Source organism: Amblyomma maculatum, chromosome 11 (genome assembly GCF_055883805.1).
Source record: "Amblyomma maculatum isolate TAMU_Amacu chromosome 11, ASM5588380v1, whole genome shotgun sequence".
Taxonomy (NCBI): domain Eukaryota; kingdom Metazoa; phylum Arthropoda; class Arachnida; order Ixodida; family Ixodidae; genus Amblyomma; species Amblyomma maculatum.
In genome coordinates, this window is record NC_139354.1 from 86,152,594 (window position 1) to 86,224,682 (window position 72,089).

Here is a 72,089-nt window from a genome sequence, read left to right on the forward strand (position 1 = left end):
TGACGGTGTGCACTGAAGTTCACCTACATACCAGAATAGCGAGCACTAATACACTCATATAGTTTTTGCACAAAAAATTCTATTTCATGTTTTCCCCTGATGCTAAGCGCATGTTCTTGATTTTGATGAAATACGGTGGGTATGACGCCCTTGACTAGGTGAGACCCGTGTTTCTTCATCAAGTAATGCATTTTCTTCATAGCTGCTGTAGTATTTTAGGGAAAGAATTTCATCCTTGAAATGGCGCGCACTACCTGTGCTTGTCAATTTTTTCGTCCCATCTCGGGAATATTCCGCTTCCACAGCTCGAAAAGCTAGAAATCAGATGGGAGCCGAAATAAGGGACTTCTTCGTTTCCTTCGGCATACCCTGAATTACAGCCAACGACAAAACACTTAATCGCCTGCCCTACTACCCGCATATAAAACAAATTCAGTACACCATGCGCACCTCCCACGTCTGCCATGATATGTGCCGTACCATCCGCGTACTGGTTATCTGACTGCGTGGTTTGTAATCTGCATGCCCCTGTCGACTCATTCTCAAGCAAATATGCAGTCGATACGGAACCGCTCCCTGCCTATAATGGGCAGCCAAATTAGTAACTAGATGTGGAATAGACCGTCAAATAAATACAGGTCGCCATCCTAGCCACGCGCAGAGGCGCAGCTCCTGGGAAAGACAAGATCACGGTGGGACTCCTCGCTAATTTTGACGACGCAGCCCTCACGCAGCTCGCGAAATTACATTGAAATGTGGATTTAATGGTTGGTTGGAACGTCTAGCGCTGGCAGTACTTTGGGCAAAGCATGATCGAATTACCAGCCGCAGGGCACAGCTTCAGCGCGAGAGAGATGGGCGCCGGAGACAAGCGATGGTGATGGTGATGCCGCAGCGTTTTCTGTTCTTTGTCTTCTTTACACATTAACAACTGGGAGCACAGGCCGTCTACCAGACGAGTGGTAGACTGCGGAGGTGCACTTCATCCCCTAACCTGCCAAACCCATAAATATTAATAATAATCTGCGACCCATCTCTCTCACCTCCTGCGTAGGGAAAGTCATGGAGAAGTCGGTGCACATCAGGATCACCCGATATCTTGAAGAAAATGATTTGTACCCACACACCATGTTCAGATTTCGGCCTGACCTATCCACCCAAGATATACTCCTCCAGCTTAAGGAAGAAGCCATAACCCCCCCTAACCAGCTTTTCTTCAGGACAATTCTCGCTCTCAACCTCAAGAGGGCGTTTGATAACGTAAAGCAGCACTCTATTTTGGAAAATACGAGCCACATCAATTGTGATGCAAGAATTATTGTATATGTAAAAGAGCTCCTTGACGGCCGTACCATCTACCAGGACAGCAGCTTGAGCATGTTGGTTATTCATTCTTGATGGAACAGCGCAAAACATCGGGACAAGAGACAAGCGCTGTCTCTGAATTAGCAGCGCTTTTCTCTTGTCCCGATGTTTTGCGCTGTTCCATCAAGAAGTACCATCTACGCCAACCTCGGTCTGGCACAACTCAGCCAAATACAACTAGGCACAGGCGGCACGCCACAGGTTGCGGCTCTACCACCCTACTTTTCAATGATGCTTTAATCAAACTTCCAGCCCTTCTCAATCAAGTCTCGCATCTGCGGTACGCCTTCTATGCGGATGACAGACTATTTGAACCACGGCCTATTCACCGCGGAAATCAAAGGCCGCCTTCAAGAGGCCGTAAAAATTGTGCAAGCCTACGCCACTAACTGCGGCCTTACTTGCCCCCCGAAAAGTCGGAGTTGCTGGTAGTACACAGCTCCCGCCAACGCAGACTCACTGTTGAAGTCAACCTCAATGGAGATCCAATACCACCGAAGGACATCATCAGGGTTCTAGGGATTTACATCGCCGACAAGGGCAGAATGTGTATGTCCTCACTCGGCTCAAAAACACCAGTCTGCAGGCTGCGCGTATCACAGCCAGAGTCACTCCCAACGACAGGGGTATGCTCGAACATGACACCCTGCGCCTGGTTCAAGCATTCATCATTAATACAATTGTGTATTCGACACCGTATTTGCACCTCAAAACGGGAGACTATCAGAAAATTGATGCCATTATACGAAACGCAGTCAAAAAGGCGCTGGGCCTGCTACAAAGCACTTCCACAGAACGACTTTTGCAACAAGGGGCACAATACAGCCGAGGAACTCCTTGCCGCCCAACGCGCCACCCCGATTAATCGACTAGCAGCATGCCGCACGGGCCAGGCTGTTCTTATGGATCTTAACTTGACTAGCCCCAGAAGGTCTCGTACAAACACAGGCTATACCACGCGGGTAGTCAGACTCATTCATAGCCAACCCCTACTCCGCAATATGCATCCTCTGTTCCACCTAAGACGCTGGAAGGCACGGGCCAAATACATCCAGGAAAAGTACGGGACGGACACTGAATTTTAAAACGTATACGCACCGAAATCAGAAGAGAGGTACACGGTAGCTGCTGTGATTCACCAACAACTGGTTGATGCCCTCACTGTCTGCGATGACAATATAGAAATGGCGGGAGAAGTGGCCACTGGTTTAGCCGCCACGCATACCAACTGCGCCTATATAATAACAGACTCTATGGCAACTACATCAAAGGACGAATATGTCCCCAGGCTGCCAGAATATTGAACACTTATGGACACCCCGAATAAGACAAATGCCTCGTCTGGACACCAGGACATCAAGGCATGGAAGGGAACGAGTGGGCCCATGCCGCTGCCCTAGCTCTCCTCCCCCAGTACTCGACCCCTGCATCCTCCACACTCCCCTATCCCGGTCCTCTGGCGATGTATGCCGATAGGTTACAGCACTGCAAACACTCTCGCTGAAGATATCCACCCCCAGCCAAGGGGCTCTCCAAAGCGGAGGAAGTTAGATGGCGATGCCTACAGACAGATACATATAACACACCAGCCCATTTAAACACAATACACACCGAGTTCTGCGACCCCAAATGCAAATATTACGGGGAGAAGGCAGGCCTGCACCACATGGTGTGGACCTGCCCACACAATCCTCCAGATGACCCGAATGCAGTGCCAACAATTGAGGGGTGGGAGGCTGCCCTATCCAGCTCGGGACTAGAGGCCCAACGGGCCCTCGATCGTGGCACGCGCGCTGATAGTAGCGACAGCCGCTGGAGTCCCGGACTAGGATGTGTGGGTGGGGTCCACCTATACATCCCCCTCCCTTAAATCTGCTTAATAAAGTTTTCACACATACACAGACAAAATAAAAACAACACTGGTGGACCTTTATCGTAAAGTTTTATCTAAGGAAAAGATACAGGTTGACGTACGCGCAATGATGACAACGATTCCACTTGTGCGTTATCCGGCTAGCAGATGATCGACGTGCAAAGCTGCCACTCCGTCTGCCACTCCGATGTGTGCGGCGCTCGCGCAGTCCCTGGATCAAACACGGTGGGATCGAGCTCGAGGGCGTTTTGTTCCGCTTACTGTTGAGAGGCGGCGCCAATAAGTCTCTTCCAAAGAGGATATACAGGAATATTTGAGGCCCTGGTTTTAAAACATCCCAGGAAGCTAATGAGTTCTCTCACATACATGGGCTCTTTTACGCCGCTGACAGCTTCAATCTTCTATGGGTCAGGCCTAACACCATCTTTGTCAACCAAATGCTCAAGCACCACGATCTGGTGTTCCCCGAAGTGGCACTTCTCAGAGTTCAGCACGAGACCCGCTTTCTCCATGCGATTAAGGACAACAGCTAAACGGCTGTTATACTCGGCGAAGGTACTCCCGAAAATCACTACGTCATCTAGGTAACACATGCAAATTTGCCACTTCAGCCCATGCAAATGAGTATCCATAAATCTTTCAAAGGTAGCCGGAGCGTTTCACAGACCGAAAGGCATCACGTTAAATTCATATAACCCATCGGGAGTCACGAATGCCGTCTTCTCTTTGTCCTTAGGATGCATCGGTATCTGCCAGTATCCGGATGGTAAATCAACAGATAAAAAGTAGGAAGCTGAATGGAGGCAGTCAATGGCATCATGAACACGCGGGAGCGGGTAAACATCCTTCTTTGTGACAGTATAGAGGTGGCGATAGGCGACACAAAATCGCCAGGTGCTATCTTTCTTTTTCAAGAGAATGACAGGGGCGGCCCATGGGCTAGATGATTCCTGAATTCCTCTTTGCATCATATCACGAACCTGTTCGTCAATTATCTTACGTTCTGAAGGTGAAACATGGTATGGCGTCTATCTAATCGGGTGTGCAGATCCAGCGTCGGTCATGTGATGGGTGCGGGAAGTCGGAATCGGTGGTGGCTGATCTCGAGCAAAGTCAAACACGTCCGCATGTTTCGTTGTTGGATAGCGATCCGTTTATCATGGACTAAAACTGGGAATCGGCATGATCGGGACGTCTAATTGAACGAGCAACGCCGTCACTGCACTCGACGATGTGCATAGAAAGGCGTTCTTCAAATTCTGCGAGTTTCAAACCACGCGGCAATACGGCAATATGGCAGGTTCATTGGAATGGTTGACAGTCCAAAGCATGGCACGGCTCTCGTTCACTCGAACAACCCTGCGGGGCATCAACACACTCTTTTTGGAACCGGAAAGGGAAAGGGATTCCACCACAGCGTCGAAGGCATTGGGAACCGCGCCCGTAAACACAACTGGGACGAAGATGGTGGACATCGCCAGAACGACGGTGTCTTCGAAGACAGAAAACACTTGGACAGCCCGCAACGTTTCTTCTATGAGGGCCGATCGAAGGCTGGGGCTCATTGATATCTCGCCACTGTTGAAGTCTAGAGTCGCGCCGCACTGCTGTAAAAAGTCAACTCCTAGAATAACGTCGTGCGTAGAGCGAGGGAGCACTGTAAATTCAGTTCTAAACCCGTGTCCAGCGATCGCCACATTTACATAACAAATACCAAGCGGATCCCACGATTCTCCCCCTACAGCTCGAAATATGACAGTTTTATTCCAACCAAACATAATTTTGAACTTTTCCGTAAGGCCTGAGCGCAGCGGCGAAGACGTCGTCACCTACGCATGGGGGCACCCGGAAAATGGTCACAAAAACCACTGGTGCAGCCATTTGCACCAACGGTACTTCCTTTCATGCGACGAGCAGACTGCCGCCGCAACCACCTTTGTGGCTTGAGCCATAGAAAACCATTGCCTCGATGGGGGAGGCCCGTAAACCTGGGCTGGAGGCTCTGCCTCGCCCCGAGACTCCCGAAATGTGAAGCCTGCAGGTTTCCCGGACGCGGCTGTCACGGCAATATATGACCTGGGCAACACGCAGTCAGACGTCGCTGCTGGGCTCCGCAATGTTTGCGCGCCACTGTGCAAGCGTCGGTGTCGTGGCCGAAGGGGGAGCAGCGTCCGCACTTGACCGCCCTACACTCAGCACCGACGTGGCCCCCTCTCCACACCTGGAGCAGACCCGCTTCATGCCCCGGTACTCGAGCATTACGCGGTGGCCCTCGACGGAGAGAACGTTGGGCGGCGCACGCAGCATGTCCAACTTCACCAGCCGGCATCCGTTCTGGACGTGGCTCTTTCCTTTAAACGCCGGCTCTGTGACCGCTTGAACTCTTCCGTAAGGACTGAGCGCAGCGGCGAGGACGTCGTCACCAGTGGTCGTCACCTACGCACGGGGACAACCGGAAGACGGTCACAAAAATCACTGGTGCAGCCACTTGCACCAACGGTACTTCCTTCCCTGCGACGAGCAGACTGCCAGCCGCAACCATCTTCGTGGCTTGAGTCATAGAACTGACTGCTGCAAGGAACTTGGACCCGCCGAGGTGCTGCAAATATTGCAGCTACCCAACACCGACGACTCTCTCAATGGCGTCGATAAGGTCGTCTGCCGGAGCAGGCTCCGGCACTGCGAATTAGAAGCACTGGGCTTTCGAAGGCCTAGTGAATAGTAATAAAAGAGAAGTGTGCAAACTGCACAAGACTGCGATGCTCATTCGACGTGTATCACAATGATATGTTCAAAAACACAAGTAATTTTCACAATTAAGTGTTAGCCTACTAGAAGCGGGAGAAAAGTTCTTTAGACAAAGCAGCCAAACAGATGACAATCAAACTGCAATTCTAGCATTGTTTAGAAGTGTTATTCGGGAATGCGCATTTGGGACAGGCAGCCAGGAACTTAAAGCTGAACGCTAGAGAAGTTCCGAGCTACCGAAGCGAATGTCGTGCGATCTCTCTTTTGATATTCGACAAAATACTGGCTTCTGTGTTTATTGTTATCATTTCTTTCGTGCTGCACAATTTACGAACACATACCTGTGTATGAAACTGACGCGGTTTCTACGCTTATTGATAAAATTTTTAATTGATACCGAGGAAAAAAGGCGCAGTGTCTATCATGCTTCTGGCTGTGCACCTGACTACGGCATAAAGAAAGAGAGGAGGAAGGCAGTGAAAGCTAGAGAGAAAGAGTCAGATACTAGCAGAAGGCTCCAGAATAATTTCCGTCACTTCAGGATCGTTAACCTCCACTGACATCAAATTATGAGAACTTATGTTTGGCTTCGTTTGCGGGGTTTGTTTGCTAAGGCTCCAGAATAATTTCCGTCACTTCAGGATCGTTAACCTCCACTGACATCAAATTATGAGAACTTATGTTTGGCTTCGTTTGCGGGGTTTGTTTGCTGTTGTTGCGACTGTCGGAAGAAGGAAAAGAAATTGCACCGGCCTGCTACTGGCTCTGTAGCTGAGCCACCTCCGCTGCCTCGTGCGGATAGAAAAAAAAACTAAAAAGAAGAGAGAGATAGAGAGAGAGAGAGAGAGAGAGAGGGGGAGAGAGAAAGACGCACGGGCAAAACGCGCGCGCTCACTACGCACATGAATATAGTGCATCCAGAAATTTCGTAGATGATTGTCTGGAATTTATATTATTACACAACTATTCACCTTATTGTTGAATCACGCTTATATATACTACAGTACTAGTCAGTATAGCGGAAGATTAATACACCCCGCCGGGGTGGCGCAGTGGTTACGGCGCTAGACTAATTTTCCCTATGACGCGAGATCGAATCCCCGCCTGGGCGGCCGCTTTTCGCTGGAGGCGAAACGCAAAGCGCCCGTGTGCTGCGCGATGTCAGTGCACATTAAAGAACCCCAAGTGGTCAAAATTTCCGGAGTCCTCCACTACGGCGTCTCTCAATAGCCTGAGTTGCTTAGGGACGTTAAACCCCACGAACCGAACCCACCAGATTAATACGCAGCGTTGATGTCAATGGCTGCGTGACCTGTAGATAATCTCGCAAAGCGCAAGCAGTCTAGGCGAGGCAAGATGGGGTGCGTCTGTCGCTTTTTTTTTTTCGCCCATTTCCGCGCGCGTCTGTAACGTGTTCGTAACTAGTGTCTGTTTTTGACAGCGTACATCGTGCGCGATGTTTAGTCCTGACTTTATCTGCATAAGTCATCAGCGACGTAAAGGAACATGTGGGAGCCAAGGAAACTGTTAAAGCTGTACAAGCATTGGCTCCAGATACTCGGAACTACACGGCGTAGTAAAGTAAGCCCCGCCCCCGTAGCTTTGGCTCCATTGCCAGAGAAAGTTGTCCCCGAGTACAGAGTACCCAAGCCGTAATTCCATGCAAACTAAATTGCGATGAGACTAAACCGCTATTGCGTGGTGGTCCAAAGCCCACGGAGACTACGGCACTTGTTGTTGTTGTTGTTGTTCTCCTCTAATGTGATGGCACATACCCACACAGGGGGATCAGCCAAGAATTGGGTTGCAGAGATATTGGATTTTGAGATGTATAACTACATCGGAAAAAAAATAATAATAAATTCTAAGGAATTGAAAAGGAAATGTAAATATGATAAACCAAAATATATAAGAGTAAATACTAACGCACGCAGTAGGAGAATAGTAAGATTTATATGTACAGATTAAAACTTCAAAGCATATTAGCCAGGTAGACGTTGTGTTTCTATTAATAAGTTTTGAATGGCGTTGAAAACATACCTGTGGCTGTACCCAAGCATGGTGGCACCGAACGAAAATAAAATTTGGCTGCTCAAATTAAGACCCAGCTGTTGTAACGGCTTCTCTAAGTACCGCTTTCTCATCATGGTAAAACGGCGGCAAAATATCAAGAAATGGTCTATTGTTTCCGGTTACCCGTTGTTACCCGGAGCTAACAACGAATAATTTATGTACACATATGGACGGGACGAGAGTAGGTCAAGCAAGTGGGACGATGACAAAACACAAATTGTCAAAAAGTCACCAAGTTGTTGGATGGAGAAGCCGGTGCAGACGCTCCGGGTGGTCAGAGTTTTGAAGGGTCGGTGCAGTAGAGCCTCAGTAAGCCCAGCGGAAGGCTAGGCCACCGGACGGGGCCCCGTAGAGGCAAGAGGCCTCGAGTTGCCTTTCCACGGCCGATGAGTCAGGCCTCCCCGACGTGCCTGGGCTCAGCGCGGCGCCGAACGCTCGTGCCAGTGAAGAGCTGGCGCTGTGGCACTCCCGGGCCCGACCACCGTTCCGAGTTTCGTGGACGACAGGAGAACAGGGCAGGATACGGCCGGCAGGCCCCAGGTCTGGATCCCCGGGTCAGGCCTGGCAGAAGACGCACCGCTCCGAGCTCCTTGGGCAGCCGATCGGCTCCGCTGCTCGCCTGTTGTTGTTGTTGTTCTCCTCTAATGTGATGGCACATACCCACATAGGGGGATCGGCCAAGAATTGGGGTGCAGAGATATTAGATTTTGAGATGTATAACTACATCGAAAAAAAAAATAATAATAATAAATGCTAGGGAATAGAAAAGGAAATGTAGATATGATAAACCAAAATATATAATAGTAAATACTAACGCACGCAGTAAGAGAATAGTAAGATTTATATGTACAGAATAAAACTTCAAAGCATATTAGTCAGGTAGACGTTTTGTTTCTATTAAGAAGTTTTGAATGGCGTTGAAAACATACCTGTGGCTGTACCCAAGCATGGTGGCACCGAACGAAAATAAAATTTGGCTGCTCAAATTAAGACCCAGCTGTTGTAACGGCTTCTCTAAGTACCGCTTTCTCATCATGGTAAAACGGCGGCAAAATATCAAGAAATGGTCTATTGTTTCCGGTTACCCGGAGAATGCACAGACAGGAGAAAGCGCCAAACCAGACCTGTGCATATAGAAATTTAGGGGCGGAATACGACAGCGTAGCCTGGTTAGAGAGACCTCAGTCTGCCTTGATTGACATGATTTCCTATTCCAGGAATACTTGAGGTGCAGGTAGTCATCCGAGGATAAAATAGATCCAGACTGCGTGCTTAATAAGGCACGCCGCCGAAATCGTGCTGCTGTTATGTACGCTGTTGCCGGGAGGATGGGCAATACAGGGCCGTTCAGAGAATCTTTGGCTAGTCTGTCTGCAACCTCATTGGCTGTCACATTGCTGTGTCCTGGTACCCACACTATATGTATGAGGCTTAAATGTGAGGGGAGCAATTAAAGAAAGGTGTTTAAAATTGGCGAGTCCATATTCGAAGAAAGCGACAAGCACAAAGAATAAGAGTCTGTAATTACAGCCACTGTTGAGTATGTCGGGTCTAGTTTGCGCAGAGCAAGCACCACCGCCAGCAACTCCGCCTGGAAAATTGGAGTAAAATCCGGAAGACGGACTGAAAAAGCCCAGTCTAAAAGCGGACAGTATATTCCAACGCCGGCTTTTTCAATAAATTAAGAAGCATCCGTTGCTATCGTTATGCTAACGGCAAGACTTTGTAAATCATCTTCTAATAATCCATTTAAAATGTGAGGTGCTAAGTGTTTTGCATTATTTGGGAAAATGTCATCATAGACAATTTGAACCGAAGATGCACTTACTTTTGTTGGAAGGATGTTAGAAAGGACTACGTGCAAAGGTTGTAACAGATTTTGCACTAGAATTACCTGCGGGGTATGAAACCGAGGCCATCCGACTCCAAAAAAGGAGTCTGGCTGGCAACAAAAAATTGATATGGAGCGGTGGAATTGTGATTCATATATTTTCAGATACGTCTGGACAGTAAAGAGTTGCAATCTAGTTAACAACGAAGGTATTCGGGCTTCAAGGTATAATACATTATTAGCCACGAATTTGGGGAGCCCAAGGCATAATCTAAGCGCTTCCCGCTCTAAAAGAACAAGCGGACAAATTTTGTAAGCAGGTGAACCAGAAAATAACACAGATCCAAATTCTATAATTGGGCGGACATACATAACATAAATCATTAAAAGTGCGTCTCGCCGCATCCCAGACCTTGGATTGCTTAACCTGCGCAACATACCCACAGCACGTGCCCTCTTCGCTGCAACATGTTCAATGTGATCCCTCCATGCCAGATGGTCATCGTAAACCACCCCTAGATATTTCAAAGACTTAACTTGAGGAATCATTTCCTGCTTAAATGTTAGAGCAAGAGTTACCGGATCCTGAATTTAGAAAACAAGGAATGCGCACTTTTTATCATTTAATTTAAATCTTAAGTCACCTAACCAATTTTGAAGGGAGCTTAGGTACGATTGCAGGCGCCTGTTGAGGGATTGAATGTCAGGTGCAGCCGTAAAGAATGCGATGTCTTCCGCATAGACATACGTGCGAACTTCCTGATGAGTGGGAATTGAACTCATTAAAATGTTAAAGAGCGCGGGCGAGAGAACTGCCCCTTGAGGGACACCTCTGGTTTGTTCATATTTGCCAGAATGCACTCTATTCAATGAACAGTAAAATTGTCTGTTTTGTAGGAATGTAGATATCCAATCAATTAAGTATTGTGGAAAACGTAGAGATTATAATCTGTGTAATAAAATTCGGGGCTCTACACTATCATAAGCCTTCTCTATATCGAGAGTCACCAATGCAGCATGCATTTTTTGCGCCGCGCAAGAAGAATTCGACTCTCAAGGTCGGTATGTGCATTCCATATTAACAATTTTGCTCGGAATCCGATTTGACAGGGACTAAGAATATGTTTTTGTTCGACAAACTCGGTAACCCGTTTGAGTACAACCCTTTCTATTAATTTTACCAAGTTTGATGTTAAAGATATTGGTCTGATATTTTCCAAAGTATAGCCACCACCGTTATGTTTCCGTAAAGGAATCACTTTGGCTAGTTTCCAGTCACCAGGTATCCAAGAATGAATAATTGAGTAATTTACCAATTCTAACAAGGAATTTGGAGACACCTCAACGAGGATCTTTAACATTTTTGACGTTACTCCATCAGGGCCAGGCGCAGCAGTTGGCAACGTAATTACAATCGAAGAAAGCTGAGAAAATGTAATTTTAGGGACATCCTTAACCGTATATACTGGGCCTACAAACTTAGGGGATTTGGGAAGTGTTGACAAAAAACGCTTTTCTAAACCTTTAGCGATGTTTTCTACTGTTCTAAGAGCTTCTTTAGGAGTCGAAACACATGAGGGTAAATTTTCTGAGACAGCAATCTTTTTCCGCGATTTCAAAAACCTGAAAAGTGCACGTCAGTTATTAGATTGTGAAAGGTAATTGAAATACTCATTTCGCTTGTGCGACTGTGCGTTTAAATGCAGCTGCCAAAAATTTATAATCATGCCAATTTTTGGGGCACTGGTTGTGAAGGAGCTTCTTCCATGCAGCCTTTCTTCTTCTATAATCGCGCGAACAATCTGCATTCCACCATTTTGTTGAAACATTGCCTTTAGATGCACGTACTAAGAATTCACACTTCTTACGACAGGATGCAATAGCCTGGCATAATGTTTGCGATTTTTACTCTTCTGTAGACACAACCACTCACTCAAGAGACGAAATCAAAAATGAGTGAAACTGGTTATAATTTACGTATGATCTCAACTGAGATGTCGGCAGAGTTAAGTGGCAGTTAACCTCAAAAACAATAGGTATATGGTCGCTAGAGGTGCCACCATCAATTGTCGACCAATTTAGTATAGAAACACTAGTGCTTGAAAAAGTTAAATCTATCACAGATTTACTGTGAGCAAGTACAAAAGTTGGTAAGCCAGAATTCATGCAGTGAAGGTTATTGTCTGAAAGCCAATCCCACAGACGCTTGCCGCAGGGATCCGTCTTGTAACCGCACGATACATGGTGCGAATTAAAATCTCCAGCCAAAATAACCGAATTTTGACAATTAACTAGTAGGTGGTCTAGAGATCTGGTGTCCTGAACACTATGAGGGAAATAAACATTCGCTAATGTAAACGGACTGAACCCTGGAATTTCAAAATCTAGAGCCAATAATTCTGAATCTAAACTAGAATATTGAAAAGAAATCTTAGCCCTATGACAAAATTTTGAAGAAACTAGAATTAGTAACCCACCACCTCTTGACTGGCGATCTTGTCGGAATGATCGATAATTTTGTAAGTGAAAATGTTTTTCAGTTGTAAGCTAAGTTCCTTGTAAAACGATTATAACTGGATCATGTTTTAAAGAAAGATAAACTAAATCTGTAGTAGCTGAAAGAAGAGATCTACAGTTCCACTGAAGAACTTTTACCTTGCTATGGTTATGTAATCCGGGCAGCAGCAACAGCCTGCCCCAAAATGTTTTCCTTTGGTTTAGAGCCTAGCTGCTGCTTTTTTTATTTTACTTGTGGGCGAGGTGATGACGGGTTTGACAACGGGGATCCACTGCGTTTTAGAATTCGCGTATCTGTCTCTTCCATATCTGCATCCTGAGCCTCGTCTGACTTTTTGGAATTTTGCATAGGTGATGCGGAAAGAGACTCATTTTGCGAACAAGACATTGCAGCTAATGAGTGCTGCACTGATAGTGAATGTCCAGGTGCCGTAGGAGAAACCATAGCAGTTTGCACAGTCTGAGAATTTTGAGCTGCTAGAACATTGGATATGCATTCTGTGACTATTGTCACAATCCTATCCACCATTTTGGTCATGGTTGCTTCTATAGCAGTTATTATGATTTTAGACATCGTGGAATCTAATGGTGCTCCTGAACGGGCCGACACACCTGCATACCCATGAGCTCTGTCTTTAATTTCCTGAATTGCCTCACCCCTCGAGCAACATTTGCGGTCAATTTTCTCCAGAATTTTCATTTCATGCGCTCTAGAGGGACATTCCAAAGAATTTACTGAGTGAAGTCTGCCGCAAAGACAACATTTGACAATTTGATCAGAGCATAAGTGTGTCTTTTGTGCTTCACGGCATTTGCAACACCGCAAAGTGGATTTCAACCACCTGCAGTATGGCCATAACGCCAACAGTTGTTGCACTGCAGAGGCTTTGAACGTAGGTGATGTACTCTGAATATTAAAGGCCACGCTTTAATCTCCGATGGACAGACTGTGCCTGCAAATGTAGCAACAACCGATTCTGTCGGCACACGAACATTATTTACCTCCCGGCTACAGCGATAGACCGCAACAACGCCTGCAGCGGAAAGAAGGTCAAGGGTTTCTTGTGGACTTAATGAGGAATCTACACCTCGGACTAGACCTCTTGTACAAGCCAGGTGTGAAGGGATAAAACTGCTTACCTGATGAGAGGCGAAAGTGGAGCATTTTAGCAGGTCCTGTATGCATGATAGTTCTGGCGAACGGCAAAGAATCTCGCCGCGACCAAATTGGCGCACCTCGGCTATTCCTTCGTAGAAGAAAGTGAATTCCTGAAGGGCAGCTCGAACAGCTCCTGGGTTGTTCATTTTAATGGTGCCCCCATCCTTAGGTACGAGTGCCACAGGGATGTTGCGGACACCGGAGCTCTGAAAAGCTTCCAAGGGCAGATCATCGGTCTGGAGGGAAGCCGACCAAGGGGAGCGCCCTTGGCCGGGGGACTGCGTCTACATTACCTTAAATTGACAATGTCACCGCGTGCGTTAGTCAACAGAGAACAAAAGAAGCACAGGGGAAGACAAAACCGGGACCAGCAACCCAACACTTAGCCGATCGTCAAGGAGCAGAGCAACAGTTAACAGCAGTTAACTTCTTTCGTTTTTAATTTGCACCTTCCTCCTTTTCCTCGCAGCTCAATTAATGTGCCTCTTCTTTCTTGCAAAGCAATTTGAAACGCCGCTGATGCATGCCGTATTGCTTCTGCTTCTATATGCTGTGTGGTGCGACCACGGAGTAAGATAGACAGGAGCGGTAGGTGATTGGTTCACAGGAAGGTAAAGGCGCAGTATCTGTCACACTTGTGTCTGTGGACACCTGAACAGCGCCGCCAGCGAAGGGAGCGCCGACTCCGCTTTTCGGAAGGGCGAAATTTCGATACATCGGAGAAAGGTTGGTGGAAGATCCGATAGATAACGCTAGGATTTATCACCGACGCTGTTAAAGCCTGCCGACGTACCACCGCTCCGGCGGTTCTGTGCTACCGCTGCGTCTGTCGTCTGCTTCCTGTCGCTGCACTTGCGTATCGCCTGCATCGCCGCAGCAATATACTCCTTGAAATCGCGTTGTCTACATCTTAAAGCTGCACTGAGGTGTCGTCTGTAGCCTGCTTCATCGCTGGCGCCCCGCCGGGGTGGTGCAGTGGTAAGACGCCCGACTACTGTGCCGGAGTACCCGGGTTCGAAACCGACCTCGGCGGCTGCGTTTCGATGGAGGCAAAACGAAGAGGCGTCCGTGTGCTGTGCGATGTCGGCGCACGTTAGCGCATCGAAACGCAGCCGCCGAGGTCGGGTTCGAACCAAGGGTGCTCCGGCACAGTAGTCTGGCATCTTACCACTGCACCACCCCGGCGGGGCGACACCTCAACCCTGATTTATTTATTATTGATTTATTTTATAGGGAGGGAAAGGAGCGGTAACTGTCTCACTTGTTTTCTGTGGACACCGCAACCGCGCCGTAGGGGAAGGGAGGAAGGTGGGAGTGAAAGTAGAAAGAGAGAAAGAGGAGCCGTAGTGGAGGGCTGCGGAATAATTTCGACCACCTGGGGATCTTTTACGTGCGCTGACATCGCACAGCACACGGACGCCTCTTAGTTTCGCCTCCATCGAAACGCAGCCGCCGAGGTCGGGTTCGAACCCGGGTACTCCGGCACAGTAGTCGGGCGTCTTACCACTGCACCACCCCGGCGGGGCGACACCTCAACCCTTATGCGTGCAGAAGAGAAAATAAAGAAAGTAGAAGAAGAGAAAGAGAAAGACGCGCACCGCAACAACAGCCATCATCCACCACTGAAGCAGTGGCGGGTGCAATGACGGCCTACAACAGATAAAATTCGGTGTCTGGCTAGCCCCGCAGCAGCCGGCGTTGACCTACCGTCCCGTCCCCGTAGGGCCAGGAACTACCATCCTGAAAATATTGAGCGAAAGCATTAGGTCCGGGTGACCGAGCGTTCTTCTTCTTCTCTTTTCCTTGTGCCTCAGGCTCATATAATGTCCCGCTTTAACCAACCCATATGAACGTCCCTTAGTGGCCTATTGGGGTAGCGTGAATGTCAGGGTCCTAGCAGGCTGATTCTGACATAACCGTCCCATGTGAAACGAGAGACCCAAGTTGGCAGCTCCTGCCAGCCTGTGTGTCACGTGGAGTGTGACATCACAGCGTCACGTGGGTAAGACGTAACTGCGGCCGGGTCACGCGAAGGCTTCAAAGTGCGAGTAGTATTTCGCAATGAAACATGCGTCATTTTCTCGGGAGCACCGCAGTTGGCACCCTGCTCGTTGGGCACGATACCCCATCTGGCAAGGCGCTGTCTCGTAGGGAGCATGCCCCAGCGCCTAAGCCTGTCATAATCTTGCACTTCATTTGGCAGCCGACAAGCTGCCGATGCTCGGCAATTAAGGGCAGCGGTCTCGCGTTTATCATCAGCTGAAAACCTGCGAACGGCTAGTTCGTTGATGCGTATGGCTGCTAGGTCGCCTACAATGACATCTGACAGGTCCGCATCGAGAGACGACTTTGTCTCACCACCTCGCGGCAAAAAGCGACAGGTCTGTCCGCCTCTGGACCGAGGTGATGTCCGGGTGTAAGCACAGGACGCACAGGCCTCTACAGTACAGGGAGCGAGCGACCAGGGTATGACTCGTCAGCTAATAGCCTCTCCGCCAGCCTTAACGCAAATGCTCGAGCCACTGTCGCGATGCAGGGTAGGCCACGGCCTCCCCTACTCGTCGGAAGGTGTAGGATGCGGCGGGCGACAAGCGCTGTCCTGCCATCCCAAACAAAAGTCCCTATAAGGGACGCGAGTCTGTTCACCACCCGGCGCGGGATTGTCGCGATACGCACCCCATAAAGGGTGAAAGCGCACACTCGTGTCTCGACGACACTGACTAACATTGAGCGTGAGGTTGAAAAGCGCTGCGTAAAAAAGGCGCTGTCTCGTGGGGAGGACGCCCCAGCGCCGAAGCCAGTCAAATTCTCGCACATCATTTGGCAGACGACAAGCTGCACACGCTCGCCATTTGGGTACAGCTGTCTCTCGTTGCTCATCAGCTGAAAGCCTGCGAACAGCTACTAGTTCGCTGGTGCGTATGGCTGGTAGGTCGCCTACATTAACATCTGACAGGTCTGCATCGACAGTCACCCGACGCGCCGTGCTCATCCAGTACAGGATGAGCGAGCGACCAGTGTAAGACTCGTCAACTAATAGCCTCTCTACCAGCCTTAACGCGAGTACTCGAGCCACTGTCGGGATGCACGGAAGACCAAGGCCTCCCCTGCTTCTAGGAAGGTGTAGGAAGTGACGGGCGACTAACGCTGTCCTGCCATCCCAAACAAAAATGTGCGGGTTGATGAGGAGCTCAACACCGGAAATACCCTCGGAAGCGACCTATATCCTCGCGACCAACCTTAGCACGTCTCAGTACTGTCGAAAAGGGCGCCCGACCCTCGTCACGGATTGGAGAGTTTCGTGCGCTACGTTCTCAGAACGCCCCTACCCGGATTGATGACTTGGACGAATGGTTGTCCACCCTTCAGGCAGACGTCTGTGCTGCTGCTACGGAATCTCCTACCGCAGCTGTACAACCTAATATAGACCGCCGTCTGCTTCATCAATGACAGGCTTGTGGAAGTATGTAAAACTATTGGAAGGCCCAGCGCCACATTAGAATGCTTCGGCGACGAACAGCTCATATAGATAAGCAAATCAAACCTCACACTCTTGCCTTGGCTACCCAACAATGGGGCGAAGTTTGCGACAACATACGCGGCCAGCGCAAGGCTCACCTGCACCTGGCAACTTCTGGCAGCAGCATTTCCAACAAAACTCTACGTAATTTACCATACATGGAGGTCCTCACCCCCTTTATGAATGATTGCTGGGACACAGGGTGAAATACCTGCTGCATGGAAACGCGCACGGTTGACTTTCATACAAAGCCCGGCAAACGACTAACTATCGAACATCGTCGCCCCATCTCTCTCACTTCCTGTACTGGAGAACTGATGGAACACGCCATCCTCAACCGGCTTAACCATTATGTTGAAGATAAGCGCTTCGTACCTCCTACTATGATTGGCTTCCGCCCAAATCTCTCAACTAAGGACGTTATGATGCAACAGTCGAATGAGATATTATGCCGCTCTAAACGAGCGGGCACATGTGGTATCCTCCGCTTGACGTAACCAAAGCATTCGGCAATGTCTCCCACACAGCTATTTTCACTAACCACTCCCTACTAAATTCCCGCTACTGTAACTACGAGTATATAGGCATGTGTCTCTCCAGCCGTGCAGCTGAAATAAGCTTTGGCTCTACTCTCAGGCCCTACTGACCTCGGTGGCAACGGAACGCCCCAAGAATCATTACTGTCCCCTTTCCTATTTCATCTCGCCGTGCTCTCCCTTCTTAAATTAGATTCTACCCCCCGGCTATACCATACCTTATACGCGGTCTATACCATCCAATGAGCTTCAGCAGGCAACGATGCCGGTTTACTGAGTATTTTGCTGTGTACCATAAACAGAAAGCGTTGTGCTGCCGAACAAGCAAAAGAGAGCGAAAGAAGACTTTACACAAACATATAAGCGATCAGGCGTACCATATATTCATGGTTGACCCATAATTTGATGAAGGTGCTACACAGACACGGCCTTCTTATTGTTCCTACCGCACCAAACAGATCAAAATGCACTTGTGCGCGGTGAATAAACTGGTAATAATGGGAACACAAGACGAAAACGCATTTAAAAATATCTAAGAGAATGATAGCATCAGCCGGTGAGCGCGATACGACGAAATCCCGTGCAAAACAGCAGCAATTGCAAATATTTAGTTTCACATCTTCTTTTATTTATTCCTGCATCATTGCTCGATTCTAGTCTGTTTTCTCCCAAATTGCAGGTGTTACGTTCTCTTAGAAAGTTCCATAAAGAAATGGGAGCGAACCGGCGCCGCGTATAGTTGAGCGAGCCCAGTCTACTGCCAGTGAAAACTAGCAGAGGGATGACGGGACCCATCTCGGGGCAAGAATTATGTCGCATGAACGTACCGTATACAGTGATCAAGATTGGCATGCATGCTTTCTATCTGGCATACAACGCTTCACATGTAAGCACTACCGAGGGATTTCAGAATCCGTCACGTGAAGAATCCAAGTTTCCTGCTTATAAAGAGAATTTGTTGGGTACATACACACATACAAAAACGCACATTACTCACAGACCAAAGCACTATACAAAACAATATAGGGTACACATATACATAATGAACTCAAAACCATGATTCCCCAGAGAGGGGAGAAACAATAGAAGGGGGGAGGGGGTTCTAATAAAGAACGACAGGCATCTCAAGTCTGCTCCCCCGTGCAACTTAGAAGCGCGTGTGCCAGCGCAGCAGAAACCGCGTCTCGCCGTTCGTTTCTGTCTAGACAGATACTTCCAGATGACGAGGCGCAGCCTCTGCTAGACTGGGTACATTGCGCGGGCGGGAGTGCGACGCCACAACACAAACAGAAGCAGAGTGTACACAAGGTGTTCAAATAGGTTGCGTCAGTTGTGTAAGTTGTGTCAGTCTGCCAACCAAGATCCGTATAACTCGTGCTATGGTCTTTCCAGTTGTGATGTATGGATGCGAGAGTTGGACTGGGAAAAAGGCTGACCGCCGAAGAATTGACGCGTTTGAATTGTGGTGCTGGCGAAGACTCTTGAGAGCTCCTTGGACTGCCAGAAGATCAAATCAGTCGATATTGTCGACCATAAACCCTGACTGCTCATTGGAGGGTCAAATTCTAAACTTAAAGCTCAGCTACTTTGGTCATCTGATGAGAAGAGAGGAGTCGCTGGAGAAAGATTTGATGTTGGGAAAGGTTGAGGGTCGCCGGAGAAGGGGTAGGCAGCGAACACGATGGATAGATGGCATCCTCGAGCCACTGCAGATGAAGTTATGTGATGTTATGAAGATAGTGATAGACTGGAAAGCGTGGCGTGACATGGTCCATAGGGTCACGAAGAGTAGGACACGACTGAACGACTGAACTGAACTGAACAGTTGTGTAAAGAGAATTTATTCACACACACACACACACACACACACACACACACACACACACACACACACACACACACACACACACACACACACACACACACACACACACACACACACACACACACACACACACACACACACACACACACACACACACACACACACACACACACACACACACACACACACACACACACACACACACACACACACACACACACACACACACACACACACACACACACACACACACATGCATACAAAAACGCACATTACTTACAGACCAAATCACTATATACAAAACACTCTATAGTACATTAGTGAAAAACATGATTTGCGGGGAAAAGGATAGAAGTATGTGCAATCTAAATCGTCTGAACGCCGATAGATTTAACTGTTCTTCAGTGTAGCATATTGCCATGCAACAGAAACCGGCAAAGCCAGATAAACACTTTCAAGTCTTTTATGCCGCCGATATAACTAGAAGTAAAGAAAATTTCTTCATCAATCAACTGCTACAAAGCTCTCTTTTGAATAGATAAGACTGTTATCGCGTAGTATGGCCTTTACAATAGTTAGCGGGGATTAATCGCGTTTACTTCTAGAAAATATGTGTGTAGGCGTCGGTGTTTGGCATGGATTGCGTTAGCTCTTATGTTTGCATCACTCAAAGTCGCGTTGTTCTGACACAACAGCGGCACTCGAGTGCCAAGAGGCTGCTCCTGCAGCTCTTCAGAAAACAAGTGAGATAGTTACCGCGCCTTTCCCTTCCTATAAATCAATCACCAACACGAAAGCTGTGCCCGGCATTACTTCACATTTTCACTTCCCATTCAATGGCTAAAGCCAGTACTGTGGAGAGGTGGCTGACATCTACCACATGGTATGGGCCTGCCAACGAAACCCATCCCTTTCCCCCCATCCTTAACCCTTCCCGGGAGGATTGGGAGGCGACCCTGCTCGACTGCTGCGACCCACAGGCCCAAGGGGCCTAAACGCGGCGTGCGCGGGCGGCGGCAACAGCCAATGGGCACCCTGACTAGGGACTCTACCCAGTATTGCAAGGACGAGGCCCTTAAGACTTCTCGCCAAACAAACCTTCAAAATACGGAGGACGCTTAAGCTTCGCCTTCAAGAGTGGAACGCGATAGCATTATTGCACCTCGTCGAGAAAATTATTAAACGCAAGGGTATTGGGGCATCCTCACACCGGTACCCGCGCGGCCCGAAGGGGAGAAGCGGGTGAGCGAAGATAGTGATTTTAAAGAAAGGAAAGACGCTTGATTCAACAACCCGTGAGGGTGCACGGCGAAACGTCAGGGGCGAGTGGCGCGCCACGTGTCGGGGCAGCGCCGCACACTGCGAGGAGGGGTTCTTCTGTGTTTGCCGCAAGATGGCTCTGCATGTGTGCAGAGCGCAGAAAAAATGTAGCGGAAACGTACTTCGCTACTCGTGTAACTGCGACTTCTGTAAATAACATGCTCATAATTACCAATATACACCGCAGTATAACGTTCTACGGCACGTTTCTAAGGCAACACCACATTCACTAGAAGCGCTTTTGTACCGCTTTCAAGCATCGAACTCGCGGCTGAGTGGCAGCGTCTTCGTCTCACACTCCGGAGACCCTGGTTCGATTCCCACCCAGCCCATCTTGGAAGTTGCTTTTTATTTATGAAGTGCATGCCGGGATTTATCGCTCACGGCCAACGCCGCCGACGCCGACGACACCGGCTTTTCTGCGACACGAGCTCCTTAACGCTACCGCGTTAAAAGTCCCTAAAAGGGACGAAAGTCTGCTCACCACCCAGCACGGGATTGTCGCGATACGTGCCACATAAAACGTGAAAGCGCACGCTCGTGTCTTGATGGTTGAAACGCGCTGCATCAAAAAAGGCGTGCGTGGCTTGCGAGCCAACTACGTCCCATGTCCGGGGGGCGACACGCTTGGATCAAACAGCACGCCAAGTACACGCACTGCGTCCACAAACGGTACGACGGCGGCTAAAGAGCCCCTGAACTGACCGAAGCGGAGAGCGTTACCTTTCTTCGGGTTGAGCTGCGCTCCTGATGTAGCTGCGTATTCTGAAAACATGTTCAAAAAAACAATGAAGCTGTCATTGTCGCGCATGAAGAGTGAAATGTCGTCCGCGCACGCAGATACAACGACAGTCTCCTGTCCTACTGATGGAAAACCTTGAATACGCCTGTCCGCGGCTACCCTCCGCAGCAGCGGGTCGAGGAAAGTATGAAGAGTACCGGCGAGAGCGGGCCCCCCTGACGTACTCCCCGCGTAATCGGAAAGCTGCCGGCAATTTAGCCATTCAGTACTAGTTCACTGCTAAGATTTGTATAAAGGCCGCCTAGAAGCTTGCTACCGTGCGAGGAATCCCTTGTCCTTAAGCACTGGCCAATCGATGAGCACCAATGGGCATTTTTTCACACAGCATTATGGAGAACCGCCTTCCAAATTCCTTCACGTAGGCCACGGTACGTCGACGAATACGTCACCAGCTTCCCACGGGTAGCTTGGTTGTTGACGCTGCGAAGCGAAGATATCATATTGTCAGAGCGTCTGCTCTCTCAGGCATGCTCTTGGTAACGGTAAACCGACCACAATGCGGGGCCGGCGCTGCATGCCTCTTTCTTCCACCGCTGCCTTTGGGAATAGCGCAATTTCAAGGGCAGACTCCCGGAGCGTTCGCCGCACCTGGGTATCCGATGCCACGCGATCTTCTTGCTTCGCGCAGGGCCTTGACCGTCGTCATCTAGGCAGGCCTGTTGCTATGTCCAGGTTGATATCCGCTTCCTCAAGTGCCCCTGGCAATGAAGACACGCTGGCGCTTTCGCAGTCGTGACCGCACAGACATCACACCATGTTCTACGCAGTCGAAGGCCTTCGCCTGGTCCAAGGAAACAAAAGCTCCAGTGATCCGTTTGGCACAGGCGTATTCGAAGAAGTCTCTCGTCAGTGTCAGCGAAGTGAACACCGATTGTCCAGGCACCGAACAGGACTGGTATGGGCTAACCAAGTCCTGAAGGTAGATTCGCACACTACGGACCCGCAGTGTGGCTACGAGTTTATATGCCCTCCTTCGGTATTACAATGCTAAGACCGACACTGAACGAGAGTGGCTTAGTGCCGCTCTCGAGGAAACAATTTACGAGCTTAAGTAAAAAAGAGCCACATAAAGAGAATTTATTGTGTACGTACATACCTACAAAAACACACATTACTCACAAAACAAAGCACTATACAAAACACTATAGGTTACATATGCACAATAAACTAAATATAACTTGATTTTCTGAGAGGGGAAAACAGTATGAACGAGGAGGGTTCTAATAAAAGACGAGAGGCATCTCAAGTCTGCTGCCTCTTACAAATAGAAGCGCGTGTGCCAGCGCCGCAGAAACCGCGTTTCGCCGTCAGTTTCTAACTGTCCAGACAGATACTTCCATACTACGAGGCGCAGCCTCTGCAAGGCTGGGTACATTGCTCGGGCGGGAGTTCGGCGCGCCTCAGCGGGGCAGCTGCGACGTTACAACACAAACAGAACCACACTGAACACAAGGTCTTCGAAAGGGTTGCGCCGGCGCCTGACGCCGGGTTTCATGCGGACGTTAAACATCCTATAGGCGAGCCGCCACAGTGTTCTCGCAACTACACATTCGAAAAAAACATGCGCGAGGCGCTCGGGAGCACCACAGTTGGCACACTCCCATCTGGCAAGGTGCTGTCTCAAGCCAATCAAAATCTCGCACTTCATTTGGCAGCCGACAAGCTGGCCACGCTTGCCATTTCCGTACATCGGTCTGCCGCTTAAAGCGAAGTACTTAAACTACACAAGACAACAGTGCTACTTCTGCATTTATCACAATGACATGTTCAAAAACACATGTAATTTTCACAATGAAGTCTTAGCCAAGCAGAAGCGCGAGAAACGTTCTTCGGTCGACGCATCCGACCAGACGGCCACCACACTGCAATTCTAACATTGTCTAGATGTGTTATTCGGAAATGCTCATTTGGGACAGGCAACCAGGAATTCAAACAAGCTGTACGCTAGAGAAATTCCGAGCTACCGAAGCGAATGCCCAGTGATATCTTTTTTGATATCCGACAAAATACTGGTTTCTGTGTTTTGTGTAATGATGTCTTTCATTACGAACACAAACTTGTGTATGAAACTGCCGCGGTTTCTGCGCTTATTGATAAAATTTTAAATTGATACCGAGGAAAGAAAAGGCGCAGTGTCTATCATGCCTTTGGATGTACAAAAAAAAATTAAAAAATCACCTGACCGCGGCATAATAAAAGAGAGGAAGGAGGAAGGCAGTGAGAGTACAAAGAGGTGCTAGCAGAAGGCTCCGGAATACCTTCCGTCACCTGAGGATCGTTAACTTCCACTGACGTCACATTATCAGCACTTTGCTTCGTTTCCGGGGTTTGCTGTCGTTGTTGTGGCTGCTGTCGGAAGAAGGAAAATACATTGCACGGGCCTGCTTCTGGCTCTGTATCTGAGTCACCTCCGCTACCTCGTAGCAGAGGCCGAGAAAGTAGCCGTTGCTCTAGTGGCTATAGAACTGGGCGGTCGCTAACGATACTCACGGACTCTCAAACAGCCTGCCGAAATTTCATGAATGGTAGGATTGGTCATCACCCGCTCCGTATACTCCTCGAAGCGAGCGACAGAAATAAAAACCACGAAGAAAACAAGACCAGACACAAATTTATGTGGGTACCGGGGCACATGGGGGTGGCAGGGAGCCAAGAGGCTGACAGGATAGCTCGAGCATAAACTACTTTCCGAGCATCCGACGAGTCCGCGGACCTTTTGCCAGCACCCAAGGTATACTCCGCCATACTAGAAAACTATAGAGGAAGAAGAATGCGATATCCCCACCGCACAGTTCTCTCACCAGAGAGGAAGCTGTCATATGGAGACAATTACAGACGGGTTCATACCAAAATCGACACATACTAAACAAAATGCATCCTACCATATACGCGGACAGATCTCCATGGTGCGATGAAACACCAACACCATATCACATCACATGGGCCTGTCAAAACATAGATGTGGTCCCCAAAATTCGAAACCCGAGTGCAGAGCAATGAGAGACTCTGCTGTTCAGCGACCGCTACGAAGACCAGCAAGGTCTGATACAGCGAGCCCAACGGGCGGTAGTAGCCAGCGGAACCCTGGATTGAGGGCAACCGACCATTGTGAAGAAGTGGACGAGGTCGACGGTGAAGACCCTTGTGGATTCAACAAGCAGGCATCTCTGAAGACGTCCCAAAAACCGTCAAGTAATATAGGGCTAAATAAAGTTTTTCCTCCTCCTCCGCTACCTCGTGCGGATAGGAGAAAATAAAAAAGAAAGAAAAGAGAGAGAGAGATAAAGACGCACATGAACAACGCGCCAGCTCGCTACGTACATGAATATAGTGCATCCAGAAATTTCGTAGATGATTCTCTAGAATGTATATTAACGCGGTACAGTTAAGAGCACCGTGTCGCAGAAAAGTCGGTGGCGTCGTTGGCGGCCGTCGTCCCGTGTCGTCCGGCGTTGGCCGTGAGCGAAAGATCCCAGAAGCATTATAAATAAAAATGAGTAGGAAAAATTGCCAGCCTGAAGAATTTAACATCGGCCTCCGGGGCGCCAGACGAACACGCTAACCATTCGGCTACGCTAGCTTTTTTTTTTTCTTTATTACCAATTTTTTTAAGCACGCAGCATACACTCTGAATACACAACAACAAAGCAAAACAAAAGGAATGCTAAAAGCACTAGGCACGTTCTGCTTAAAACACTAGATTTAAAAGAGCTTTACTGAAGCCAGCTAGTCCAGTACAGGTAGCCACTCAGGAGAATTATCTTGTGCACGCAGAATTTCTCTCAGGTATACCGCGCTCTCGATGAACTAGTGTCGAGCGGGGTGTACAACGGTTCGCTCATGCCTGACATCCATACGCGTTTTTCATACGCTATGCATACATAATAGCATCAGCATGTCATTCGGCACTCATTCAGGGTCGGCTACGCTAGCTAGATGGTTTGAAATGGACAAAGGCGCGTCTATTGATTACAGTGTTGTATCCGAAATGTCCCTTAGAGAAGTGTATTGTGGCGTATGATAATAGTTATGAGCATGTAAATTATAGAAATACAGAACACGCAATTAAGCGAGTGGCAAATTACTTTTCCGCTGTACTTCCTCTTCACTTGGCGCGCACCTAGCGCCATCATGCGTGTGGCGCACGGAATAAGATAGACAGGGCATGGCCTCCAAGATCTTCATCGCGCCGGCTCGGATCGGCAACGATGCTGGCGACGAACTACGACTGCAACTTGAGGCCCGCGCGTTACGGCAAGATGGCTGGCAGCGCTTCTACGTCCCAGAATCACGTTTCAGAACAAGTATTCGACAAACAGTCATCCTATGAACAAGTTAACGAGTGTTGTATCATGTGAACTACGTCTTTGTGTCACTCAAAAGCGCGACAAGCAAATGAGTAGACGGTGCGAACGGGGCGCGATAACGCTATCACGTTCCATTCTTAAAGGCGAAGCTTAAGCATCTTCCAAATATTTATTACACAACTATTCACCTTATTATTGAATCAGGCTTATATTTACTACAGTACTAGTCAGTAGAGCGGAAGATAATTGCACCCGCCGGGGTGGCGCAGTGGTTACGGCGCTCGACTACTATCCCTAAGGATGCGGGATCGAACCCCGGCCTCGGTGGCCGCTTTTCTATGGAGGTGAAAATCAAGGCGCCCGAGTACTGTGCGATGTCAGTGCACGTTAAACAACCCTAGGTGGTTGAAATTTTCCGATTCCTCCACTACGGCGTCTCTCATACCCTCAGTCGCTTTGAGACGTAAAACCCCACAAACCAAACCAACCAGATTAATACGCAGCGTTCCTGTCAATGGCTGCGCGACCTGTCGACAATCTCGCAAAGCGCAAGCAGCCTACGCGAGGCCAGATGGGATGCGTCTGCCGCTTTTTTCCGCCCATTTCCGCGCTCGTCCGTAACGCCTTCGTAACTAGTGTCTGTTTTTGACATTGTACGTCGCGTGCGATGTTTAACTGTTTAGTCCCGACTTTGCATAAGCCATCAGCGAAGTAAAGGAACATGTGGGAGCCAAGGAAACTGTTAAAGCTGTACAAGCATTGGCTCCAGATACTTGGAACTACACGGCGCAGTAAAGGATAGCCACGGCCGTAGTTTTGGCTTCATTGCCACAGAAAGTTGTCCCCGAGTACAGAGTGTCTATATGCGCGCTCACGCGCGCGCATTGAGGCACCCAAGCCGTAATCCCGTGCAAACCAAATCGTGATGAGAAGATATTGCGTGGCGATCCAAAGCCCACGGAGACAACGGCCCTTCTTTCTATTTCAACTTCCACCTTCCTCCTTTTCCTCGCCACTCTGTTAATATGACTTTACTTTCTTGTAAAGCAACTTGAAACGCCGCTGATGCATGCCGTACTGCTTCTGCTTCTATGTGCTGTGTGGTGCGACCACGGAGTAAGATAGGAGCGCCGACTCCGCTTTTCGGAAGGGCGAAATTTCGATACATCGGAGAAAGGGTGGTGGAAGATCCGATAGATAACGCTAGGATTTGTCACCGACGCTGTTAAAGCGTGCCGCCGCCGAACCACCGTTCCGGCCATGGTGTTAGAAGTACTTCTAACACCGTGGTTCCGGCGGTTCTGTGCTGCCGCTGCGTCTGTCGTCTGCTTCCTGTCGCTGCAGTTGCGTATCGCCTGCATCGCCACGGGAATATATCCCTTGAAATCGCGTTGTCTACATCTTAAAGGTGCACTGAGCTGTCGTCTGTAGCCTGCTTCATCGCTGGCATATATCTCTTTCAGTCGCGTTACGCTCGCCTGCTTCATACAGTTCAGATGCCACGTTCCGCTGACTCCTTCCTAAACGCGAATATTCTCCTTTCTTTTGTACATGAATAAAAATAATCACTACCAATGCAGACAGCGCGTTTCAAGTCTCTGTGTTTGCTCTGGCATTCTGTGGATGGAAGCGTTGTTCCGTTCAGTTCAGTTCAGTCGAATCCGACTCTTCGTGACCCTATGGACCATGTCACGCCACGCTTTCCGGTCTCTCACTATCTTCCTAACATCACATAACTTCATCTGCAGTGCCTCGAGGATGCCATCTATCCATCGTGTTCGCTGCCTACCCCTTCTCCGGCGACCCTCAACCTTTCCCAACATCAAATCTTTCTCCAGCGACTCCTCTCTTCTCATCAGATGACCAAAGTAGCTGAGCTTTAAGTTAGAATTTGACCCTCCAATGAGCAGTCAGGGTTTATGGTCGACAATATCGACTGATTTGATCTTCTGGCAGTCCAAGGAAGCGTTTCACTACGATATAAAAAACGGTACGCGATGTAAAGTTCATATATTTCAGAAAGTGAGTTTAAATAGGCAAACAGTGGACGAAGTGGATCATTCTGGATCATTTTCGGCCACCTAGGGTTCTTGAATTGCGCTGACATTCCACAGCGAGCGCATAATCTGCGTGTTTATTACATATCCGCACCTCAACGTTGTAGATGCACCATCGGTGGCAGAAGAATAGTGCACCGCGGAGCGAACAACTTGGTATGGCTATAAATGACTGAAGGTAAGTCTTGCAAAACCAGAGTGAGTAGTTTTTAGACCATGCAGCCAAGGCCATGTAAACGCACACCGGGGCAAAAGTACATTAATGCAGATCTGTCTCTGAAAACTACTGCGAATATTGTAAGGTTACGAGAAGGCCGGGCTTGGCGGGTCAGGTTTTATTGGAGACCTGAAGCCCTGGCCGCACACTGTAGCGAACCACACCAACCACACTCCGCGATGACGATGGGTATCTACAAAAGGAAGCACGATGAAGATGAAGCGGCACGTTCAGACATGTGAAAGATGAAGCGCCACGCAGTGCTCACACTATTTCGCCAGCGCAATTGAAGCGACCAGCCTGGCCGCAATTAGTCCGCAGGACTGCGCCGAATAAAAGGCTTCATGCGTGAAACGTGCACAACACCAGTGCCACAGTAACGACTGTCCGGAGTAGGGTAAACAGGGCAGACGCGATAGTTGACCGGGGAGGGTTTTGCAAGGACTGAGTAAGGACCAATGTAACGACGCTGTAACTTGTCACAAAGGCCAGGAGTTCGTAATGGTGTCCAAAGTAACACCTCGTCGCCGGGACGGAACAAAACTTGGCAGTGGGTTGCATATTAGCGTTGCTGTCTTCCTGGCTAGCTTCAGTGTTGATGCGAGCAAGCCGGCGAGATCTGGCCACTCGGGAAATTAACTGGTCAGGAAGACAGCATGAGGCACTGGCTTGTGTAGAAAATAAAGAGGCATCAAGAATGGTAGCGGGAGAACGGCCGTAAACAAGGAGAAACGGGGCGTAACCTGTGGTCAGCTGTACAACCGTATTGTAGGCGAACGTAACAAAAAGGAAGTATTACGTCCCAGTTTCGGTGGTCCTGGTCGACGCACATGGACAACATGTCAGAAAGCGTGCGGTGGAAGCACTCAGTCAACCCATTGGTCTGCGGGTGATAGCTGGAGGTCAATTTTTGATATGTGGTTGAGGCCTCCAGAACTTCAGCTACAATCGTCGACAGAAATTTCCGACCACGGTTACTGAGAGGGACTTGAGGGGCTCCATGGCGCAGTACGAGGGTTTCCAAAAAGAAGGTCGCGATCTCAGGCGCTGAGCCATTAGGCAGGGCAGCGGTCTCAGCGTAGCATGTTGATGGTTGACGGCGGTGACTATCCAGCGATCACCTCGTGCGGACAATGAAAGTGACTAGTATAAGTCTATGCCACCGACGGCGAAAGGAGTAGCAGGGCAAGGTAGCGGCTGTAGTAGGCCAGCAGGAGGAGAAGTCGGCCGTTTGCGGCGCTGGCATGGCAGACAAGAGGCGACGTATTTTGCCACGCTTGAGGCGAGGCCTCGCCAGAAGAAACGGGTTTTCACACGGGGGTAAGTTTTGTGAGAGCCTAAGTGACCGGCTGTAGCATCATCCTGGAGAGCCTCCAGGAAAGGGGTGCGGTGCGCTCTCGCGTTAACGGGGACCAAATGGCTGCCTTCAGACCAATAAATAGAACGGGAGAGCACGCTGTTGTCAAGTTTGAACTTTTGGCGTTGCCTGCGCTGCCTAGCGGTAGGAGGGTGAGAAGCACCGCTAAGAAGGTCGGTTAGGGAACGGCAGTAGGGATCTGCTCGCTGGCATGAAATAAGGGCGTAGCGATCTGGACCAGTGGCAGGAGGAGCACTGGTGATGTTTGGAGCTATGGACGACTTTGGGGCGTCGAGGCTGCAAGCAGGAACGCGCGAAGAAGCACTAGGTAGTGATTCTGGTAGCGGGTAACGGGAAAGATCATCGGCATCTCGATATTTGCAACCCGATTTGTATGTGACATTGAAGGTGTATTTCTGCAAACGCAGAATCCAATGGCCCAGGTGTCCAGTCAAATTTTTGAGGGTTGATAACCAACACAGGGCGTGGTGATCGGTAACGATCGCGAAATGGCGGCCGTAGAGGTAGGGGCGGAATCTGAACTGCCCAAGCGACGGCGAGGCACTCGTGCTTAGTGATGGTGTATTTGCGTTCCACTGGTGTTAGAGTTCGACTGGCAATGACTTTTTTTCCGAGAAGTATCACGTTGCAGAAATACGGCACCGATACCGAGGCTGCTGGAATCAGTGTGGAGAATGGAGGCAGCAGTGTTGTCGAAGTAAGCGAGAACAGAGTCTGATGTGAGGGCAGTCATCAGGTTTGAAAAGCTTTTTCGCATTCTTCGGACCAATTGAAAGTAGTACGGTCGGTATAGCAGGTGGTGTAGTGGTGCAGCAATGGTAACAAAATTGCGAATGAAACGGCGAAAGTATGAAGATAGGCCAAGGAAACTGTGTAGATCCTTAGTCCGCTCTGGGCGTGCAAAGTTCAAAACTGCAGCAAGCTTGTCAGGGTCGGGTCGAATGCCATCGCGGCTGACGAGGTGGCCCAGGATATTAATTTCTTTCTTGGCGAACTTACACTTTTTTGTGTTCAGCTGGAGACCGTCGGATGCCAGGCACGTTAATACCTGATCAAGGCGACATAAATTATCAGAAAAAACCGCAAAGAAGATAACTACGTCGTCCAGGAAGCACAAGCATGTTTTCCACATAGCTCTTCTAAGAACAGTGTCAATCACGCGCTCAAACATATCCGGGGCATTACAAAGTCCAAAAGGCATCACATTGAATTCGTAAAGCCCATCGGGAGTAGCGAATGCTGTTTTTTTCTTTGTCGCTCACAATTAGTGCTCACAATATTGTAAAAGTTTATTCCGAAAAAGAAACCGGCCACTGCAGTGTGCACTGACGGTGTGCACTGACGTTAACCTACATACCAGAATTGCGAGCACTAATAGACTCATATTGTGAAGATGTCGCACTTTACATTTATGATAAGGTCCGCCTTCTTCGGGCCTGCAACATCGAGTGGCCCGCATCTGCAGCCAAACAGTACATTGTCGACGAGCTTCACGATGCCACCTACGCATCGATTATGTCCACACTGGACACTGAGAGCCTCTCAATCTTTGTCTACCGAGCGGCCTCCTTGCAAGACACCTCCAGTCGTCGCGGGATCCTTGCTGCCGCCGGGACATCGACGGCAACGCCGCGGTTGCTTTTCGTGCGGACAACAGGGCCACATGTACAAGGATTGTCCTCATGCTGCCCGCCCACGCATACAATTCCAGAACCACCCTCTTCCCTTCCTGCCGGTTCATGTTGACGGCATCGGCGAGTTGACCGCACTGGTGGACACCGGCGCTCAGCGAACGGCATGGCTTCAACGTCATGCACCGGGCCCGATGAGTGAATGGACCTCGTCTCCTCTGCAAGGCTTGAGGGAAAGCGCTGTTGCCGTCGATGCAGTCGATATCTGCATCCGGACTAAGGCTGGCAGCAAGGTCATGGTGGGCGTCCCGGTGTTTGCGGACTTGCCTGCTGACCTCATCTTGAGCGCAGACTACCTCATGTCCGGGGACGTGGCTCTGTCAATCGAAAACGGTAATGTGCAGCTCCCCTCGTGCCGTAGCCCGTCCGTTGACGAGCATCCTGAAAGTGAGGTAAACCGCATTCAACACCAACAAGAAGTGTTGCAGCACCCAAAGAAAGCCTCTGTTTCCCGAGAGCAGATGAGTGGAACTGTGAAATGGTTTAACGTGGTAGGCGGCTACGGCTTCATCAACCGAACTGACACTGGCGAGGACATTTTTGTCCACCGCACCGCGTTACAACACTTCCGTAAACTTCGCCGCATCCGCAAAGGGCAGGAAGTTGAATGTGAAGTAATTCCAGGAGAAAAAGGCCTCACTGCGGCCAATGTCAGTGTGATAGATGGCAAGTCCGCGCAAAAACGTCGCAGGTTCGTCGGGAAGGTGGGAGCCCACACCTACCGGCGTACTCGAGGAAGCTGTGCACGGCTCGGTGCTTCCGGTGGAAACGATGGCAGTAGCAAGAAGTATTGCGGTGAAGCTTCTTCAATGTTTGTCACCACTGCGGATGCCTCACGACGACAGTTCCAGATCAGGGAAAAGCATCGAATACCGTGCAAGTCAACAGCAAATAACTGGCATTGGAGAAACGTTCAGGACTAACATGAAGGCCTCGGCAGGTGCGAATATCATCATGGCTACGCAGGGGGACAGCCCCCCCTCTCCAAAAAAAAACGTCATCTGCAGCAGATGCGATGCGTGCGATAAGGTCGTGCGCATTTAAGGTCCAGAGAGCGCCGCTACACCGAAACAAAGTGTTGCAGCACGAGACACCACACTCCGGCACCCAAGCTCTACACCGAACTGCCCGCCCCTACTGCCGACGCCCATGGGGAAGGACGACACGTCGCCGGCTGCCACGCCGAAAACCCCGCGACCACGGATGGCTCCAATGTCGGCACCAATGGAGCCGGCACTTGGATCCCAGCAAGCATCAGTCACCATGCAGTGCTTCGGGGATGAAGCCACCACGCCAAAACAAAGGTATGACCTCAGACGACGCTGTGGCTCAGCCCAACGGCTGAAGCAATACTGACAGGCCGACCAGGCTCACGCGCCCACCAATTCTCCTTCTGGCGATGACATACACTCTCGAAATTTTTTAAAGTTAAGAAAAATAATAGACAAAAGATTCAGGCACGAGCTCCACGTAAAATCCCTTCGAATATATCTGAAATCGGAAATTGTACCGAGAGGACTTACTCTATCTCTAACCCCATCGATGAATAACCTTTCGGAATCCCATCGACTAGCATGGACCAAAGAACTACTCGGGGCATCTTTTAAACTTTTGAAATTAACAATTGAGCACTTCGAACAAACGTTGGCATCATTAAACTTCGAGGAGAGGCGGGCGCGTCACAACATGTTGCTTTCAACATCACAGGCAACCGAGCTTGAGGTCTTCCAGTCTTGCAAAATTGAGCAAATTTGGACAAAGAAACTTAAAAAGTTCTCCCGGGATAACATAATTGTTGATGCAAACATAGACCCTACAAAAGAAATACAACCAGGGAGCCACATACACCCATCCAACGAGAACCTCAAAACCGTAACCGAACACCTAACCACATTAGACAAAACACCCGAGGAACCACACCTTCCAGAAATTATGATTAACCTCTCAAACTCTCAACTCACCTCCGATGAAAAGTCCCTTTTGTCACGCGGCCTAAAATTCTGTCCAAGTAATAGAAAGTATAATGAATTTCAATTATTCAAAGATCTGGATAACTTTTCTCGAAATCTTAGACTACGTGAATACTTTTTCGATAAACCAAACTCTAGTAATCCGCACTTCCCCCGACCTCAGGAACCGTGGACGCCCAAACCTGGTAGGAAAAATATCTTGACATGTATATAAAAGCAGTACAAGGGGATATTCTTCAGGCCTTTGGGACACGCAGATCTGGCCCACCTAACCTCACAAGGAAAGAACGTAATGCATTAGGCTCACTCGGCAAACGAACTGACATTGTTATTAAACCCGCCGACAAAGGTGGAGGTATAGTCATTTTAGACAAAGACGATTACATTCAGGAGGGCAACCGTCAACTCAATAACCCAAAATTCTATAAGAAACTCTCATCGAACCCCACCGCTGAACACCGGAGCATCATAGGAAAAACTCTGACTAAACTAACCGATGAAGGTGAATTACCCCTACGTGTAAGTAAGGCACTGACGCCAAAAAATGCCTCAGCGGGGCGCTTCTATATGCTCCCGAAAATACACAAAGAGAATTATCCAGGGCGACCTATTGTTTCCGGTATCGGCACACTCACAGAGCCAATTTCAGATTATATCGATTCCCTAATCAAACACATACCTCCGAAACATCCATCTTACATACGCGACACCAATCATTTCCTGAGAGAATTATCCAATATTACCTTCCCTCATGGCGCTTTTCTAGTCACCCTTGACGTGGTGTCACTTTACACTAACATCCCACATGACGACGGAATCCAGGCCATGATCGGAGCATACGAGAAATATAAAATTTTAGACTCTCCTAGTCCAAGTACCATCGAGACACTAGCCAATCTGGTCCTTAAACTTAACACCTTTGAATTCAACAACTCATACTATCTTCAAACTAGTGGTACAGCTATGGGCACCAAAATGGCTCCAAATTACGCAAACATATTTATGAGCAAAATTGAGTCCGACTTTCTGTCCTCATGTGCAATCAAACCAATTTTTTACAAACGCTTTCTGGATGACATATTCATGATTTGGACCGAAACAGAGGACGAACTCGTAAAGTTTATCGCCTCATTCAACAACATACACCCTAGCATCTCCTTCACACACACCTACTCAACTAGTAAAATCAACTTCTTAGATGTTCTGGTTCGAGTTGAAGGGGGCGCATTAATCACTAGCGTTTACAAAAAACCCACAGACAGACAACAATACCTTCACTTCAAAAGCTGCCATCCACGCCACTGCAAGACTTCAATCCCATACTCGCAAACTATCAGATTCAAACGTATTTGCTCAAAATCCATAGATTTTCAAGAAAATGCTAATCGCATGCGAGTAACACTAGAGAAACAACACTACCCGCCTTCTATCATCGAAGATGCCATAAAAAAGGCTGAAATAAGTAATCGTCATCACACCCTTGCGGAATCACAGCCAACACCACCACAACACTGTAATCTCATTCTAACCTTCGCAGACAATATCCCAAATATTAACAAAATCCTTAAAAAACATTTCAATATCATAGAACAAAGTCAACGACTTTCCAAAATATTCTCGACTGCTCCTCAGGTAACATACAGAAGACCAAAGAATTTACAAAACCACGTTGTCCACTCAACTGTCAATAAACCGAGACCTTTGGGTTGCACGTCATGCGGAAAAAGCCGATGTCAAATCTGTAAACACATGCAATCCACAGCACTAGCTAAAAGCACCCACTCAAATTTCAAACATTTTATACGAGAAGATTTAAATTGCGATTCTAGCAATGTTGTTTACATGCTCGAGTGTGGTGACTGTGGTATGCAGTACATTGGCCAAACAGATAATTCCTTCCGATTGAGATTTAATAACCACCGCTCGCACGCTCAAACCCTTCCCAACCTCTCCCTTTCGAAGCACCTTCGCAAGGAGGGACATGAGTTCGATAATCTTAAAGTCACAATATTACAGAGTGGCTTCAAAAACACTCGTGAGCGCGAACAACGAGAATCATATTTCATTTTTAAATTTAATACTCTACAACAGGGCTTAAACGAAAACCACGGGGTCCTGTCCTCTCTTCCGATGTCACGAACACAGGAAATGTGCACACCTGGCCAAGTCGTCTGAGGTCATCACCTTTTTTGAATACCAAAGTGTTGGTGTGTTCTGGTCTTGTCAGAGCCACTTACCTCCTACCGCCCTTCCCCCTTTTCTTTGGCTTGCTTCCGACACCTTTTTTTTTTTTTTCTAAGCTAGCACCTTTCCTTATCCACCTCCATCCCCCCCCCTTTTTTCTTTTTTTCTTTCTTTTTATTATTTATTCTTTTTTTTTCCTACTCCCACTCTTCGGCCGTCGTGTCCAGGAAGAGTGAAAATAGCCCGCATTCTTTCGCAGCAGAGACTATGCATCCAAGCACCTGTGTTAGCGCAGTTCGACAGGCCTGTCCAGCACCTGCGATGCACCTGCGATGGCACACCTGGACATCATCCTTCCCTACTGTATCTGTCTCTTTCCTCTGTCTCCCACGTTTTGTTTTCCTACCCAGGTGTGGTCTATGTCCAAATGCTTAAAAAGCCGCAAAACTATCCAAGAAGATTCACTCTTGAGAAAGATCGGTCTCCGATCGAAACGTCGAGTCTAATAAAATGTTTCTTTAAATGAAGCGTACCCTTCGCTCTATTATTTTTTAAGCGGCCAAGTACGTTAAATGTTCTCGCATCCTATATATATATATATATATATATATATATATATATATATATATATATATATATATATATATATATATATATATATATATATATATATATATATATATATATATATATACCTTATATTATATTATATTTTCGGTGGAAGGCTAGCCCCCGCCGCAAGCGGCGGTGACCTACCTGTCCCGGCCCCACCAGGGGAGTCACCAAATATGAGGCAGGATTCGCATTCTGTTGTAGGCCGTCATTGAACCCACCACCGCTTCGGTGCAGGATGACGGCTGCTGCGACGCGCGTCTTTCTCTCCGTCTACTCTTTCTGTCCGCACGAGGCAACGGAGTTGGCTGAGCTGCAGAGCCAGTAGCAGGTCCGTCTATTTTCTTATCCTTCTTCCTACAGTCGCCACAACAACTGGCATCGCACTGCACGTAGACACATCTCCGTTTCGCCGACGGAGAGCCACTTAGAGCCCTACGGCGGTCGGGCTCTGCAGAAAACAATATTGCAAGCGCATGCAGCCCCGCCGGGGTGGCGCAGTGGTAAGACGCCCGACTACTGTGCCGGAGTTCCCGGGTTCAAACCCGACCTCGGCGGCTGCGTTTCGATGGAGGCGAAACGAAGAGGCGTCCGTGTGCTGTGCGATGTCAGCGCACGTTAAAGATCCCCAGGTGGTCGAAATTACTCCGTAGCCCTCCACTACGGCTCCCCTTTCTCTCTTTCCACTTTCACTCCCACCTTCCTCCCTTTCCTTACGGCGCGGTTCAGGTGTCCACAGAGCAAGTGTGACAGATACTGCGCCTTTCCCTTCCTGTGAACCAACCAACCAACCAAGCGCATGCAGAGTACCCTGTTATGCAGGCATGCACGAAAACGAGCGATAACTGGATGCGCGCGCGCGTTTGCCTATAGTCTCAAAGAAGAAAAAATGACGCGATGCCACTGCTATGACAAATATTGACCGTTAGCTCACAGAGAACTATCCGCCTTGGTATTCACGCCTGCTTATCACGATATCATGACCTTGCCACTGTGGCTCGGTGCTGAAGACGTCCGGCTACTCAATCAGAGTACCTGGCCTCAAAGACGACTGCCAGCGGCTGTGGTTCGATGGAACCGATAGAGAGTACAGATAGGCGTCAATGTGCTGGGCGATGTAAGAGCACCTTTGAGATCCCGGTGGTCGAAATTACTCCGAGCCCTCCACTACGACACCACTTTCTCTCTTTCCGCTTTCACTCCCGCCTTCTATTCTTCTCTTAGGGCGCGGTTCAAGTGTCTACATACGAAGAGGCTGGTTGGTTGGTTGGTTTGTGGGGTTTAACGTCCCAAAGCAACTCAGGCTATGAGAGACGCCGTAGTGGAGGACTCCGGAAATTTCGACCACCTGGGGTTCTTTAACGTGCACTGACATCGCACAGCACGTCCGTGTGCTGCGCGATGTCAGCGCACGTTAAAGATCCCCAGGTGGTCGAAATTACTCCGTAGCCCTCCACTACGGCTCCTCTTTCTCTCTTTACACTTTCACTCCCACCTTCCTCCCTTCCCTTACGGCGCGGTTGCGGTGTCCACAGAAAACAAGTGAGACAGTTACCTTGCCTTTCCTTTAATATAAATAAATCAGGTGTCTACATTCCAACCCGACCTCGGCGGCTGCGTTTCGATGGAGGCGAAACGAAGAGGCATCCGTGTGCTGTGCGATGTCGGCGCACGTTAAAGATCCCCAGGTGGTCGAAATTATGCCGTAGTCCTTCACTACGGCTCCTATTTCTCTCTTTCCACTTTCACTCCCACATTCCTCCCTTCCCTTAAGGCGTGGTTGAGGTGTCCACATCAAACAAGTGAGACAGTTGCCGCGCCTTTCCCTTCCTATAAATCAATCAGGTGTCTACAGCCCCGCCGGGGTGGTGCAGTGGTAAGACGCCCGACTACTGCGCCGGAGTACCCGGGTTCGAACACGACCTCGGCGGCTGCGTTTCGATGGAGGCGAAACGAAGAGGCGTCCGTGTGCTGTGCGATGTCAGCGCACGTTAAAGATCCCCAGGTGGTCGAAATTACTCCGTAGCCCTCCACTACGGCTCCTCTTTCATTCTCTTTCCACTTTCACTCCCATCTTCCTCCCTTCCCTTACGGCGCGGTTGCGGTGTCCTCAGAAAACAAGTGAGACAGTTACCGCGCCTTTTTCTTCGTATAAATAAATCAGTTTTTTTTAATAAATCAGGTGTCTACAGCCCCGCCGGGATGGCACAGTGGTAAGACACCCGACTACTGTGCCGGAGAACCCGGGCTCGAACACGATCTCGGCGGCTGCGTTTCGATGGAGGCGAAACGAAGAGGCGTCCGTGTGCTGTGTGATGTCAGCGCACGTTAAAGATCCCCAGGTGGTCGAAAATAGTCCGTAGCCCTCCACTATGGCTCCTCTTTCTCTCTTTCCAGTTTCACTCCCACCTTTCCTCCCTTCCCTTAAGGCGCGGTTGCGGTGTCCACAGAAAACGAGTGACACAGTTACCGCGCCTTTCCCTTCCTATAAATCAATCAGGTGTCTACAGAACAAGTGTGACAGATACAGCGCCTTTCCTTTCCGGTGAAAAAGTTAATATTATTTGAATAGTAAATCGGTTTACAGGAAGGCAAAGGCGCAGCCTATCACATTATCTGTGGACACTTGGATCGCGCCTAGAGAGATAAGTCTGGTAGGAGTGAAAGTCAAGAAGCAGGAGCCGTAGTTGAGGGCTTATGACCTTTATTGCGATAGCAAATACTGCGCCAGGTTCAAATAAACCACAACTAATTTTTTGACCCTTTTAGGATATTTAATGTCCACTCGCGCAGTACACGGAATGCTTCTTCGCATTGCCTCAATCGAAACGCAGCTTCCATCGGTCGGGATCAAACCCGGGCACTCCGGCATAATAGTCAGGCATGTTAACCCCTGAACCACTATGGCGACGTGAGGTTATGGTCACGTTTTCATATTTCTCTTTGTAAACTGTCTTATAAGAAAGGAAACGCGTAGTATCTGTCACACTTGTTTCTGTGGACACCTGACTACTCACTGAGGGAAGCGTGGAAGATGAGAGTGAAAGCGGAAAGAGCGGAGGATGTCTCATAGTGGAGGGCTGAGGTGTAATTTTGGCCATCTGGAGGCCTTTAACGTGCGCTGACATCGCACAACAGACGGCAGGTTATGCTTTAGAGAAACGAGGCAATGTATTGGCTGAGCCACGCTTGGCTCAGTGCACGCGCCATGATCAGCCATGCTGGTGCTCCACGGAGTGCCCTGCGTTCGCCCTAGGTCAAAGCATATCGAATGAAAAAACTATCTTTTTCTTACAAGGAAGATACTAGGCCATCTTTTTAATCTGCACCAGTACAGAAAACGTTCATTGTAGGTATAGGAAACTTCCGTAGGTTAAACAAATGGCCCTACTGAAGCAGCACCGAAAACCAACGGCACCGAGGTGTAGTATCTGTCACACAGTTTTCGTGGACACCTCAACCGACTCTAAGGGGAGGGACAAAGATAGGTGAAAGTGGAAAGAGAGAAAGAGAGGCTGTAGTGGAGGGCTATCGTATAATTTCGAACTGGGGTTCATTAATATTTAGTGACTCGCACGTACGCCTCCCTCTTTCGCCTCCATGGCAACGCAGCAACCGGCAGTCGGTTTTAGAATAACGCCACCTTGAAGAATTCAAGCTCTCAAAAATTCCCAGCTGATCAAAATTTCAACTGCGGGTGTATTCATGGTTTTGACTTCATGGGTTTGCGCTAGACGATTCTGCTGGGCACTGAACCTCTATATTAGCGCTCTCGCACTAAATTTGCATATTGAAAGGGGCGAAACGAAGCAGCACCCGTGCGCTGCGCGATTTGGTGCACGTTAATGATAATCATGAATAAAAATAATATTAATATTGATAATCACTTTCCACTAAAGGAAAGGCACAGTAACTGTTACACATGCGAACACCTGTTGTGGCTGTACGAAGAATTGTAAGCACCTGAACCGCTTTCACTCCCATCGTCTATCCTTATCTTACGATGTGAACACCTGATTAATTCATTTATAGGAAGGGAAAGGCGCGGTAACTGTCTCACTTGTTTTCTGTGGACACCGCAACCGCGCCTTAAGGGAAGGGAGGAAGGTGGGATGAAAGTGGAAAGAGAGAAAGAGGAGCCGTAGTGGAGGGCTATGGAGTAATTTCGACCACCTGGGGATCATTAACGTGCGCTGACATCGCACAAGCCACGCCGTAAGAGAAGGATAGACGGTGGGAGTGAAAGTGGAAAGAGAGAATGTCGTAGTGGAAGTCTTCGGAGTAATTTCGACCACCTGGGGATGTTTAACCCGCACTGACATCGCACAGCGCGCGAACGCCACTTCGTTTCACCTCCATCAAAACGCAGCCGCCGGCCAGGGTCGAAATTACGCCGCAACCCTCCACTATCACACATTTTTCCCTTATTCCAATTTCTTTTCCACCTTCTTACTTTTTTTACAACGCAGTTCAGATGCCCACGAACTGTGTGAAGAATGCAGCGCCTTCCCTTGTAAAACAATTATTTTGATGGCATTATAAATCTTCCTCAAAACTTTTATATCGCTCTTCATAAATTTCTTATCGAAATTTTTTACAATTTTTCGCACCATACCATATCCAAGTTAAAATCTGTGGCGTGCGTGAGACATAAAATGTAACAAGTTTATTATTATTAACCAGAAAAAAAAAAGTCCAATTTTTAAAAGAAGTATACGCATGCATTGCCGGGACAACACATAGCGTTTTCCATTGTGGTGTGCCCGCATTTGTGTTTGTCGGGTGTACCCCATCAGCTCTGCCAGATTATCGAGGGGTTTTTGGAGTTATGTGCGTATCGCCACAATCCTGCGCTGGGTGGCGAACAGACTAGCGTCCCTTTTAGGACCCCATCAGCTCTGCCAGGTTATCGAGAGGCTCTTGGAGTTATGTGCGTATCGCCACAATCCTGCGCTGGGTGGTGAACAGACCAGAATCGAGAGGTTTTTGGAGTTATGTGCGCATCGCCACAATCCTGCGCTGGGTGATGAACAGACCAGCGTCCCTTTTAGGAACTCTTGTATGGGATGGCAGGACGGCGCCAGTCGCCCGTCACTTCCACACCCCCCTAGGGGCAGGGGAGGCGCTGGCTTTCCGTGCATCCCCATCAGCTCTGCCAGGTTATCAAGAGGCCTTTGGAGTTTGTTATGTGCGTATCGCCACAATCCTGCGCCGGGTGGTGAACAAACCAGCGTCCCTTTTAGGAACTCGTATGGGATGGCAGGACGGCGCCAGTCGCCCGTCACTTCCCACACCTTCCTAGGAGCAGGGGAGGCCTTGGCCTTCCCTACATCCCCACAGTGGCTCGAGCACTCGCGTCAAGGCTGGTAGAGAGGCTATTAGCTGACGAGTCCTACCCTGGTCGCTCGCTCATCCTGTACTGGATGAGCACGGCGCGTCGGGTGACTCTCGATGCAGACCTGTCAGATGTTAATGTAGGCGACCTACCAGCCATACGCCTCAGCGAACTAGTAGCTGTTCGCAGGCTTTCAGCTGATGAGCAACCAGAGACTGCTGTACCCAAATGGCGAGCGTGTGCAGCCTGTCGTCTGCCAAATGATGTGCGAGAGTTTGACTGCCTTCGGCGCTGCGGCGTCCTCCCCACGCGACGGCGCCTTGCCAGATAGGGTGCTGAACCCAATGACCAGTGTGCCAACTGCGGTGCTTCCAAGAGCTTCTGTGTAAATAGACATCTGTGCAAATAAACCTCGTAACAATATGTATAGGTTTACTTTTAAATGAATTTGGTTAGCATGAAGGTACTGCGACAAATTCTGAAGACACAGGTTTGTGGTTACGCAAATGAACGTAACATTATCAGAAGAAAACATTTGTATATTCCGCATAATAATAATCATAATTGGTTCACAGGAAGGGAAAGGCGCAGTAACTGGCACACTTCCTCTGTGGACACCCGACCCGGGCCGTAAGAGAAGGGAGCAGGATTGCGGCGTGCGTCTTTTTCTCCCTCTTTTTCTTTCTTCTCTACTTTCTCTCTGCTGTCTGCACGAGGAAGTGCACGTTAAAGATCCCCAGGTGGTCGGAATTACTCCGTACCCCTTCACTACGGCTCCTCTTTCTCTCTTTCAACTTTCACTCCAACCGTCCTCCCTTCCTTTACGGCGCGGTTGAGGTGTCCACAGAAGACAAGTGAGACAGCGCGCCTTTCCCTTCCTATAAATCAATCAATCAGGCAGCGGAGGTGGCCCAGATACAGGGCCAGCAGCAGGTCCGTGCATTTTCTTTTTCTTCTTCCGACAGCCACAACAACAGCAAACTGACATCACGCAGCACACAGACATTTCTTCGTTTCGCCTCCATGGAAACGCAGCCGCTGGCGGCTGGGATTAAATCCGGGTACTCCGGCACAGTAGTCGGGCTGCTAACTACTGCACCACCACGGCGGGGCACACAATAAACATAGAAACCAGCATTTCGTCTGATATCAACGGAGATATCGCTGGACATTCAGTTCGGTGGTATCGAACCTCTCTATCCTTTTCAGCAAGTTTGAGTCCAGGTTGCCTGTCCCAAATGAGCATTTACTTATAACACTTTTAGGCATTGGTGGGATTGCAGTGAGATGACCACTTGTTTGGCTGCCTCCACCCAAAAACTTACCTCGCTTTGCTGGAAGGCTAAAATTAACGCTGAGAACTATCCGTGTTTTTGAACATGTCGATCGGATACGCGCTAAAGCCGCGTTCAGACTACGTGCGCAACGCACGTATCGTTCGTAAGGATCGTAAGCGTAAGCGCAAAAAACGTAACGTGTCTGTTCAGACTGCTGTCGTATTGAGCGTAAAATGCGCAACGTACGCAGCAAGCGTGGGCGTAAATGTCGGAGGACCCGCGACTTTTACGACTATTACAGATACGTCTGTTACGCGCGACCAATGCGCACAGCCGTTTCGGTTTTCCCTTTCCGGTCACGGGGCTTCCGGTCCTTTCAGATTTCGCGCGCAAACCACTAGTAGGCGACATCATCCAACGCTCCTACTCTGCTGCAGTGTCTCGGCTCGCCGGTGTTATTGGTGTTTTGTCGGTGATTGTGTCTGTGTCGGTGATTGTGTCTGTCCGCAGCTTGATCATGTGCAGTGCGGAATCTTCGCTGTGGAATTATCAGCCTCTCATAAAAAAAGTTCGGCAGAGGCCGGCTCTCTACTGTCTCTACTACGAGTAGCTGAAATCGCACAGAGAGAAGTGCAAAACGATGCCTGGCTGCAAATTGCCAGTGCGCTGAGTCAAAGTAGTAAGTGGTTTATCAATCCGTTTTTTCATGCGCGAACAAGCTCTCAACAAGCAAATGTTTCCTCTAGTTTAGAAAAGTGAGGTTATGGAGGCGGGGGATACCCGCTTCATCCCCGTGCATTCTCGCAGCCCATCGGCTCCGTTGACAAGTGAGGAAACAGTTGGCCTGCAGCGAAAGGCCGATGCGGGGAGACGTTGCGGTCGGGCCGCAGAACGGAGCTGGTGCGGACTCGTCGAAGTTTGAAAGAAGCTCACCGTAAAAGAGAAAAAGAAAACAGCATTTTCTGAGGGGGGACGAGGTTCCGCGGACGTTTCCGAGTCTGCCGCGCGCCCCGGCTCATTGTTTGGAGTCAGTAGTACGGCCGTCACCGCCCCGGCCCGTCTCCAAGATCGCTCCGGGGCACTGGTAAAATCGCAAGCAGGGATGCAGGCGGACCGTACGCCTGTTTTGGTGCGAGAGAGTGCGATCACGGGACACCGAGCAGGAGTGCGCAGTACGTCGACAGTGAGAGCGGGCGCGTGAAATGTGCGAAGGAGTGAGCGGTGCGTCAACACGGTGAGCGGACGTTTGAAAACTGTGTGCGAACGTGCGTGTGTGAAACGAAGTGTATTTATAATCGAGTTGTTAATTGTTAATATACCCATTGTTCTTTTTCGTATTTTATTTGTGTGTCCAGTCTTTTCTTTCACATCTCATTTTGAGCTTGAAGAGCCCAGACCTCCGCTATCAGCCGCTTGCTAACCAGCGCCATGTTGAGAGCGCTGGTTGGCCGGTCGTAAAGAACGCATCTTACCGAACGGCCCAGTGTGAACATGCGCGGTCGCAAGCTACGTAAACGGGAGTTCCAGCCACTATGCGCACTGCGATAAATACGATACTTACGACGGATGCGCACGTAGTCTGAACGCGGCTTAACGTTACTTACGCATTTCAACCTTGAATCCTAGTTCGCAGATGTTGCTGTCCGGCGCAACCCTTTTGAACACCTTGTGTTCAGTGTGGTTCTGTTGTTGTTGTGGCTGTAGGAAGAAGGAAAAGAAAATGCACGGGCCATTCTACTGGCTCTGTACGCATTTCAACCTTAAATCCTAGTTCTCAAATGTTGCTGTCCGGCGCAACCCTTTTGAACACCTTGTGCTCAGTGTGGTTCTGTTGTTGTTGTGGCTGTAGGAAGAAGGAAAAGAAAATGCACGGGCCATTCTACTGGCTCTGTAGCTGAGCCACCTCCGCTGCCTCGTGCAGACAGAAGAGACAATAGAGAAGGAAGAGCGAGAGAAAGACGCCCGCCGCAACAACAGCCGTCATGCACCACCGAAGCAGTGGCGGGTGCAATGACGGCCTACAACAGATAAAAATTCTGTGGCAGGCTAGCCCCCGCCGCTAGCGGGGTTGACCTACCTGTCCCGGCCCCATCAGTGGAGTGGTTCTGTTTGTGATGTGGCGTCGCAGGTACCTCGCTGAGGCGCGCCGAACTCCCGCCCGAGCAATGTATCCGGTCTTGCAGAGGCTGCGCCTCGTCGTCTAGAAGTATATGTCTGGACAGTTAGAAACTGACGGCGAGACGCGGTTTCTGCGGTGCTGGCGCACGCGCTTCTATGTTGTACGAGGCAGCAGACTTGAGATGCCTGTCGTCCTTTATTAACCTCTCCTCGTTTATGCTATTTTAACGCGGTAGCGTTAAGGAGCTCGTGTCGCACAAAAGACGGTGTCGTCGGCGTCGGCGGCGTTGGCCGTGAGCGATAAATCCTGGCATGCACTTCATACATAAAAAGCAACTTCCAAGATGGGCTGGGTGGGAATCGAACCAGGGTCTCCGGAGTGTGAGACGGAGACGCTACCACTCAGCCACGAGTTCGATGCTTGAAAGCGGTACAAAAGCGCTTCTAGTGAATGCGGTGTTGCCTTAGAAACGTGTCGTAGAACGTTATACTGCGGTGTATATCGGTAATTATGAGCATGTTACTTACAGAAGTCGCAGTTACACGAGTAGCGAAGTACGTTTCTGCTACATTTCTTCTGCGCTCTGCGCACATGCAGAGCCATCTTGCAGCAAACACAGAAGAACCCCTCCTCGCAATGTGCGGCGCTGCCCCGACACGTGGCGCGCCACTCACCCCTGACGTTCCGCCGTTCACCCTCACGGGTTGTAGAATCAAGCGTCTTTCCTTTCTTTAGATCACTATCTTCGCTCACCCGCTTCTCCCCTTCGGGCCGCGCGGGTACCGGTGCGAGGATGCCCCAATACCCTTGCGTTTAATAAGTTTTCTCGCCCTCTCCCCTTCCAACATCCAGCTTGCGTCACTCGAACAGTGGTGTTTAGGCGACGCGGCTCCTCTTTCCGCTCACAGCGCGATTGCTAGGTGCAGCGTTTGATGCCGGACGCCTCTGACGTGATCGCTGCGCCGTAGCGCTTCTGCTGGGAAAGCGTCCCCTGCGATGTGTGCCGAGCTGCTTCCGAGGAATCATGCTTCTGCGTGGTGCTCCCAAGCGAGATAGAGGACGACCCCATCAAGGCGTCAGCCCCATGATCGCGTCCGCCTTCATGGCGCGTCGCTGCCCGGCTTTCTCCCTCCGAGACACCGAGTGCACTTAGAAGTGTTGGGTATGAAAACTATGTCTTTGTGTGACTCAAGAGCATACCGAGCGAATGAGTGGGCGGTGCGAACGAGGTGCAATAACGCTATAGCGTTCCACTCTTGAAGGCGAAGCTTAAGCGTCCTCCAAATTTTTCTTTTCTTTCTTCCTACAGCCACAACAACAACAACAACTGCTAGGCACACACGGGGGTGAGATGCCTGCTGAAGACAGGGCTGCCCGTTGGAATGAGAAGCGAAAGCTGCGGCGTGCTACAGAGACCGATGAAGAGCGTGAAGAACGTCTAGCCAAGCGGCGTGCTCAATATACGGCTCGGCGACAACGTTCTACAACAACTGAAGAAGAAAACAAATTGCGTGATTCGGTTTTGAACAGTTTCTGTAAGGGCCGCTTTATGGGCTTCGGTGGTGTAATTGAGGGACCACCGTGGCGGTGATATGGCTCGAAGGGTATACATGACGTGACCTCACAACCATGCCTAGTGAAGACGAAACGACCGTTGCTGCATGTCAAGCCAGCTCGACATGGGTAGTTTAAGGGGAGGCTTTCCCATATGACCGTGTTGTTGCCGAAAAATTCATAATCGTTGATCCCTTCAGCACGTCGATGTCCTAAGAGCTCTTGGTACGCGTACATATTTGCGTAATAGTAATCGATCAACGTTGGCCCGGGGTTCGTCATGTTCGTTGTGTGTCGGTAACGCAGTTATACTACAGTATTTTCGAGATGAACGAGTCATGATATTGCCGAGTTTAACCAAGGGAAACCGTGTATTTGCGAGTTTAACCAAGGAAAACCGTGTATTTCCGAGTTTAACCAAGGAAAAACCGTGCATTTCCAAGCCTAGCCACCAATATGCTTCGCATCTGACTAGTCTTAACCTTAGCTAAGCCTCAGCATTTTTTTTTCGAATGAGTAGTTGCGAGAACAATGTGGCGGCTCGCATATAGGATGTTTAACGCCAGCATGAATCCCGGCGTCAGGCGCCGCCGCAACCCTTTTGAACACCTTGTGTTCACTGTGGTTCTGTTTGTGTTGTGGCGTCGCACGTGCCTGGCTACCCAGCCCTGCAGAGGCTGAGCCTCGTCGTCTGGAGGTATCTGTCTGGACAGTAAGAAACTCACGGCGCGACGCGGTTTCTGCGGCGCTGACACACACGCTTCTATGTTGTACGAGGCAGCAGACTTGAGATGCCTGTCGTCCTTTCTTAGAACCCTCCTCATTTATACTGTTTTCCCCTCTCTGGGGAATCATGTTATTTTTAGTTTAACATGCATGTGTAACCTACAGTGCTTTGTATAGTGCTTTGTTTTGTGAGTAATGTGCGTTTTTGTATGTGTGTGTGTGTGTGTGTGTGTGTGTGTGTGTGTGTGTGTGTGTGTGTGTGTGTGTGTGTGTGTGTGTGTGTGTGTGTGTGTGTGTGTGTGTGTGTGTGTGTGTGTGTGTGTGTGTGTGTGTGTGTGTGTGTGTGTGTGTGTGTGTGTGTGTGTGTGTGTGTGTGTGTGTGTGTGTGTGTGTGTGTGTGTGTGTGTGTGTGTGTGTGTGTGTGTGTGTGTGTGTGTGTGTGTGTGTGTGTGTGTGTGTGTGTGTGTGTGTGTGTGTGTGTGTGTGTGTGTGTGTGTGTGTGTGTGTGTGTGTGTGTGTGTGTGTGTGTGTGTGTGTGTGTGTGTGTGTGTGTGTGTGTGTGTGTGTGTGTGTGTGTGTGTGTGTGTGTGTGTGTGTGTGTGTGTGTGTGTGTGTGTGTGTGTGTGTGTGTGTGTGTGTGTGTGTGTGTGTGTGTGTGTGTGTGTGTGTGTGTGTGTGTGTGTGTGTGTGTGTGTGTGTGTGTGTGTGTGTGTGTGTGTGTGTGTGTGTGTGTGTGTGTGTGTGTGTGTGTGTGTGTGTGTGTGTGTGTGTGTGTGTGTGTGTGTGTGTGTGTGTGTGTGTCCAATATATTCTCTTTTTGTGTAGTTACGATGCGACGGCTCGCAAATAGGATGTTGAACCTCTGCATCAAACTAGGCGCCGGCGCAATTCCTTTGAACACCTTGTCTTCACAGTGGTTATGTTTGTGTTGTGGCGTCGCAGTGTCCTCGCTGGGGCGCGCCGAACTCCCTCCCGCGCAATGTACCCGGCAGAGGCTGCGCCTCCTCATCTGGAAGTATCTGTCTGGGCAGCTAGAACCAGACGGCGAGGCGCGGTTTCTGCGGCGCTGGCACACGCGCTTCTATGTTGTACGAGGCAGCCGACTTGAGATGCCTGTCATCCTTTAGTAGAACCCACCCCCCTTCTATTGTTTTCCCCTCTCTGGTGAGTTTTAAAGCAGTAGCGTTAAGCGCCCCGTGTCACAGAAATGTCGGTGTCGTCGTCGGCGGCCGCCGGCCCGCGTCGTCCGGCGTTGGCCGTGAGCGAAAAATCCCAGAAGCATTAATAAATAAAAACGAGTAGGAAAAATCGCCGACCTAATGAATCGAACGAGGGCCTCCGATGTGCGAGACGAGCACGCTAACCACTCTGCAACGCCAGCTAGATGGTTTGAAATGGACAAAGGCACGTCAAATAATTGCGGTGTTGTTTCAGAATTGTCCCTTAAAGAAGTGTATTGTGGCGTATAATAATTTTAACAGCATGTAAATTACAGAATTACAGAACAGGCAGTTAAGCGAGTGGCAAATTTCTTTTCCGCTGTACTTCCTCTTCGCCATGGCGTGCACGTAGCGCCATCATGTGTGTGGCGCACAGAATAAGATAGACAGGGCATGGCCTCCAAGATCTCCATCGCTCCGGCTCGGATCGGCAACGATGTTGCCGACGAACTACGACTGCAAGTTGAGGCCCGCGCGTTTCGGCAAGGTGGCTGGCAGCGCTTCTACGTCCCGGAAGGATTAATAAATTAAAATGAGTATAGCAAGTTGCTGTATGTAGGAATTCGAAACAGAGCATCCCTTCCCAGTGCACGCCTCCGCCGCATTGTAAACGAAGGAACGCTTGTACGCGCGAACTGGAGCCGAGTGAGTGAGTGAGTGAAAAACTTTATGAAGTATATTTAAGGGAGGGGGATGTGTAGGTGGGGTCCCTAGTCCGGGACTCCAGCGGCTGCCGCTGCTACCCGCGCACGTGTCACGAGGGCCCGTTGGGCCTCTAGTCCAGAGCTGGATAGGGCAGCCTCCCACCCCTCAATTGTTGGCACTGCATTAGGATCAACTGGAGGATTGTGTGGGCAGGTCCACACCATGTGGTGCAGGCCTCCCTTTTCCCCGCAATATTTGCATTTGGGGTCGCAGAACCCGGGGTGTATTGTGTTTAAACGGGCTGGTGTGTTATATGTACCTATCTGTAGGCGTCGCCATCTAACTTCCTCCGCTTTGGAGAGCCCCTTGGCTGGGGGTGGATATTTTCTGCGAGAGAGTCTGCAGTGCTGTAACCTCTCCGCATACGTCGCCAGAGGGCCGGGATAGGGCGGTGTGGAGGATGGAGGGGTCGAGTCCCGGGGGAGGAGAGCTCGGGCAGCGGCATGGGCGCACTCGTTCCCTTCCACGCCTTGATGTCCCGGTGTCCATACGAGGCATTTGTCTTGTTCGGGGTGTCCATAATTTTTCAATATTCTGGCAGCCTGGGGACATATTCGCCTTTTGATGTAGTTGCGGTAGGCAGCCATAGAGTCTGTTATTATGTAGGCGCAGGTGGTATGCGTGGCGGCTAAAGCAATGGCCACCTCCTCCGCCATTTCTATATTGTGATCGCAGATGGTGAGGGCATCAACCAGTTGTTGTTGGTGAATCACAACCGCTACCGTGTACCCCGCTTCTGACTTTGCTGCGTCTACGTAGTAGGATTCAGTCTCCGTCCGGTACTTTTCCTGGATGTATTTGGCCCGCGTCTTCCGGCGCCCTTGGTGGAACAGAGGATGCATATTGCGGGGTAGGGGATTGGCTATGAACGAGTCTGACCACCCGGGCGGTATAGCCTGTTTTTGTACGAGACCTTGCGGGCTAGTCAGGAAGGTTTTCTCGCAGAGGCCGCTAGGAGAAGCGATGACGTCACCGATAGGGCATGAAGCGTCGGAACATGAGCTCGCTCTTGAGAGACGTGTAATGAAAGCGGTTGCGTCTACCAGTGCCGGGCGCACTACTGTGTCCCTTGTGCTATCGCGTTTCATTCATAAAGGCGAAGCTTAAGCGTCCTCCAAATTTTTTGTGTTATTATGTATTCACCTTATACTGTTTTGTATAGTGCTTTGGTCTGTGAGTAATGTGCGTTTTAGAGTGCAGCTCTTTGGCGTAAAAATAATATTAATAATTGGTTCACAAGAAGGGAAAGGCGCCGTATCTGTCACACTTGTGTCTGTGGGCACCTGAACTGCCCCACAAGGGAAGGGAGGAAGGTGGGAGTTAAAGTGGAAAGAGAGAAATAGGAGCCATAGTGGAGGGCTACAAAGTATTTTCGACCACCTGGGGATCTTTAACGTGCGCTGACATCGCGCAACACACGGACGCCTCTTCGTTTCGCCTCCATCGAAACGCAGCGCCGAGGTCGGGTTCGAATCCGGGTATTCCGGATAGTGGTCGGACGTGATACCACCATACCACCCCGGTGGGGAGCTCTTGGCGCCCGTTCCTGGATTTAGCGTCGTCATCGGCGTTGGCGTCGGCCGCGTCGGCCTCGTAACCAGCTCCGCCCCCTTTCATCCCCCAGTTGATCGATTGATTGATTGATTTATAGGAAGGGAAATGCACGAAAAACCAGATGCATGCGATAAGGAACAAGGCGGGCAACGTCACACTGATAGGGACAAGATAGTCAAAGTAGCCAAGAAGTTCTATACAGATCTCTACAGTGCCAAAGTAGTCAAGACCGTAAATGAGATTGGCGGCAGGGAAAACAGTCAGACGTTCCACCAGTGACGAAGGACGAGGTCAAGAAAGCACTACAAACTATGAAAAGGAGGAAATCAGCTGGAGAGGATCAGATAACTAAAGATTTGCTGAAGGAGAGGGGAGATATCGTGCTAGAAAAACTGGCCACCCTGTATACGCAGTGCCTGGTGTTATCGACGGTACCGGAACCATGGAAGAATGCAAACATTATCCTCATTCATAAGAAAGGGGACTCTAAGGACCTTAAAAAAACAGACCAATCAGCTTACTGTCTGATACGTATAAGGTATTTACTAAGGTAATCGCTAATAGAATCAGGACAACCTTAGACTGCAATAGAGCAAAGGATCAAGCAGGGTTTCAGAAACGGTACTCTACTATCGCTCATATCCATACCATCAATCAGGTGATAGAAAAATTCTCGGAATATAACCAGCCCTTATAATAGCATTCATTGATTACGAAAAAGCATTTGACTCAGTTGGAACCTTAGCAGTGATGCAGGCATTGCGAAATCAGGGGGTAGATGAGCCATACGTGAAGGTGCTGGAAGACATATAAAGTGGCTGCGCAGCAACCATAGTTCTGCATAAAGAAAGTAACAAAATTTCCATAAAGAAAGGTGTTAGGCAAGGAGACACAATCTCCCCGGTACTATTCACAGCTTGCTTAGAGAAAGTATTCTTTCAGAGACTTGGAATGGGAGCAGTTAGGGATAAGGTTAGATGGAGAATACCTCAGTAATCTGCGATTTGCTGATGACATTGCCTTGCTACGCAACTCGGGGGATGAACTGCAAATAATGACTGATGACCTAGATAGGAAAAGTAGAAAGGTAGGCTTGAAAATCAATATGCAGAAGACTAAGGTAATGTTCAACAACCTCGGGAAGGAACAGCAGTTTGCATTAGGTAGCGAAGTACTGGAAGTAGTAGGCGAATATGTCTACTTAGGACAGGTAGTAATCGCAGATCCGGACCATGAAAAAGAAATAACAAGAAGAATAAGATTGGGATGGAGCGCATTTGGCAAGCACTCGCAGATTATGACTAGCAGCTTAACGGCATCGCTCAAGAGGAAAGTATGCAACAGTTGCATCTTGTCTGTACTTACCTATGGGGCTGAAACGTGGAGGCTAACCAAGAGAGTTCTACTTAAGTTGAGGACAACCCAGAGGGCTATGGAACGAAAAACGGTAGGGGTAACATTAAGAGATAGAAAGCGTGCAGAGTGGTTCAGAGAAATAACTCAAGTTACCGACATTCTAGTGGAAATTAAGAATAAGAAATGGACATAGGCAGGACATGTAGTGCGAAGAGAGGATAACCGATGGTCGCTGAGGGTAACAAACTGGATTCCAAGGGAAGGAACGCGTAGCAGGGGGCGGCAGAAAGTTAGGTGGGCGGGTGAGATTAAAAAGTTCGCAGGGGTCAAGTGGATGCAGCTAGCACAGAGCCGGGTTAAGTGGAGAAATATGGGAGAGGCCTTCGCCCTGCAGTGTGTATAATCAGGCTGATGATGATGATTATGATGATGACGATGAAATGCACGGTAACTGTCTCAGTTGTTTTCTTGGACACCCCAACCGGTGCGGTACTCTGTAGAGTATTTAGCGACGGTACCGCCTAAGCGGCTGTACAAGGATCTTATTTCACAATTGTTCCCAGCTCCATTGTACAGAACCTTATACTGTGAAGGCCCAGGAAAGACGTGCTCAAGCGAGTTAAAAACATAACTGTTGCAGCGGGCGTAAAAACTTTCTTTTTTAAATTGCATACCGGAACCCTCCCAGTCAAAACATGGATGGAAGAAAAGGGCCTTTTTGTACCTTGGGGCTCAAACTGTCTACTATGTAGGAAACCTGAAACAGTTGAGCACGTGTTCCTGGATTGTTGGGATGCGGTGTTTTACTGGGATTTGTTACAAAGGACACTTAAAAAAGACCTGCCATTGACGCCACGTGGAATTCGGTACTTGACAACAGTTAATGATGATTTTAAGTATGACCTCATCATGCTATAGGGCCTTCACAGTATATGGAGGAGTAGGATGGCTTATAGACACTGCGATGTCGATGCACGATCTGTATGTGATTATTTTGTTGAACAAGTGATTAACTAAAAGAAATTTTAAGGCAGCAAGACGCTGCGGAGGAGGTCTTGAGTCTGATGGGCGAACTTGTGCTAATGAACGTCCATTAGACACGGTTGTCATCCAAGGGGCGTGGCAACCACGATCGTTTAGGATGTATTTGTACCAATTCATGCAATAAAGAAAAAAGAACGGGGTGGTGCAGTGGTAAGACGCCCGAATACTGTGCCGGAGTACCCGGGTTCGAACCCGACCTCGGCGGCTGCGCCTCGATAGAGGCAAAACGAAGAGGCGTCCGAGTGCTGTGCAATGTCAGCGTTGTTTTTGGCTGCAGAAAGAAGGAAACGAAAATGCACGGGCCTGCTACTGGCTCTGTAGCTGAGCCACCTCCGCTGCCTCGTGCAGGCAGAAGAGCACATAGAAAAGAAAGAAAAGGAAGAGGGAAAGAAAGACGCGCGCCTCAACAAAAGCAGTCGTCCACCACCGAAGCGGTGACGGGTGCAATGACGGCCTACAACAGATAAAAATTCGGCGGCAGGCTAGCCCCCGTCGCAAGCGCCGGTGACTTACCTGCCCCAGCCCCAGCCGATGTCAGCGCACGTTAAAGATCCCCAGGTGGTCGAAATTACTCCGTAGCCTTTCACTTCGGCTCCTCTTTCTCTTTCCACTTTCACTAAAAAAATTCACTCGGACTAGGCGGCACCGCACGGCGCACGATGCCTGACTTCGTGTTTTGCATCGTACAGGTGTTCCTGTGGCTGCAGGGACCCGCTGACGGCCGTTCCTTGGCACCGACCGACTACGCACCTCATTCATGCGCAGTGGCTTCAACAACAATCTGTCTACAGGATCATGCCCCAAATGCTGAGGCACCTACATCCTCATAGAAAGCTCCGCCGCACGTGGATTCCGGCGCTGATCTGCTCAGGCTTGATTCCCCGTTCTACGCACGACCCAGAAGAATCACGTCAGAAGGGCTTAAAAGAGCGGGGCGCTGGAGCGCGACCTTCAGTGGACTCGGCGGCATCGCACGGCGCACGATGCCTGACTTCGTGTTTTGCATCGTACAGGTGTTCCTGTGGCTGCAGGGACCCGCTGACGGCCGTTCCTTGGCACCGACCGACTACGCACCTCATTCATGCGCAGTGGCTTCAACAACAATCTGTCTACAGGATCATGCCCCAAATGCTGAGGCACCTACATCCTTATAGAAAACTCCGCCGCACGTGGATTCCGGCGCTGATCTGCTCAGGCTTGATTCCCCGTTCTACGCACAACCCAGAAGAATCACGTCATCAGAAGGGCTTAAAAGAGCGGGGCGCTGGAGCGCGACCTTCAGTGGACTCGGCGGCATCGCACGGCGCACGATGCCTGACTTCGTGTTTTGCATCGTACAGGTGTTCCTGTGGCTGCAGGGACCCGCTGACGGCCGTTCCTTGGCACCGACCGACTACGCACCTCATTCATGCGCAGTGGCTTCAACAACAATCTGTCTACAGGATCATGCCCCAAATGCTGAGGCACCTACATCCTCATAGAAAGCTCCGCCGCACGTGGATTCCGGCGCTGATCTGCTCAGGCTTGATTCCCAGTTCTACGCACGACCCAGAAGAATCACGTCATCAGAAGGGCTTAAAAGAGCGGGGCGCTGGAGCGCGACCTTCAGTGGACTCGGCGGCATCGCACGGCGCACGATGCCTGACTTCGTGTTTTGCATCGTACAGGTGTTCCTGTGGCTGCAGGGACCCGCTGACGGCCGTTCCTTGGCACCGACCGACTACGCACCTCATTCATGCGCAGTGGCTTCAACAACAATCTGTCTACAGGATCATGCCCCAAATGCTGAGGCACCTACATCCTCATAGAAAGCTCCGCCGCACGTGGATTCCGGCGCTGATCTGCTCAGGCTTGATTCCCCGTTCTGCGCACGACCCAGAAGAATCACGTCATCAGAAGGGCTTAAAAAAGCGGGGCGCTGGAGCGCGACCTTCAGTGGACTCAGCGGCACCGCACGGCGCACGATGCCTGACTTCGTGTTTTGCATCGTACAGGTGTTCCTGTGGCTGCAGGGACCCGCTGACGGCCGTTCCTTGGCACTGACCGACTACGCATCTCATTCATGCGCAGTGGCTTCAACAACAATCTGTCTACAGGATCATGCCCCAAGTGCTGAGGCACCTACATCCTCATAGAAAGCTCCGCCGCACGTGGATTCCGGCGCTGATCTGCTCAGGCTTGATTCCCCGTTCTGCGCACGACCCAGAAGAATCACGTCATCAGAAGGGCTTAAAAAAGCGGGGCGCTGGAGCGCGACCTCCAGTGGACTCAGCGGCACCGCACGGCGCACGATGCCTGACTTCGTGTTTTGCATCGTACAGGTGTTCCTGTGGCTGCAGGGACCCGCTGACGGCCGTTCCTTGGCACTGACCGACTACGCATCTCATTCATGCGCAGTGGCTTCAACAACAATCTGTCTACAGGATCATACCCCAAATGTTGAGGCACCTACATCCTCATAGAAAGCTCCGCCGCACGTGGATTCCGGCGCTGATCTGCTCAGGCTTGATTCCCCGTTCTGCGCACGACCCAGAAGAATCACGTCATCAGAAGGGCTTAAAGGAGCGGGGCGCTGGAGCGCGCCCTTCAGTGGACTCGGCGGCACCGCACGGCGCACGATGCCTGACTTCGTGTTTTGCATCGTACAGGTGTTCCTGTGGCTGCAGGGACCCGCTGACGGCCGTTCCTTGGCACCGACCGACTACGCATCTCATTCATGCGCAGTGGCTTCAACAACAATCTGTCTACAGGATCATGCCCCAAGTGCTGAGGCACCTACATCCTCATAGAAAGCTCTGCCGCACGTGGATTCCGGCGCTGATCTGCTCAGGCTTGATTCCCCGTTCTGCGCACGACCCAGAAGAATCACGTCATCAGAAGGGCTTAAAAGAGCGGGGCGCTGGAGCGCGGCCTTCAGTGGACTCGGCGGCACCGCACGGCGCACGGTGCCTGACTTCGTGTTTTGCATCGTACAGGTTGGTGACAAACAATCTTGTACTAGCTCTCTTAGAAGTAACTGTGTTACCTTATTGGTGCTGCCGAGTCCACGCTGCTTGCTCCAGTGCTGTGTGACGCATCTCACGTTGTTTTCTTGTTGCTAAAAGTCAGTGGTTATGGTGACGTCGAAGAAAATCCAGGGCCTGATGAAGATAAACTGGATATGATTTTAAACATTGTCACCGAAATTAAGTCTAAACAGGACCAATTACAAGTATGTTTACAGAGTGTTCAAGCAATTCTCACGGAAATAGAGACAAACATTTCTTCACTCCAGCTCTGTAGTGAAAAGGTTACAAAATGCGAGGAAGTAATTGACACTATGGCTAAGGAGATTACTCGCCTGAGTAGTAAAATAGAAGACTTGGAAAACGGAAGTCGTCGAAATAATCTAATCATATACGGCCTTAGTAAGGGTGAGAACGAAACTACGGCGGTATTAGAAAAACGGGTGCGGCATGACATTTTTGAGGATATTCTTAAAGTGGAAGTACAATCTATTGAAAGGATACACCGGATCGGCAAGAAAGGTACTACACGCGAACGTCCAGTAATTCTTCATTTCTTCGATTTTTCTGAAAAAATGTCTGTTCTTCGAAACTGTTTCAAGTTGAAAGGAAAAAAACGTATCCATCTCTGAAGACTTCTCACCTGCAATACGGGCAACACGCCGGAAACTATGGCAATCGTGTCAAGAAAATCGGACAGGGGCGAGAAAGCGTCGTTAATATTTGATAAACTGAAGATAGGTAACGATCTTTACGCATGGGACAACATTGAAAGCAGGAGGACACTTGTCAAACGCGAAACGTGTGAGGCTGAAGACGAAGACTTTCATTCTAGATCGTGACAGACTACTTCAGTTCCGCTGTCTTTAATATGTTTCAATGCCAGGAGCACTGTCAATAAATCCACAGCATTGGAAGTAATTGTATTGACGTATAGCACTGATATAATTGTGATTACCGAAACCTGGTTACATCCTGAAATACACGATTCGGAACTGCTCCCAAACTCGTATTCTCTCATTCGATTTGACCGTGATAGTAGGGGAGGGGGCGTTGCTATTGCTATTAAGGAAGGCTTACCATTTAAAAAAGATCAGCGAATTCCAATCATGAGAGCATATGATGCAGTATCGATGTTAACGGAACGTCAGTGCTATTGGGCGGCATATACCGACGGCCGAACGCGTCAGTCGGCTATCTCGCTGAGCTCCACGATTTTTTGTGCCGTAAAGTTAAGGAACGTTCTAAGCTTATCTTAGTTGGTGATTTCAACCTAGCGGAGATTGACTGGGAAAATCTAACAATAGGTAGAAACGAGCACAGTAGTTGTGAAATGCTTTTGAATCTTATTAGTTTTTCCTTGGTCCAACTTGTTAAGGAACCAACGCGTATACAAGGGCAAGCTAGCTCCATTCTCGACCTTGCTCTCGTTTCCAAAACACTTAGCCCCAATATCAGTATCGACAATGGAATCTCGGATCATAAAATGGTACTACTCAATTTGATAACTTAAGCGCCAGCCCCGACCAAAGCTCCCGTGTATCCCGCATATCTGTTAAGGACTATCACAGGGCTGATGATGTCAGCATTATAGATTACATTGAAGTAATGCTAGACGGTATCTTGCACCCGAAATCTGAAAACGTGAACGACTTATGGTTGCAGCTAAAACGAATAGTGGCACATTGTGAAGAAAAATTTATCCCAACTATAAGAAAGCGAGTAAATAGAAAGACACCTTGGATTACGCGCAGCATTATTCACCTCAAAAGAAAGATACAAAGAATGCGTAAAAAGAAAACCAATTTGGCTATTTTAAGTGAGCTTTCTCAAACGCTTAGAGCTGAAATTTCTACGGCAAGGAACAACTTTTTCACGAATACGTTGACCAATTTTATAACACATGAGCCAAACAAGTTCTGGCGTTACATGGCAAAGCCGGGAGGATCAATCGATCACATGGAAATAGACGGAGCTGTTACATACGACGCATACAGTATCGCAAACGCCTTTAATCAATATTTTCAGTCTGTGTTCACTCGTGCCCCTGCCCCAGAATTCAGTCAAGCGGAATACCAATCGAGTATGCCTGGCATTGTTGTAACGGAATGTGGCATTCTTAATTTGTTGTTACAGCATGACGAAAAGAAATCGCCTGGGCCCGACGGCTTACCTAACGCTTTTCTAAAACGGTATGCGCAACAACTGTCTCCTCTCCTTCACAAAATCTTCTCCTTATCTATAGAAACAGCGTCCGTACCCATCGACTGGCTCTGCGCAAAGGTGGTCCCGATTTTCAAAAAAACTGGAAACAGACTTTGCGTAAACACATACAGACCCATATCACTCACTAGCTGTTGCTGCAAAGCACGGTTTCAGGAAGGGTTTGTCAACCGTTACTCAACTACTTGAGATTATAAACGACTTTGCGGCTTCCATTAACTCTGATCTGCAGGTAGATTCAGTGTTTATTGATTTTGCAAAGGCGTTTGACTCTGTTCCTCATAGTAAGTTAATTGAGAAGCTCAGTCTATTTGGTATTAATTCAAAAATAATTTCGTGGATCGTCACTTACCTCTCAGGCCGTTCGCAATGTCTAAATAAAAAAATGCTAAATCAGACACATTGGATGTTTGTTCAAGCGTTCCCCAGGGATCCGTATTAGGGCCTACACTTTTTCTTATCTACATCAATGATATTTTCTCCTGTGTAACTCAGAATGTTGCATTAAGGCTGTTTGCAGACGACTGCGTTGTATATACTACTGTTCGTTCACAAGATGACCAAAATAATCTAAACTTAACACTGAATAACATTGCCTCTTGGTGTGACACTTGGGGTATGAGAATAAATGTCAGCAAAGCATCATCTGTTACAATAACTAGGAAGAAGACTCCCATTTACTTCACTTATCTGTTATCAGGATCTGCTGTGACACGCAGTAAAGAAGTTAAGTACCTGGGAGTAACAATCACGGAAAAACTGAGTTGGGAATCTCATATCGACAACATATGCACAAAAGCATACCGACAACTTGGATTCATACGACGGAAATTATCAGCTGCACCCTCACATGTAAAACTAAACGCATATAAGACATTAGTACGACCCATTCTTAACAAAAAACTGGAAAGAATTCAAAACCTAGCACTCCGGTTTATGTATAACCGTTACTCACGTTAAGAAAGTGTGACACTTCTGCGTGAAAGCGCGGGCATTTTGACGTTGGAATGCCGGAGACAGACTGCGTGCATGAAATTTCTGTTCCTTCTATATAACAATTGCATCAACATAGATAAAGATTTGTACCTAAAGCCGCCTTATGATCGATCTAAAAGAATTTACCATGACATGTGTATAACACCGTTTTCTGCTAAATGTGACTTGTTCAAATTCTCATTTTTTCCCCGTTTCATAGAAACATGGAACAACCTGCCCCACCAGTTTATGAATAATGTGTCGCTTGATGCCTTTTCTGCCAGCGTTGAATCTTTTTTTCTAGAAATGTCATTGCCGTAGAGTTGTTTCACTGCGCTCTTTGTTGTTCACGAGTCTTAACGTAGCTTTTAAATATCCGCAACCTTGATGTGCTATTTACGGTGTACTCTGTATGCTTTCCCTGCTGCCTTGGAACACTATGCCTGCTATTTATACTTTTTTTCCACTCCTGTCAGAGCCTGAGAAAGGCTCACAGTATTGTAAAATAAATAAATAAAATAATAATATAAAATAAACTTGTCTCTACTGGCAATCGAACCTCCATCCCTTGAATTCGCAGCCAAGCGCTTCACCAACTGCACCACGCCCCGCATGTTGTTTTTTTTTTCAGCGTGGTACTTATTACATGCTTTTAAGTTCAGCGTAGAGCTATATACATTATTTACAGACTAATTAGCCTGTAGGCGAAAAGTCCAATTGAAACATACAACACAACACCGCATGTGCACAACTAGAATACAACTTAGCACAACTTCACTAAAATGGTGGCAAGGAAAGACAGCACATCAACAATGGCAGCCAGTCCGGTTGATAGTCACTATCTTCGTAAGTGCCTCTAAGCTGGTGTATCATCTGGCCGAAATGAGCATCGGGGGAGACTAGAGGCTCGGCATTCCGATCCAACATACGCGTTTTCCATGAGCTGTGCAGTCCAGGGAGGAAAATCATGTCAAAGGGTTCGTGGTCTTGTTCGGTAGTTATCAAGTAACGCACATGGTGGGAATTCAAAATAGTCTTTCTTCAATGTTCTTTGCAGAACGTCCCAAAATAATATTGCATATTTGCAGGCAATAAAACAGTGTTCGATGGTTTCAGGTGTATCACGCAATCGACAATTACCAGAAAAAACGAAAATATTTTTTTTTCTGAAGCCACACTTTAACAGGCAAAACCTCGCCATGAAATCTCAAGAAAAACGTTTTAGTAGGAGGCGAGATCGGCATTTTGCGCACCCTTTTTAACACATCATGCTCCATGCAATTAGAGTAGAGTGAACGATATAAGGGAGGCGGGAACAACATAGATATTAATTCTTGGTATACATTTTTCCGTGAAACAGAGAATAAGTATTCATAAGCGAAGCGAACTGCCAGAAAACGCACTGAATCGTAAACTGCTTTCATAAACCAAATAATAAGGGCCGATTGATAAAATTGAAAGAGACCACTAAGTTTGGCAGAAGGTTCACAAGGTTAGTTTGCAGGGATGGTCTGGTAATTGGATGGGAGCTATTACGGAAAAAGAAGAAACGAGCAACTGTCTGACATGTGTCAAACCTAGTCCGCCAGCAGAAACAGGCCTGAATAAGTTATCGCGCCGCATAGGATCAAAACTGGACGACCATATGAACGTCGCAAACGTTCGGTGAAAACTGTGGAGTAATTCCTCGCGCGATGGAGTACCTGTAAAACATAATAAAATTTTGTAGCGAGAGACATGTTACATGCCTGTGCTCGGCCAAAAATTGAAAGGTGGTGCGGAACAAAAGTCTGAGCATAGCTTCGGAGTGCCGTGACCCGCTCTTTCTAGAAACGCCCACTAAACTTGAATACATGAAGGGGAACTCCAAGGTATTGAGGGGGAACACGAGACCATTCAATTCAGCATAATGAGTCGGCATTGCTCCCCATGAACCGAACCACAGACCCGAACTTTTAGACTTATTCATTTGAGCGCCAGATATAATGCCAAACTGCTCAATTGTGGTTATAATTTTGTCAATGCTGGGTTTGTCTGTGCCGAAAAACGCCAAATCGTCGGCGTACGCAAGCACTTTGACTTCATTACTGAAGGCAACATAGCCATGGATACTGTGGTTTTGCAGTACACTCAAACAAAGTGACTCTAGGTAGAGGGCAAAGAGTATTGGTGACATAGGATAGCCTTGCTTCACGAATGATCGAATTAGCACAGGCTCTGAGAGGTGACCATTAACAATCAAGCTAGTGGAACAGTTGTAACAAAGTTGCACCCCTTTCAGTACAGTTGATCCAATATTTGCAGGCCCGAGAAGAGAAAATAGAAACGAATGCCGGACACGATCAAATGCCTTCGCAAGATCAATCTGGATAAGAGCAAGCTGCTCATAAAAGCCAGAGCAAGATTCAAGAATTGTACGTGCAATATGTGTGCTATTTTGTATGGAGCGTCCCCTCAAGCCACACTTCTGATGAAGGCCAATGAGAACCGTCATCGCATGTTGTAAGCGATTTGATAGTACTTTAGCAAAAACTTTGTAGTCCCCATTTGCCAACGTGACTGGCCTGTAGCCATCGACTGAGAGCAATTTTTCTTTATCCGTACTTTTTGGAATTACGACTGTGTGATTCCTAGTAAAAGACTGATGAAAGACCCCCACATCAAAACTTAAAGCGAAAACCTGCAGCAAGACAGGGCTCAGGAAAGGTTTAAACGTTTTGTAAAACTCGCATGATATGCCATCAGGGTGAGGTGTTTTAGAGAGGGGTAATTGGTCAATTGCGTGTTCTATTTCTTTCAACGTGAAAGGAAGATTGATAAGAGCACAGTCATCATCTGATAAAGGCGTTAGAAGAGCTTTGAAGTTAGCTAGTAGATCCGAATTAGAAGTAGCAGAAGCGTCACTGAACAGTGTCATGTAGTAGCTTGCAAACACAGAGATGATGTCACATGTTTTCGTTACTAGGGTGCCATTGGACATCATTACCGATATAAACTTGGCAGTAGAATAACAGTGCTCATCAAGTAGAGCTTGTCGCGTAGGGGTTTCAGAGTGCGAAGCACGATTTTTACGAGATCGAACTCGGGCACCCCTGTATCTTTCAGCGTCCTGTTTTTGTAGGTCACACTTTACACTATCAATTTCGTCTAAATATAATCCAGGTGTCTTACATTCTAATTCATAGAGGTTATACAAACTCTTATGCAACGTCCTCTTTTGAAATTTCCTGTAAAATGATCTAACAGACCCTGTTTCAATAGCTATCGCTCGCACCTCCTATTTAAACAGCTTCCATGCCACAAATATTGGCATGGCACCTGTCAAACACACTTGTAGTTGGGAGCGTATCCGAAAGGCAAACTCCTGATCATTTCTAAGTGAATAATTTAGCTTCAAAAGCTCCCATTGCGGCCTAAATTTTGAACAGCAAGTTCTCCCGAGCCGAGCAACCACCATACAATGATCTGAAAAGGAAACCGGTACAGTTACACACCACACATCACGGAAAATCAGCGTGGAAGAAACATAAATCCTGTCTAGGCGCGCGTGGGACCTCTCCTGGATATGCGTGAATAGTGTAGTTGCATGACATGAGGCCACTGTATCAATGAGTCCTGAGTCATCTATAACACGCGACAACACTTCAGCACTTCTTTCTGTGTACACTAGGCCCAGCACGATCATTCAGGTAACATACACAATTCAGGTAATATACAACATTCTTATCACAATTTAGAAGGTTAGCCATGGCTTCAAACATATCGACACGCCCAGCTGCACTATTGAACGCATAAATATTGATAAGTCTCCATGGCTTCCTGTGCAGCAAAAAATCACAGCTTATTAGCCGCCTTTCAGAGTCAGTATAGTAAGATAATGCAGAACAAGGGAGAGCCTTTCACAGAAACAGGAAGCAATCCACCGACAAACCAATAGCATGCGTCACAATAACATTGTAATCAGACAAAAAAGGTCCTAGTGCCCTCTCTGTATCCTGGTCACTCTCGATCTTCGTTTCCTGGACGGCGACAAAATCAAGCCGCCTGCTGCTGAAAAGTTGACGAAGTTGCACCTGCTTCTGGTGAGACCTAAGGCCTCTCACATGCAGCGTTGCAAACCACGGTGTAAGAATGCAAACACTAGCTCCTCAGGGGTCGCCATGGTGACTACATAAGTGCTAACTAAGCTTGCATTCGTCTCTCCGGAGACGGCGACGTCGCCTCCGGACCTCCACTGCGACTGTGGGAACGCGAACGTTGGCACTTCCCCTTGTGTTTTGACGTGCGCCGGCGGCGGCGATGCTTCACGCTTACCAGATCAACATCTTCACTCGCGTCAGATGCGCATTGTGCCCGGCGCTTATGACGATGCTCTTCAACTGGAGGGGCGGCCTCAGTTGCAGGTAGAGTGGCCTGACCTGCAAGTTCTTCCTCGGCATTGACCTCAGTGGCTGGAGTAAACGGGGCGGCATCTTTGGCGGGATTAGAACAGGTGGCAGGCTCCCTATCATGTGCCGGATTCGGCGCCTCATATCGAGGCAGCGTCTCACATTCCTTGGAGTCACGAGAAACAACCGTTGTATTAGCTGTGGAAGCCGTGTCCACAGTAGCGGCTGAAAGGACACCAGCCGCGTCATGCACTTCTGTGGCGTCCATAATATGCTCTTGTAGAGCGTCGTCCGGTGGCCGCACACGATGCCGCAGCTTGTCCGCATAGGTAACGACGCACTCTTCTGCGGTGTGATCGAAGCGTCGGCAGTCGTCGCAACGCGACGTACGGCAGTGCCTACGAATGTGGCCAACATGGTTGCATCGGAGGCATAGCGGTGGCCTGCCTGGTATTAAAACAAGGCTCTGTATACCACAAATAGTCAGTACATGTGGGATGCCGCCAACGCCGACTCCATCAGCGAGAGACATAACATCCCGGTTCAGCGTGCTCAAATTCCATTTCCACCACTTTCCAGTTTTCCATCACAATCGAAGTCACCTTCCCGTAGGCCTGTAGTGCCTCACGTATGAAGGCGTCTTCCAAGCGTTCGGGAAGCCACAGAAGCTTCAGTTTCACCACTTTTGGTTCTGGGTCCACGACGACACAATGGCGGTCCTTAACAACGAGATCACCGCAAGCCACCAATTTCTCTTTCGATTGTGCCGATTTGCAGGTGACCATCCATACATGAGACATTTGAAATTGGCCATTTGAACGAGTTTCATTGAGGTCCACAACATTCCGAATGGAGTCAGTAAAGTCTTGTGCCCGGTACGGGCGTCCGGCAAGGTCCGCATGCAAGAAAACGGAGTCAGCGACCAGCTTACCAGTTGGGAGACGGGGCAAAACAATCCGATATTCATTACTGTTGGTATTAGCCTGAGCAGTACCTCGGCCAGAGGCAGATTGAAGCCTTTGAGTGAACATCGAGAAACGCAACCGCTTGGAACAGCGTCTTCGTCTTTCTCCCCGGATCATGAAATGCTGCTCATAATTCCCCTTGTCTACCGTGAGGATGATAGCGGGATTCCGCGAGTGACAGTACTGCACCTTTCATTTCCTGTAAGCAAATTGTAGAACGCCGGTAAACTTTGATATGTTCTATGAAATGCTGGTTGCGTTCGTTGTTGCTGTTCTGGCTGTAGGAAGAAGGAGCAGAAAATGCACGGGCCTGCTACTGGATCTGTAGCTGAGCCACCTTCGCTGCCTCGTGCAGCCAGAAGAGAAAATAGAGATTTTTTAAAAAAAAGAAGAGGAAGAGAAAGGCGCGCCGGAAACAACAGTCGTCGTCCACCCCTGAAGCGGCAGGCCAGTCGTCGTTCCCGGGAGAGCTGGGTCAGCATTTTCCGGCCTATACAGTCTGTCAGACAGTCTCCTGCCTGGCGCATCCTCAAATTCCTTTTGCAGGTTGCCTCCAATCGTCAACTTGTCCTGGAAGCAGCCACCGCAAGATGCATTTCCTTTCAAGCCTCGACAGAGCAACTTGCCGACTTCCTTGCCAAGTCCGTCACCCCTCTACGTAAGCTGGACATCCAGTGGATAACCCCCCTGCACCCCTCCGGGCTACCCCTTCACCACCGGCAGCTTTAGAACAGACCATCTCCGCCCTCTGAAATAATCACATTGCCCCTCATGAACTTCAACGCGCCCTCAACCACTCGAAGAAGTCAGCTCCTGGCGCTGATGGACTAACACTCCAATGCTCCATAATCTGGACGACCTGCAGAAGACACGACTCCTCGCTATCTTCAATGACGCATTACAAAAACACGAAGTAAAATGAACAAAATAAACAAAATGAAACGAAACATGCAGCATGACTATGCGCTGTCAATCATTGTGCCGGAAGATTCCACTCTGCTATGGTACGTGGGAAAAAGGAAAATTTAAATGTGTCAGTTCGAGCAAAGTATGGAGTAAGTGCACTGGGATGATGATGACGTGTAGGGCGTGTAGTTAAAAAGCATACGTAGGGTGCAGGATCAAGCGCCAACTTGTTATTTATGAGCAGGGAAAGGAACTCTCGACGGATATTTTTTCTTCTTGCCTCCAGGGGCTGGATATTGTTAATATTCATTAGCGCAGATGGGGAAACAAACGACGAAAACTTGGAATAAATAAATCTTATGGCTTTTCTTTGAATTCTTTCAGGTTTTTTAACATCGGTTTTAGTATAAGTTTCCCACACTACGCATGCATACTCGAGCTTAGGCCTGATTAATGAATTATGGGCGAGTAATTTAACTGCAGCGGGAGCTTTGGAAAGTTTTTTTCGCAGAAAACATAGCTTGCGAAATGCGGACGAGCAGATATTCGTAACATGTGAATTCCAGGACAGGTTGTTAGTTAATGTAATACCTAGGTATTTAAAACTGTATACTTCGTGTAATGGTGATTTCCCAAGGTGATACCTCTGAAGAAATATATTTTTTTACGTGTCACGCGAAGGAAATTGGTCTTTTCTTTATTTATGACCATGCCCCATTTCTGGCACCATGCAAGGACGTTAGAGAAATCTAAAGATCAATTTGGTGATTATAACATCTAATATTCCGGTACAGCACACAGTCATCTGCAAACAAACGAATCTCCACGCCAGGAACAACTGTTTCAACAGTATCATTAATGTAAATAAGAAATAATAAAGGCCCGAGTACACTCCCTTGTGGCACTCCAGAAGTGACTGCAAGACCGTCCGATTCCTCTCCGTTAACTGATACAAACTGTTTGCGGTTTGTAAAATAGTCTGAAATCCAACTAACCAACATGTCAGGAAGGCCAATTGCTTTAAGTTTTAAGATTAATTTGTCATGAGGGACTTTGTCAAATGCTTTGCTGAAATCTAGGAATATTAGATCAACCTGACCATTACTGTCTAGGGCAAATGCAAGCGAGTGAACTATTGCTATTAATTGGGTTACTGTCGAGTAACCTTTACGAAAACCATGCTCAAATTTAGATAGGACCGAGTGCAGATTTAAGAATTCATTTATGCGATTGGCAACAACGTGCTCAATTAATTTACAACACGAAGAAATTAGGGAAATAGGGCGTTAGTTAGCCAAGAGCAAACGATCACCTTTCTTGGGTACAGGGACGACTCGGGCGGTCTTCCAGTCATCTGGTAACTTTCCAGTTTGCAAGGATGTTTTAAAAAGTACACACAAGACCTTTGCCAATGGTTCTGCATATCGCCGTAGGAAGATGTTTGGAATGTTGTCGGGGCCACATGGTTTTTTGGTTTTCAATTTCAGAAGCATAGAAAATACGCCAGCGTAAGAAACAAAATTTACTTCTGCGTCGTAAAACTGGGTGGCTGAAGGGGTACATGAGCTTGACTTTGAAAATACGCTTTGAAAGTAGGTGTTAAAATGCTGCGCAATGGCTCTCTGGTCAGTAATTATGGAATTGTTGACCGATATCTTAGACAAAACAGTCTTTTTTCCGCTTATATAATTCCAGAACTTTCCTGGTGCGTTCATTATAAAGTTCGGCAAAGACGTCGTGAAATAGTAATTTTTAGAAACACGGACTGATTGCGCGAGAGTCCCCTGTAATTTTTTTGATCACGCCAGGTTGCGATCGTTGTTTGTTTAAACGTTTTATTTTGCGCTTCTGGTGTATGATATCGCCTGTTGTCCAGGGTGTCTGTTTGTTAACTTTCTTTCGTTTTCTCAGCACAAAGGTACTAATGCAGTAGTGACACATGCGCTTAAATCGATCCCACAGGACGCAGACGTCTGTGTCATCGAATTCAGGTAGACAGCTTTCAATATGTTCTACGATGCAGGCGTCATTGGCACGGGAGTAATCTTTAAATGATTTAAGAGAGGAATTTTGGTATTTCTTATGTGCTGAAAGAGAAAAGGAAACACCCACAAGGTATTGATCAGAGAGCCCCTGCTCAACATGCACGGAATATTCAGTGATATCACGTTTTACGAATACTAAATCTAAAACAGATCTGCTCGAACCATGTACACGTGTTGGCTTATCCACCACTTGAATCAAATCATGCGCTAGCATTATATCAAACATGACATCGGTACTTCAGTTGTGATGCGAACATGTTAGAAGTAGCTCCCAATTGACCCCAGTTAAATTAAAATCCCCAATTAGAAGGAGTCGGCTCTTTTGAAATTGTGACATATGCACTTGCAGTTTCCTTAAATAGCTAGGTGGCGAATCCGGAGGCCTGTAGACAGCGTACAGAACAAAACTATAACCCCAGCATGTCAGTCTTATACACAAACATTCAAGATCATCAACAAAGTCTAGCATCAAAGCATCTATTTGATTCTTAATCAGCACAGCCACACCACCACCCCTAGATGACCTGTCATTACGAAATACCTGATATGAGGGTGGAAAATTTCGTCATCGCTTATTTCATTGCGAAGCCATGTTTCAGTTATTACGGTGATGTGAGGGTCGTGTTGAAGTAATGCTATTTCAAGGGAGCCTGTTTTATTTGTGACGCTACAAGCATTTATGTTCAGCAGACGTACACGTTTCTTATGACCTTCATAGTGACGTCATGACTCAAATTCCGCGCATTCTACAGCTTGAGATTCCGTAACATGACTGTTCGTAATCTGAACGCGCCTGTTTTGTGTTTCATCCCACACGAAAACATCTTTTTCGATCTTTAGCCTATCATGCACTAGAAAAAGCTTCTTTTTAGCATCCCTTTCTGCCTTTGCACTTTCCCATAGCAGTTTCTGTTTCTTAAGAGTTGAATGGGAATAGTCATTTTGAATGAAGATACCAGACCCTTTAAGTTTCGCTACGTTTTCTTGTATTGCTTTTTTTTTTTTTAGCGAAATTGTAGAGATATATGATGACTGGTCTTTTCCTGTTTGCTTTCCAAGCCTGTGAATGCGCCCAATAGACTCGACTTTGACATTGAGTTTATACTGAAGACTTCTTTATCAAATTTTTCTTCTAATGACTGTACCGTCTCATCAGGGCTTTCAGCAATACCATAAATCGCTAGATTCGATCGCCGACTACGGTCTTCTAAATCTGTCAGTTTCCTAGATTGAAAGGTCACGACTTTTTCGATTGACTGCAGGCTAGTTTGAAATTGCTCACTGGTATCCGATAACTGTGTAGTGTCACCAAGCCGTTTATCCAACTGCGTTAGAGACAGTTGGATGCTGCTGAATAATTTTTCCATCCTGTTTACCTGCTCTTTTAAATAATCCATGTCACTTGCAGCGGTGGCGTAGCGGTAGAACATCCGCCTCGCATGCAAAAGGACCGGGGTTCAAATCCCGGTGCCACGCAATTCTCCACCGGATTTAAAAAAAAAAAAAGAAATCCGCGTGTCGATGGAATTGCATAAACAGGCTTGGGGTGCGACCTGATGCTGGTGAACACCTCCGGCAACGCACTCCCTAGCCAGAACAGGAGTTGGCCACCCTGGTGCAGTAATTGGCCGGAACCTCTCATGAGCTCCATAAAACCCCGGCCCTCAGTCACCAGCGGCTGCGGAACAACTGGCAACGGCGGCGGTCAGACCTGTTACGCAGCAGGGGGTGCTAAGAATTCCTGGCTCCGCTTAACAGGCCGCCATTGGAAACTGACCCTAGCAACGCTTAACGCTAGAACCCTAGCTAGTGAAGCTAGTTTAGCAGTGCTGTTAGAGGAACTAGAGGGTATGAAATGGGATGTCATAAGGCTTAGTGAGGTTAGAAGGCCGAATGAGGCATATACTGTACTGAAGGATGGGCATGTACTGTGTTATCGAGGTTTACCAGAGAGGCGACAACTAGGAGTAGGTTTCCTTGTCAATAAGTATATAGCAGGTAATATAGATAAACTCTATAGTATAGTAATAATGAAAAATTGATTGTTTTATGTTTGTTCTTGTTTCTAAAAATGATATTATGCTATGTACCACTGCAATGCCTCTGTAGGGTGCGTCGGCCTCGCCAAGCCTTTCTACTGGCTTTTTGCCGGCGCACCCAACATCCTCAAGATGTTAAATAAACATTATTCTTATTCTTCTTATTCTTAATGAGAGGGTGACAGGCATCGTAATTAGGCTTAATAAGCGGTATAAACTGAAGGTTGTACAGGCATATGCACCTACATGTAGTTATGATGACCAAGCAGTTGAAAGCTCCTACGAAGATGTAGAATCGGCAATGCGAAAAGTAAAGACGCAGTATACTGTACTAATGGGCGACTTCAATGCCAAGGTAGGGAAAAAGCAGGCAGGAGACCAGGCAGTAGGTGACTATGGCATTGGTTCTAGGAATAGCAGAGGGAGTTACTAGTTGAGTTTGCAGAGCGCAAAAACTTAAGAATCATGAATACCTTCTTCAGCAAACAGAAGAACCGGAAATGGACATGGAAAAGTCCTAACGGGGAGCCTAAAAATGAAATTGACTTCATAATGTGTTCAACCCCCTCCATTATGAAAGATGTAGAGGTAATCGGGAAAGTGCGATGCAGTGACCAGAGGATGGTGAGGTCCCGAATTATCCTAAATCTGAAGAATGAACGCAACAGATTAGTAAGAAAGAAACCCATCAACGAATTAGCGGTGAGGGGGAGGGCAGACGAGTTCAGGATCTTGCTACAGAATAGATATTCAGCTCTAACCGAGGAAGGCGACATCACCCTGGAAGCAATGAACAATAATTTCAGATATATCATTACTGAGAAGTAGGCAGTAGGATAGTTAGAGAGGATACCGGTAAGCTTTCTAAGAAGGCGAAAGATTTGATTAAGAAACGCCAGAGTATGAAAGCCTCCAATCCAACAGACCAAATCGAATTGGCCGAGATATCAAAGCTAATCAATAAGCGCAAGGTGGCCGATATAACGAAGTATAACATGGAAAAAATTGAGTATGCTGTAAAGAACGGGGGAAGCCTTAAAGCGGTAAAGAAGAAATTGGGCATAGGCAAAACCTAGATATATGCGATAAGGGACAAGGCGGGAAACGTCATCACGAATATGGACAAGATAGTCAAAGTGGCCGAAGAGTTCTATACAAATATCTACAGTAGCCAAAGTAGTCAGGACCGTAATGAGATTGGCGGTAGGGAAAAACAGACGTTCCCGAAGGACGAGGTCAAGAAGCATTAGAAACTATGAAAAGGGGGAAATCAGCTGGAGAAGATCAGATAACTACAGATTTGCTGAAGGACGGGGGGGGATATTGTGCTAGAAAAACTGGCCACCCTGTACACGCAGTGCCTGGTGTCATCGACGGTACCGCAACCATGGAAGAATGCAAACATTATCCTCATTCATAAGAAAGGGGACTCTAAGGACCTTAAAAATTACAGACTAATCAGCTTTCTGTCTGTTACGTATAAGGTATTTACTAAGATAATCGCTAATAGAACCAGGACAACCTTAGACTGCAATCAAGCAAAGGATCAAGCAGGTTTTCGGAGACGGTGCTCTACTATCGATCATATCCATACCATCAATCAGGTGATAGAAAAATGCTCGAAATATAACCAGCCCTTATACATAGCATTCATTGATTACGAAAAAGCATTTGACTCAGTTGAAACCTCGGCGGTAATGCAGGCATTGCGAAATCAGGGGGTAGACGATCCGTACGTGAAAGTGCTCGAAGATATATTTAGTGGCTGCACAGTAACCATAGTTCTGCATAAATAAAGTAACGAAATTCCCATAAGGAAAGGTGTTAGGCAAGGAGACACAATCTCCCCAGTACTATTCACAGCTTGCTTAGAGGAAGTATTCAGAGACTTGGAATGGGAGCACTTAGGGATAAGGGTAGATGGAGAATACCTCAGTAATCTGCGATTTGCTGATGATATTGCCTTGCTAAGCAACTCGGGGGATGAACTGCAAATAATGATTGATGACCTAGACAAGAAAAGTAGAAAGATAGGCCTGAAAATCAATATGCAGAAGACTAAGGTAATGTTCAACAGCCTCGGGAAGGAGCAGCAGTTTACATTAGGTAGCGAAGCACTGGAAGTAGTAGGCGAATATGTCTACTTAGGACAGGTAGTAACCGCAGATCCGGACCATGAAAAGGAAATAACAAGAAGAATAAGATTGGGATGGAGCGCATTTGGCAAGCACTCGCAGATTATGACTAGCAGCTTACCGGTATCGTTCAAGAGGAAAGTTGGTTGGTTGGTTTGTGGGGTTTAACGTCCCAAAGCAACTCAGGCTATGAGAGACGCCGTAGTGGAGGACTCCGGTAATTTCGACCACCTGGGGTTCTTTAACGTGCACTGACATCGCACAGCACACGGGCGCCTTGCTTTTCGCCTCCATAGAAAAGCTGCCAGTGTACAACAGTTGCATCTTACCTGTACGCACCTATGGGGCTGAAACGTGGAGGCTAACCAAGAGAGTTCTACTTAAGTTAAGGACAACCCAGAGGGCTATGGAACGAAAAATGGTAGGGGTAACATTAAGAGATAGAAAGCGTGCAGAGTGGGTCAGAGAAATAACTCAAATTACCGACATTCTAGTAGAAATTAAGAATAAGAAATGGGCATGGGCAGGACATG

The 72,089-nt window shown here is 48.3% G+C and overlaps 2 pseudogenes; one reads left to right on the top strand and one right to left on the bottom strand.

Annotated features, from left to right (window-relative positions):
- Nucleotides 1-31,353: 31,353 nt before the first annotated feature.
- On the top strand, nucleotides 31,354-56,722 carry LOC146174308 (uncharacterized; annotated as a pseudogene).
- Nucleotides 56,723-61,438: 4,716 nt separating this feature from the next.
- On the bottom strand, nucleotides 61,439-64,497 carry LOC146174309 (uncharacterized; annotated as a pseudogene).
- Between the last annotated feature and the right edge of the window lie 7,592 nt (nucleotides 64,498-72,089).